The sequence below is a fragment of the Streptopelia decaocto genome (genome assembly GCF_964273445.1).
Source record: "Streptopelia decaocto genome assembly, chromosome: 1".
Classification (NCBI taxonomy): Eukaryota; Metazoa; Chordata; class Aves; order Columbiformes; family Columbidae; genus Streptopelia; species Streptopelia decaocto.
Window position 1 is genome coordinate 60,670,383 of NC_138663.1, and position 72,089 is coordinate 60,742,471.

Below are 72,089 nucleotides of genomic sequence, written 5' to 3' on the forward strand. Positions count from 1 at the left end.
TATAAATAGATCTGGCAGAGAACATAACAATAGCTCTGCTGCTGCTCTCTCAGAGCTGGGCTGATCCTAATAAAAACAACGGGCAATTGTTTCTTGCTGTCTTTCACTGTAGATGAGAGGGAATCATTGTAATGACACCGCCTATTAAAAAGGATGGAACTCACCAAGGTAAACAATAATTATATGACAAAAAGAACAGACTGAGTAGGTTTGAACGTGTTCACAAATAAGTTGGCTCTGTTGGAAAGCAGTGGTGAGTTCTGTGTCTGCCCCCCAAATACTTACAAGGAAGCACAGAGTGTGCTATTACTGCAAGTGGATGCTGCCCTGTGCTGTGCTGTTAATCCCAGAATTACCAGTTTCTGTGGAGAATGTCTGTAGGAACCATATCCTTGCTTGATACACCAATACTTGAATGTTTTGATGTTGAATTGTCTTGCAGCTGCCACCTAAAGTTTGCATGGGCTGTCTAGCAATGGTAAACTTTAATAAAAGGCAGCACACCTGCACTAGCAAGAGCGGGGAAAAAATACAGTTGTTAGCACTAGTAACGATTTACCTGTTGACCATGATCCCCAGAGCAAATGTGATTCCATGCTTTACTATTTTGCTTTGCTATTTTGAGAGGATGCGTGTCCTAAAATCTTAAAATAAGGAGCAAATATCACTTACCTGGTTTCTCTGCCCTGTACAGTAGAGATGCCAATATTAGCTGTAATTACTGAACTCTGGCAGAATAAATTAACTCCTATTACCACAATTCTTTGAAACCATGCTTGAAGCTGCTTACTCTTGAGCATCTTTATCTCAGAAGCAAAAGGACCCTGGTCCTTTGTAGATCCAGAGAGGCATGAGGACCTCTAGACTCTGATGGTGCTATCAGTGACTTCTCTCAGCTAACGCAGTTAATTGAAGATGACCTCGGATCATGGAAGATGGGTGCTCAAGTAAAGGATGAACAGGTAAAAATACTACTCATCAAAGAGGTCTTCCAAACTCACTGCATTGAGGGAAGAGGTAGGATAATTCTTGTAACAGACAAAAGGGAATAAGTGTTCAGGACACAAAAAATAGGTCAGGTAAGAAAAATTCCACATCTATGTTCATCACACAGTATAAGAGAAACTGAACCTGCTCTGAGACCTCAGAAACAAAGCAGTTCAAAAGACGTCAGTTAGCTGATCACTGTAAAAATAAAGAGGGCAAACACACTTCACATTTAGCTTAAGCTAATGGGTATTCTCTTTCTCCTGGAAATTAATTGTATCAAAATAGAAACTGTTCTTGAGCTCTTTTCCTTTTTTTTTTTCTTTCTTTCTTTCTTTCTTTCTTTCTTTCTTTCTTTCTTTCTTTCTTTCTTTCTTTCTTTCTTTCTTTCTTTCTTTCTTTCTTTCTTTCTTTCTTTCTTTCTTTCTTTCTTTCTTTCTTTCTTTCTTTCTTTCTTTCTTTCTTTCTTTCTTTCTTTCTTTCTTTCTTTCTTTCTTTCTTTCTTTCTTTCTTTCTTTCTTTCTTTCTTTCTTTCTTTCTTTCTTTCTTTCTTTCTTTCTTTCTTTCTTTCTTTCTTTCTTTCTTTCTTTCTTTCTTTCTTTCTTTGTTGGGTATTAACTACCTATATCCTAAGAGTCATGAACAAAGATAAAATATTTTCATTTTGTGGTAATGACTCTGATTACACCATGCAGGGGAACATGCAACAGGCAGTATTTGTAGGATTTAGTGAAGACAAATATTTATCTTCCATAAAGGTGCTTTGGCTAAGCAGATCATATGCTCATTACACAAATCACATCTGGGTTCTGCTTCTCCATCTATCATTTTTCCTGTTGCAGAATCAAGAGTGCCAGCTTTGAGCTGTACCTTCTTACCTGTCAAAGACTGGAGTGCTAACATATCTAACTTTTTCCTCTGTCTTCTTTCTGAAAGACTGATTTCTTAGTTTCACAAATTGGTGTTTTGTCACAACTCTCAGAATGTAACACTTTTTTTCAGTGTTCTCCTCTTTACAGTGCAAAACAAAAACAAATTTTGAAACACTGGTGGACATCACCAAATGAAATTGGCATTCCCCAGCCAGCTCTAATTTCCACAGACTGTTACTTAGTCCTTTGTGAATTCATCTAAATGTGACTCCTTATGCAGCCATTACTCCATGAGCTGCCACACACTGTTAGTGTGTCCTCAAATGGCTTCAGTTCTTTTTACTGGACAAACAACAGTCAAATAATAACTATATTTTTGCTAGGTATTAAAAATGAAGTTCTATTAAGAATAAACAGGAAATAGTGAATCCAGTCACTCTCCTGCTCATGGTTACCTCTCCTGAAAAAACTCAGGTGTCCTATCCAAAGTCTGGACAACCTAAGCCCAGGAGTCTAAAGTACATCAGCAGATATCTAGAGATCAGAAGTTGTTCATGACAGTATGGGCACTATGGTTGGCCTAGTGTTGTGATTTAACCCGGGTAAGCAGCTAAGGACCACACAGTCACTTGCTCGTTCCCCCCACCAGTGGAATCGGGGAGAGAATCAGAAGGATGAAAGTGAGAAAATTTGTAGGTTGAGATAAAGACAGTTTAATATGTTAAATAAATAAATAAATGAATAAAGCTATGCAAAAAAACTAGCTGCTCTTCACCGGTCAACTGATACCCAACCAGTCCCCAAGGAACTATAGCACTGACAAACTTTCCCTCCTCTGTCAGTTTGTATTGCTGGGCATGACATCACATGGTATGGGGTATCTCTTTGGTCAGTTGGGGTCAACTGTCCCAGCTGTGTCCTCTGCCTTTTTCTTGCCCACCCCCAGCCTGCTCTGGCAGGGCACTGTGAAAGTAGAAAAGGCCTTGAAACTGTGTAAAGCACTGCTTGACGATAACAAAAACATCAGTGTGTTATCAAGACTCTTGTCATCACAAATTCAAAACATAGCAGCATACGAGCTTCTATAAGAAAATTAACTCTATCCTAGCCAAAACCAGTACAGCTAGCTACCAACAATATGGGCAGAAACTGAAGTTATCAGCAAAAAGCCCCAAATCATCTTGTCCATAAATACACACATTGGCTGAAACTTAATCTAGTGGTGTATAAATAGCCAGCAAGACTGAGCACAAAGAGTCAGTCTTCTTCTGGATTCTTGCTAGTCAATTTACACAGTTGCCTACTGACTAAACTATCCTCTATGAATCTTAGGTCTTCAACCTCTGCAGGAAGATCTAAATAGATGGCTCAGGGCTGTGAAGTCTACAAGTTAATGTGGTAAGAATCAGTTCATGTTGCAGGGCTAGACCTAGCTGCTTAGCCTTCAAAGGCCCAGAGGGTGGCTTGGGATGATGAAAAGAGAGTTTCTGTTCTCTTTCTTCTGCGTGTGTTTCCCTGTTCATTGATATGGCTTGGAAGTGCAGTGATTTTCATCTTTGTTCTCCAGCATGTTCTGTTTAGGCTCAGTTCACATAACAACTTGTAGTAAAAAATGAGACTGATACAAGAAACACTGTTCTAGGCATTGTCCTTTCCATAAAATCATGTTCAGTGTAGACCAGAAGTGGAAATCTCTGTCAGAAAGGGCCATTAGAGAATAACATGAAATCTGTAAAATGTGCTGATGTTCACAAATACATTAATATAGGAAAGACCCTGGTGGGGGGAGCTGGGGAAAAACAAAGAAAACAAACAAACAAACAAACCAAAACAAACCACCATACATCACAAATAAAAAAGTATGGTAATTCTCTGATGCCTTTTTTCTTTTATGTTAAAGAACAAGCCAAACCACATTATTTGTTGAATCAGAGACATGAGTAGTAGGAATAATATATTCAATGAAATAGATACACAGCTGGTTGTTGCTCTCTTAATAATTTGCACTTAGCACCTTTTCCACATGTACCTTTCCATGTGTGACTTGAAAGACTTTAATTAGCAATATTTCATAACACTCCTTTGAGGAAGATAATCACTGTAGTGATTTTGCAGATCAGAAAAGGAAGCAGAGATAGATTGTAGTCTATATTGTTGTTAACTGCTTGAATTTTTTAAGAAATAACTTGAAATACCGAAGTCCTGGTTCTCAGTGATAGCTCCTCTGCACAGAAGCCACACATATTAAACATTCAGCTGTTCAGCCAGAGTGGCCTTGTGTTTGCAGAACAAGTGTTGTATACATATACTTGAAGGAACTGTTTTGAAAACTGGCATTTAAGTGATTCATTAAAGAAATAATCCTGACTCCTGAATTTGTTCTTTAGTCCTTGTGGTCCAGTTGAGAACATAGCATCCCTATTCAGGAAAGCAACCAAAGATCTGTTAACCTTTAAACCAACGCTTCAGCTGAGACAAAGTTAATTTTCTTCCTAGTAGCTGGTACAATGCTGTGTTTTGAATTTAGAATGAGAACTATGTCGATAACCCACTGATGTTTCGGTTGTTGCTAAGTAGTCAAGGACTTTTCAGTTTCTCACACCAAGCCAGGTGCATAAGAAGCTGGGAGGGGGCATGGCCAGGACAGCTGACTCAAACTGGCCAAAGGGATATTCCATACGATATGATGTCATGCTCAGTATATAAATCTGGGGGAAGAAGACAGAAGGAGGGGTTGTTCAGAGTGATGGCTTTTGTCTTCCAAAGTAACAATCACACATGATGGAGCCCTGCTTTCTTGGAGATGGCTGAACATCAGCCTGCTGACGGAAAGTGGTAAGTGAGTGCCCTCTTTTGCTTTACTTGTATGTGTAGCTTTTGCTTTACCTGTTAATCTGTCTTTATTTCAACGCATAAATTTCCTCATTTTTCCAATTCTCTCCCCCATTTCACCAGGGAAAAACAAGCGAGTGGCTGTGCGAGCTGACTTAGAAGCTGGGCTTAAACCAGTTAATGAGCTGATGTTCTGATCACAACTTTGGGAATCATCATAGAACATTCCCAGGTGTTATCAATAAACAAGTTATCAACAAACACAGACCGTAGGTTTGTCTTTCATACAGAAATACGAATGAATAAAACTTCTCCCTTATGATTTACAAAAGTAGTCTTTTTACTTGGGTCAGTTGCTGTGCACAAATTCAGCTTTAATGGTAGCTATAATATTTCAAAAGCAGTCATGCAAAATTAAATAGATACAATCAATTAGAATAACACACCAGGCTAGGCAGTTCAGGTAGTCAGGTATGATTGTTCCCTGAAGAGACAAATTAGGAGCAGAATATTAACAATCTCAATATTTTATTAAGTTTACACCAGGGAGTGACTTTTTCTAATGGTTCTAAAAAACTTTGATGTGAATATTCCAAGTGGTTCATAATGGAGTGCAACTAGATTTACTTCATTGTGTTCGTCATTAATGTCAATGAATCTATCTATCTATTCTAGATGAAAAAAAAAACAAACCATACTTTCTTCTTTCTAGAGGGCTTATACAAAGTCCCACTACATTGTCTGTTGGCTCTAAAAGTGGTGCAAGAAGGAATTACCCTTAGGAAAGGCTATTCAGTTGTTGAAATGTGCATAGTACAGTGAGAAAGAGTACAAATTAGAGTAATTTGGTTATTCATGGTAGAAAATATGATGTGATGAAAAGACACTGTTTTGACTTAGCAGAAGTTCATGCTGATAACTTGGAAGGTGAAAGAACAGATGGAAAGAAGTAGTTTTTAGCTATTTCTCATTCTAAACATTCATACAGGAATCAGACAACAATGGATACAGGTATCCATTTCTGTGTAAGACTACCACACGTTGTGAGATATAGTCTTGCTGGTTCACCAAACAATATTAAAAGTATGCCTGCAGGATACATTTCTACATTTCTCCAGAGCTCATTCAGTTTGCTGGCTGAGCTTGACTATGGATGATTCATTGCCCTCAATAATAATCGCAGCAACGTAGAACTTCATCTGATACCTTTCTCTTTCTAATTTTAAACTTATTACAAAGACTGCTTATACTTGATTTAATACCAGATTGAGCTACAAAAGTATTGTCATGTCTCCTCAAGAGTCTCTTCCTCTCCACGCAAAGCAATTCAGCCAATGAGCTACTCCACAGATTTGTAAAAACACATAACTTTAGAATGTACATACTGCCAGTGGGTACATACATTCTATATTCGCTGTGTCAAACTGCATCAGGTAGTTCTATTGTTGCTTTCATTAATATTAGAATTATTAAACATATTCTGTTGTCAAGAAATTACCTAAAATAATAGAAAGAAGCAAAGAATATCTTCTTATTGTCATGTTTCATGGCCATGTATCACCCTTTCTAGATGGGAATAATGTTCAGTTTTCAAAAAAAGACAGAAGTAAATTCTCCAGGGTCCTTAGGAATATATTTAGATTTTTTTTTTTCCTGTAATGATAAGGAAAATGTGGAAAGAAAAAAAAAAAAAATGACAGGACTTTTAACTTTCATGGAATGATATTATTGACTATGGTTCAAAACAGCTCAGGAAAAAAAAAAATTAAGAGTAAAGGAATGAGCTATGGAATATGTGACAGTAACTGTTAATAATCTTATCTTGATTCTCAAATTGAAGTTTGAAAAACTGCAGCTATATAGGTGGTATGTCAGTGCAACTTCACTGCAGCTACTAGAAATAAGGAGGGGAAGACTGAGCAACTCCATTTGATGGACTTCAATTTTTTCTTTCAAAGAACAAACAGATAATAGAGGTATAATATACTAAAGACAGTAAGAGTTAAAATTTAGCACTCAACTTTTAGTAATAAAAGTGTTCACAAATTAGTTCTGACAAATGGACTTCATCAGCAGTTCGGTGCAGTAAATTGAGAAGAGGTTTGGTACTGGACTGGAAATGATAGAAAATGTGCAGAAAGATTAATACATTAGCAAGTTTGGTGGCTGGACAACAACACAGTGAATGAAGATCAGTGTTGACAAAGTGGTAGATGCTGGACAAAGCAAAAAATAAACATGCTGATATAATTTGCTGAAGTCTTTCTTTTATGAGTGATGTGTGTATAATTCCAGACAGATTAGCAAAGATATGTTCAGTGTTCAGCTAAGTAAATAAGGCAGAATGATCTTAGGCAATGAGGTTTACACTGATTTATGAATTAATATTAGGTAATCATATTCCAACATTATCACAGGCCATCTATCTAAGCAGTGTTGTTTCATCTGGAATAGTATGTATTATAAAATGGCTTTGTTTCAATAAAGGTACTGTTGAGGAGGATCAGAAAGGCAAAAAATATTGCCATGAAGCATGAAAAAACAGACACCCTTGACTGAACAGAGGGTGAAGAAAAAAATATGGAATTCTTACCAGTAAAGAGTAGGAATATAGGAAAGAATATGGAAAAAGTAAAGATCCAGTGAATAATTCCAATATGTGAACTTGCTGTTCCAAGATGGGAAATCACTGTTCTTGCTACATCAGGCAAAAAAGGAAAAAAAGTGGTGGAGGCCATTAGTTGAGGTAAGAGGCATCAAATTCAAAACTCATAAGAGAGAAAATACATTTTTCACAAACTCAATTGAGCTGTAAAACACATAATTGCACTGTAGTTCTCCAAGTCAAGGATGATGCTGAGCCTGAAGACTTCACAAGGTTCAAAGAAAAACAGGGCATTTCTAGACATACCAGCAATATCCTAAGTTATAGTAGCAAATGCTAGGATTAACAGTAGAAGAGACAAAAAAAAAAAAAAATCAAAATATTCAGGAGAATTTCTGCAGCTGTAATTCTCTGTGATAAGAAGACTTCTTGGAGGAGGCAGATTATCTCATGTCTAGGGGAGAAACTGCTTTGCTCCTTCTGTAGAAATACCTGGTTCTGGCCACTGTTGCAGAAAGACTGCTAAATTTGCCAGTCTACAGGTTGAGAATTCTTTACTTTCCTCATGCTGTGAGTCTGAGATACACAAAAACCTTCAAAAGAAATTCCAGCTGTGAAGGAGAGGAAGTGAAAAATGGAGAGACAATGAACATGGAACTCAGTTTAAAGAGCAAGGAAATAAAATGAAAGACCTATTTCTAAGGCCCTGTCTACAGAGGACAGTGGAGTGTAATGCAGAAACAGTCAGTAAGCCCTGCTCCATCAAAGAGTTAATTAGAGAATATTGTGCCCAATTGCAGAAGCACCTCTGTCTCTATTATGCTCAGGACTCCTGGCACTGTGGAGTGCAAATCTTCGGTGAGTGTGTGACTTGTGTCACTACCAGAAGGTGAAAGGAAACAATAAAAGAATGTGACATTGTTCCTGACTATAACGAGTGATGTCTGTCCCAGCACATATGATGAATGGAACTACTTTCACCCTGATTCAAATCAGCATCTCATTCAGCATAGTTAATGGAACTTTACTGTTAATTTCTGTTTTAAAATGAGTTTGTTGTTGTTCTTGTGTTGCTACTATTATGGTTTGAATTCTCATCCAGCTGTATGTATGTCCACCATGAAGTTAAACCTTTAAACAGGCAATGGTCTTCTGCAAGCATCACTGTTCTAGTAAATGGCAACAGGCAAAAAATACAACACTTTCAGGAGGAGAAAGACAGAGAAAATAAGCATCCCATGGGAAAATCCTCACTGGGAACCTAAGAGGTGTGGGTTCCAATCCTCTCTCCCCCCAAAAAACCTGCATTTATTTTCCTGTTTGTATTTTCTATTAGGATGGATCTGAACTGACTGCAAAAGAAGCTTGTTAAAAATAGTGTTCAGGAACTCCTATTTTAACAATCCTGTCTCTGGATTTATGGTTTTTGGATGGATTTCAAAAAAACATTCACTCCATATGTGTGCTTGAGTGAGTAGTATCAGTACTAGAGAGACTTTGAACAAGCCCTGTGACAGAATCAGAAGTATGAAGGGGAAGTGCCTACAGAGTTATGCTGCAGGAGAGCTTGGTTCGTGGGCTTGAAGCACTTAAAGAGCAGTCAGAGTCCTTGACTTCATGCCCAGTGAAGCAGAATTCTTGAGTCTGTTTGTAAAGTAATGTTTTTGGAAAAATATTTCCCACAGAACTGTAACCTTCTTTAAAACTCTTCACCAAACCAACACTTCAGCACTCATCTGGAGTCACTGGAGCTTTCCAAATGAAACTGCCAAGGGTCTAGCCATCCCGAGAAAAAATTGCATTTGAAATACCTCTTGGTCTTTCCCCAGTTAATCAAAATAAAAAGAAGTGCATGGCCTGCCTGACACCCACCTTCCTACGTCCACACACCATCCCTGTGTATAATGTGAATGAAGTGGACAGGTTTCCAGTGGCTGAGGCTCTTTGCAGAAAAGTTCCACTGACATGTTGCAATAACAACTATTTACATAGAGCCTGTACTGGAAGGAACTACTTGTAGTCCTGAGCTTCAGGTTACTGTGTTCTTCAGTCTATGTCGGAGCTTCTCTGCTACTTTTAAAGGACATGAGGAAATCTTCCTCATTTCTAGCCACTGACTCCAGCTTATGGGCACATGCACTGCACAGAAGCAGCCCCCTCCAGGCTGGCTGCAGGGAGTCATCTTCCAAGGAGCAAAGCACTAAAAATCCAGACATGGTCTCAAAGAACATCACACTAGATGTGCAGCTGGTTATTCCTTTGAGTTTGCCTAAACAGCTGCAAACACACATGAGAACAACTCTCATATGCGCAAAGTTGTGAGTGTGCATATGTAGGCAGACGGACACACGGACACGCCCAGCGACAGGCCGGCCGCTCTCCAGGGTGCTGCAGAAGGTGGCTGCGAGCTTCTCCGGTGGCTTCCGTGGCTCTGCTCATTGAAGGATTTTCCTATTTTCTCTCGATCAGAGAGACTTCAGACTATAAACCCTTGAGTTTCAGGTCAAGAAGGGTCTGTGCTTCTATGGTCAACATCAGGTAAAACTTTTATGTGGTAAATAACCCACTTCAGACACATGCATACAATTTAGAGAGGATTTTATTTAACTCTCTGCCTTTTAATAGCCTTGTGCCACAGCTATAAAACATAACTGGCTACAAACACAATCATACTACTGCTTGCCTCCTTGCTAGTGACTTTTAACTCCCATATCATATAAATTGATGCCATACACTTCCTTCTTGTTTTCTTTCTCCTGAAAGTCACTTTTCTGTCTGTACTCTGAAGTATGTCTGACAGCCTTGAATACATACTATACTGTCATTTTCATTAGCTGTCTTTCCACACCTGGAGGAAGGTGACACCCATTCTCAGCAAAAATATATTGTGTGGATTCTTCTGAAACTGTTTTTAGATCTGCCCACCTATATGCTTACTCACTCACCTGGGATGCTGCAACACTGGCAAAGAACAATTTTCACTATACAAAAACAACAACAACCAAACAAACAAAAAATCAGATCTGCAATGTATAGGACTTTATTGATAGGCAAACTAGTTATATATTTACATTTAAAAAGTGCCCCCCCCAGCTTTGCTGTGCCTAGCAGGATGCTCTTCCAGATACTATGTTTATCCTTAATGAAACAGTAGATTTGATTTTCCAGTTCGCCACCTAGCTGCTCTGCACGGGAGGGGATCAGTTTGGCTTTGAAAATTAGACTCTGAGCCCTGTCTAAACCTGCTGGGAATTTCCATTTTATGAGTATAGTCTGTTTCGAATAATCCTGAGTATGTCAGACTTTGAGGTTCGAAGGGGTCACAAAAACACCTTTGTCATGCCGGGGGAAAGTGAGGGAAAAGCTCAGAGATCTTCTCTTAGTTGGACAGTGCTCTATGTTTCTGGTGGATGAAAAAAACCCACCTCCTTGCTAGCTGTGCTGGTGGGCTCAGAGGTTTCAACTGAAAAGGAGAAACTGAGGTGCTCTCAGCTCCCTAGAACTAGCAAGATCCAAGTTGTGATATGTCAATGTCTCAGTGCCTTCCCCTGGCAGATCTAACTGTGCATTATAACAGTCCTGTGGATGCACTGCACTGGACAAAGTTCAGTGATTACATGCCCTTTTCTGTTAAAGGTTTGACTATCAGTTTATTTAACTCATTTAATTTCCGCTGGTAAGTGCATATTAGCAATTTATTTGCATGGAGTCTGGCTCGCCATTGCCTAGGTTTGGATTTGTTCCTTTCTTGCTGTCTGTGATCCGCACCATCAGGGTGATTTGCTGTTCCGTTATCCCATTCTCGCCAGCATTTTCCTGTCATCTGTCAAATGCCTGCCTCCCCCGTGTGCAAAATCATTAAAATCAGCTGTCCATTGCAATGCTGGAGGTAAACGAGCATGGAACCCCCAGAGAAGGCTAAATAGCAGCAGAGAAGCATGACTGGTGGTGGCTGGCACAGCCTGCAGCTGAGATGTGACAGGCGGGGACCCGGAGCAGCAGTCCCAGGGGCCTGTGCTGGTCCCTGCAGGGAGGGATGTGTCCAGCTCGGCTGGGTGAGGGCAACTGCTTTCCCATCTTACTTTGCACCTTATTTAGCAGCCCTATGCTGAATAACGGTTCTGTTCCTGCTTGGCCCATTTGCAGGAGTCTCTGCTTCCAAGGAGAGATTAGGGCTTCTCTCTGCTCTTCCTAGTCCCCGTTAGCCTAAAACCAGTAGCAAATACTCCAAGCAAAGAGGTCCCCTGAGTAACCGTGGCTCTTGGAGCTACTTCTTTCCCTTGGGAGGTGACTTGTCAGCCCATGGTAGGGACTGAGGAGTGAACCAGACCTCCAAAGGGAAATCAAGCATTTCGATTTGCAGAGCTGGCTGTCTCCTGGGATTGCTCTCTGAGTCGCCTGGGACAATGATCTGCTGGCCGGGGAAGTCAGTCACCTAAGCCATGACAAATGGGTTGGGAGGGAGCTGAGCCATTGGCATCCCCTCCACCAGGAACCTGCACGTCTAAGCATGCTCCCTCTCTTCTTCCCTCCTCCTAGGAAACAAGGCAAGTCAGAAACAACAAGCGAAGGGAGTCAGGCTGCTTTCCTTGATCATCCTTTTCCATCTGGGGATAGAAAGGAGACAGCAGAAAAGAAGCTCTCTTCTACCCTTGCTCCGGGTGGATATGAGTGCCACTGGGAAAGGGAAACTGGCAGTTTTGCCTGCACTCTTGTCCCTTCTTTATACCCCTCTTAATCTCAACCCTGTGGCAAAGGGGTGAAGCAGGCATAGAAGGGCGCTGAGGAGGCGGAAGTAGGTGCAATGGGAGCACGGGAACGACCTACCCAGCGTATTTTGTCCCCGGCTACTCCGTAGCCTACCTCGCCCTTGAAGCGACCTTGAGTCTCTGTAGATACCTCTGTGTCCCCCGGGGACGGGTGAGGGCTGAATCAGAGAGGGACTGCACCCTCCTGGGTATAACAGAAAAAGTCACCTTGGAAGTGGTACCCAGGGACACCCTTTCCCCGTTTCCACCCTTCGCCCACCCAACCTATGAAACCCTCGGGACAGGGTGCTCGTCCTGCCGGAGCACACGCCGACGGGGGAAGCAGCTGTGTGAGAGACGTGTATTTCTAAAGACAGTAAGTCTCACTAGAGATCACTCGGCACCACTGGATACGCGATTTCTTTTGGACTTCTTCTCGCTAAAAGTTGCTGTCTTTGCCTCCTCTCCCCGGGACTGTCTCTCGGTCCCTCTGCGCCAGGGGAAGATCATCATTAGCAAACACTCGCTTCCTCATGCGTTTTTTTGTTTTGTTTTGTTTTGTTTTGTTTTTCTTTCTGCGAGCGCAGGGCTGAGTGCTTTGTTCTGCGGTTTTACGGTGGATTTATCTCTACAGCTGTTTAGCACACTGTACTCCCCCGCCCTCCCTCCTCTTGCATGGGCGAGGGGGGGCGGAGGGGGGAAGGAATGCATTTTAAATGCATTTTAAATGTTTTAAGCTCAGGAGCAGCATTTTTTTTTCCCCTCAGGAGGTGTGTCTAACACGTAGGGCTCTAAAGAGAGGACCCGGCAATAACAGATGCTCTGTCAAACTTAAAAGGCTCTGCTTACCACGGAATCACCGGTGCCATCAAGATGTATCTGCTGAGATTGAGCCGGCTACGCGGGCTCAGGAAGGCAGGGCTGCGCACACGCGTTTTGGTGGGGGGAATCTCCGCTCTGCCCGAGAGGGCTGCAGACAAAGCAAGGTGAAGGTGGGGGGATCACAAGGCAGGGTTTTAAGCACCGACCTTTTATTTCCATGGGAGATCACCGAGGGCGATACATACGAAAAGGGAGATGCTCCCTTGCTTGAGTGAGGTTTGCAGGGCGGAGGATGCATCTCCAGCCGTCCGAGCTCTGCAGCTGTGAGACCACAGGGCGCCGAGCAGCGCGGCATCGGGGAGCCCTCTGCAGCTGAGCAGAGCCGCTCCGAGCTACGGCCCCAGCCCGGAGGCACCACCTGCCTTCGCTCCAGCCGTGAGAAGCAGCGAGCGGCTAGAAGCGGGGCCTGCCCTGAGACCTGTCGCCCTCTTCTGCGACAGAGGGAGGGACAGTCCCGAAGACGGCCGTGTGCTGCCAGGGTCCCCCCGCCCCGCTCCTCCCGATCCTCGCTTTGGGAAGGGCTGATTTGTGCTCGCGGTTATTGAACTCTAATTAATAATCCCTGGAGATCAACCTGCACAATTAAACACTCGCGACGTCGCTGAGAGGAAAAAAAAAAAAAAAAAAGCAAACCACAACAATAATAATAATAAGGGGAAGAAGAGGCGGGCATTGTCCTTTTTGAGGTTGCTGATGATTTTGACTAATGAATGTTGAAATACCTTAAGCATCAAGGTCTCTGAGATGGCCCGTGGGAGGTGCAGGGGGTGACCGGGCTGTCTCGTAAAGCACGAGGTGGCCACACTAGGGTGGTGGTTGTCCCTGCACCGGTGTGGCTGTGCCTGTGGCAGAGCAGCCCCTCAGGGCCACAGCTTGCTGATGGTTTGCTTCAAACCTCCCGGTGGCAAATCTCATCTGAGCTGCCTGACAGCTGTCTCCTAACTCTGCTGTGAAGTCCAGGAAAAATATTCAGTGAGACCTAAGAAACCAAGGGGCAGACATCAGGTTCCAGCTGACTTGGTGCTCCCGAAGATCTACAAATGATCCAACCCTTAAACCCTGCGAAAGTTGTTTCAGGCAGAGAAACACAGACACTGAAGCATGAGTACCTCCGCGATTCAGATATCCCCATCCCCAAATTAGCCCTGCCACCCAAGGCAGGGGAAATACTCACTCCAGGGCCAAGTAGAGTATTTCCAGAGTCCTGCTACCCTGAAAGCACATCACCTTCTTGGAAATAAATCCACCCTTGAGATCCTTCCAGGAGCAATAGCCAAATGTGTGCAAGTAGCATAGGTAGCTCCACTGCCTGGGGCAAGACCAGGCCAAAAAATACTTCCTGCAAAGTAAAGGGGTTTCGGAAGTGGAGAGGAGGGGAGTGGTTGGGCTGTGGCTTCTTTGGCCTTTCAAGAAGAAAGATAGGGCAGATGATGCAGGGCAGGAAGCAGCCAAAAGCCGGGGTCACCTCCATAAGGTGCACCTCTCTCTCCTCTTTGCTTATCACTTCCCCCTATTATTCTTCAGACAATAGATGAGATGGGCTCCCCTGTCCTGCTTCCCACCTCAGCAGCCCTGACTCCAAGGGAATAAGCATCACTTCAGACCACAAATCAATTCTGGTACAGGAGAGATGCAAACAAAGACAAAGCAAACTGAAAGATGTTTATATCTAGATTATTTCCATTTAACTGGCAAGTTCCCTTAAGCAAAGTAAATATTTCTCAGCCTAGTGACTATCAATTAAAGGGGAATGCTTGACACCCAAGAAGAATTAACTCTTGTTTGCAAAATGTATCTGTTTCCCCTAATTAATTTGTTATTGTGCTGGGGAAGCAGCTCTCCATGAATATCTCAGCACAATAATCAGTTTAAAAAACTAAACTGGATTTAGTGTAAAAACATTTTTCCACAGTGCACAGGGATTCTGATGACTGCAATAATCTAAAAGCAAGATCTCTTTCTCTCTTTCTCTTCCCTTGTGTCACTTGAGACTTACAGCTAATATAGAACTGCGAAAAAAGTACCCAGAAATAAAGAGAAGAGCGTTGCGCCGAAAGATGAGGAAGAGGTAATTGAAAAAAAAAAAAAAAATCAGTTCTGGTGTGCAGATTGTAGATAAAGACTTCTGATGAGGAAGAGGGGAGTGTCTGATGAGGAAGAGGGGAAAGTATGTTGAGATAACAAGAACCAGTAATTTCTATTCAGCAAAGCCACCAAATCAGAGACCAGTGCTGATCTTATTGGAGGAGAGCCTTCAACAGCAACTAATCCTGTCATATTGAAAGAAAATTGTAAATGTTCTCTGCAGAAATTGCCTGCCCATTGCAGCTAATCGAGCCCACTTCGCGCTCACACACACCCACACACCCCCCACCCCCCACCCCCGCAGGCGAGCAGCGAGCGGACCTGCAGCCGCAGCATCCCAGCAAGGACATTCACCCGAGATGCTCCCCTAGGCGCCCCGTTTCCCTCCCTCACCACCACCCCCACGGAGGTGGCAGGAGAAGTATGAATTATTACCAGCTCACTTAGGAGACCCAGCTTCTGCTATTTTTAATTTTTCCAGTTTTCTAGACCGTTAAGCCAGGTTTGATAGCAGTATTGCTCTACATTACTTTTTTTTTCTTTTCTTTTTTTTTTTTTTTTTTAAGCTCAACTTGGCTGAACAGAAGCAGAGGCTCCCAAGGGCCAAACCCACTGAGGGTGTGCGTGTGTATGTGTGAGCCTGTGCGTGTGGGAGGGAGAGTGTGAGCGAGGGAGAGACAAAAACTCCGTCAGCCCGGACGATGCCACCTCTTGTTTAAAGCTTCCAAACTGTTATTCTTTCCCCCCATTATCACGGTACCAAGTAATCTGTCTTTCCTCCACTCCACCCCCCCTCCCTCCTCTTGGAAGATATGGAAGAGAAAGATAAAGCGGCTGCCTCCGGGCTCTGACTGCGCGCAGCCCGCATGCTGCTGCCGCCAGAGCCGGAGCGACTCCACAGCTGCCGCTCGCCAACCAGCCGCTTGCAGCGGGATGAGATGCAACTTCTGGTGACTGGATCACAGGTAGGAAAGCCTGCGTTTTAACTGACGTTTCTTCTGTGATTTTTTTTTCCTTTCTTTTTTTTTTTTTTCTCCATTTTCTTTCTTGTCCTCCACCTACCTCTTCGCAGCACCTAGGATTTCATCCACTGCTGTCATAGGAAAGCTCCCGCCAAGAAAATAACGTCCAAGAAACGAGCTTACGTTTTACTTCCTGGCAGAAGGAGCAGAACAAAAACAGATAAACTTTTGCTGAAAGGGTTCATAGCAGTGCGGGTCACTGGGGAAAGGTAGGGAGAGGAGAGGAGGTAAAGCTATTGCCCCCAGCACAGAGCTTTCCTCTGTTGAGTTGCAGTTGTGTTATTAATCCCAGAATCGAGTATAGGATGGTATAGCGGTGAAGGAGAAACGCAGTAGACAGATTTAGAGAAATTGTCACATTTTCCAAGCGCTGTCCATGCGTTTTTTATGTAAACGCTGCATTCCGACACAGGGACATTTCCCGGACTACCCTTCCCAAATACCGCTGTGACACGTTTGTTGACAACTCCTGCAAAATGTCACCGGGACCCAGGAGCGGAGCCGTCCCCGGGGAGAGGAGCCTGCCCGCGGAGCTCTCTGGCTGGCGTGCGGGAGGGCAGACAGTGCGGGGGATATCCCTGCCTTGCCGAGGACCATGCAGAGACGCAGGGTACAAGAGGAGCAGGCTTCCGCTGTGTCAGTGCGGTCCCTTGCCCTTCAGCATCTCTCCTGAGTAGCCCGCGCTTACCCGGAGTCAGTGCCCGTCTCCGCTGCCTCAGGTCGTGCCTCGGGAAGGGGGAGAGTGGGCACGGGGCGCCGCCGGAGGCGGGGAAGGTGTGGGGTTTGCCCGGTTCATTTCCAACCCCACTTCCCTGGCTCCATGCCCCGGGGTCCCGTCCCCGGTGCGGTCAGGGAGCTGGGTGCGACGGGGGAGGATGCTCCAGGGCTGGGTCTGGCCGGCTCCGCTCCCCGGCAGGGTTGAGCCCGTCGCGGCCGTTTTAGCAGGTTCCTTTTCTTTCCTCCCGTGCCGCCGCCACGGGGTGCTTGTGGCCAGCAGGAGCCTTGAGAGGCAGTCCCGATCAGGCTGTGGGAGAAAAACTGCCTCCCAGAACAGCTCCGGAGCGCTGAGGTCCAGATGCCCCCGCCGACTCCAGCCATTTCGGAGGCTGTGGAGGGTTAAAGTGCTTATCCTCAGGCAAAAGCCGAGACCCCCATCTCTCCTGCAAGGGCCACTGTTCACTTCGCTCATTCCTACTGCTCTGGTCCCTCTCCGTGCTTGCGGCTTCCCCGCAGCTGCCCAAGTGCCCGGGTGATGCCCCGCTGGGGCTGGAACCGGCAACACCGGCCTCTCGACTCTACTCGTCTCCTCACAAGGCAGCCAGGCCGGAGGGCCTTGCCCTAGCCGGTGAGGAGCTCCCGGAGGGCGGCTTTGCCTGCCACAGCACGGCCCGCTTCCAGCTCCGAGGGGAGGCTGCCAGGGCTTCTAACTCATTTTCACGGGCCTAGGGTTGAGTCCTTACCCCTTCACTGTGGAAGGGACAAAGGACTCCTCCCTCCTCACCTGTAAGATTGTTTTTTCCTACTATTTTCACACACTAAAGTTTCTTTAGGGAAAGGAGAGGTACTTTTTTTTCAGCTGGAAGAGGACACTGAGAAGGGGGCTAATTCTTGTTGCAAATCTGGCCAGAATAACACCTCTCCCCATTTTTATGTTTCGATCAGAATGTTTGCATATATTGGCTTGTCTTTGTCCCTTAAGGAAAATCTTCCCTTTGTAGAAGGGAAAAAGGCAAGGGGAAAAAAAAAAAAAGGCCAACCTCTGGTTCTCAGTCTGCTCTTGAAGTTTTTGGGAAAAAAAAACGAAACAAAACAAAACGACTGACAATGAACAAGGTTAATATGGGAGATCAGAAGTACGTGCACTATCTGCTTTTATGGTATTGCATTGCCTACAATTGCAGCCCCTGTCTAAATACACACCAGCCTTGATCGTGTGGTTTATGACACCAGCCACTCTTGGTGACTTGCCTATAAACTGCATAAAGCAACACAAAATACGTTTCCTCTCTCCTTTAGACTCTTTTCAATTATAACTTGGGTCTAACTTCCCGTTTGCAGGACCCCTGGACTGCAAAAGCAGCTGTTCTGCTTTTGCTTCAGGAGAGCAAGAAGTGCAGTGGACTTGCTGAGTTGGCAAGCATGTGCCCCACTGAGTTGCCCTCTCTGCTCCTACCCACAGCCCCCAGTGATTTTTACACTGCAGTCTGATCAGGAAAAGGACTTGTTATATGGGGAGGGGACTCTAGGATGTCTCCCAGTTGCTTTGGAGGGAGACCAAAATAGTAAAATGAGAAGTCATGCTCTTCTCGTATCTAAAATCAAGATTTTAAGTAATATTCTGTACCCAAAAGGTTGCAACTCTGTATCTGTGCAGACGCCTGCATCACATATGGTCAGGAGTGTCCTCAGGAGGTGGAAGGGGCAGCAATGTGCTGTGCCATTGCCTGGGAGGGAGACCAAAACACAGAAAGGGGGAAACCAAGGCCACTAGTGAAAAACAGCATCTGTGAATAAAAGCATATTTTTTTTACCTGCATGTTGAGGCCAGTGCTCCACTGTCATTTTGTTATTCACCTCTGGGATGACTCCCTGTGTGTGTTCTGGGGCTCTCAGTTTCTCTAAGTTCTAGTACCTTTCAGCCCATTGCATGTCTAACTTGATAGTCTTTTGAGGACATCTGTTATGAAATCCCACATTGTTGTTGATATAGTCACAGGCTGTTACTCTGCCCCATTCCTATAACCCAGTCACCCGCTCACCCAGACTTTATCTTCTCCACTACTATCATGACCTACATGCAAACGACTTATTTTCTGGTCCCGTTTCCATAGCAATGCAGCCTGGGGAACTCAGACAAACCGGTAATAATGAGGCGGATTCCCTTTCAGTGAAATCAAGACCTCTTTGAAAGTTGAGTTCAATTCGAGGGAAAGTGGGGATCCGCGGAGAGTTTTATCTCCAGCCCGAAGCCCAGATCTCCACGCCCTCTAGTGCCAGAGGCAGGTAAGGGAGCGCGTCCCCAGGCACAAGGGATGCGAGACTTGATATCAAATTACAGGAGAGAGAGAAACAAACGATATGAGATAAGGGCATTTCTCCCAGTGTCTGTTTGCAACCAGCTCTTACCTCTTCTGAATCCCAAGGTTCAAAAAAATCCAAGACAACTGAGGTTCAGCTGATCCTGGTTCAGTCACCGAAATGCTAAATCTGCAGGTCCTATGGGGTGGGTTTAACTACTAAGGAATAGGTAGGAAGAAATTGAAGCTGACAAGCCCAGTCGGTATCTAGACATCTATTCACAGTTTTTGGATTTCTATGGCTTTGAGCTTCTCAGCTTGCAGCAACTTACAGAGATATGAAGCAACTTCTCAGAGATATGAAGGCACGGAAGAGGATTACTCACTTGTGAAAATGCTGCCTTGACCTTCTATGGGCTCTTTGGGTGGACAACAGTAATCAGGCTAAGAAAAGCTGAAGGGGCTTAGATCCAGCTCATAAGAATGACAGGGATAACTTTTTCACAAATGCTTGTAGCCTTAAATCTTCAAAAGCTTAAATTGCATGGTAGCATTTCAAGTCTTGTTAAATCTGAGCCTGGATTCCCATCTCTAAGAACTGGGCTTCACAAAGGATTGAGCACTGAGAACTACTGTAACTAAATGAGACAGTTAGCACACTCCCCAGACACTACCCTACCCTTATTTTCCAGTTCTGATATTTTGGCAAAGACAGGTCTCCATTTTGCCAGGGTCTCCATGGTATGCCCTGGGTTGGAACTGCCCAAAAGATGTAGAGTTATCTACTTGCTTGTCCTCGTCTCACCAGCTGAACACCAACCATCTCTGTGCCTAGCAGATTGCATTCCCTAGACCTCTGTACCAAGATGAGTGGGGATTACTTAGTGACTTATCTCACTGCTTTACTACATCTCCCTGATACAAGTGGGCAGAATTAAAAGATAAGACCACCTCTGAAGTTGTATTAAGAGGCTGCATCCCTTTTCTAGGGGCCCTGAACTTGTTTCTATGTAAAAATGCTTTAGGCTGTGGAGCTGACTGTCATTTTGGACCATCTGTCCTGCTTTTAAAGCTGTGTCATTACCTACATCTATCACTGTCTTTTCCCTGTGGAGAGAGATACCTATCAGCAGGTATTCCAAAGAGACATCTCTCGTATAACATGATTTTAATTCCCAAGAGGATGGGACAGCGTGAAGTGAGTTTCATCTCATTTCCATCAAGCATTTCCTAAAGAATGCTTGCCAGTGAGACTAAGATATACAATCAGATTTCAGCAGTCCACATGCTTCATGTGTTCATTTTTAAGAATATGATAAGGATAAAATGAAACAGACCATCATTTTAGGGCCAGCTGTTTTGCTGAGAGCCTTCTGCATGTTTATTTTTTTGGACAGGATGATCCTCTGATCCCTGTCTTTCCAGTATCTCTTTTGACTCCATAGGCTAGATTCTGATCTTAATTACATTCTTTCAAATCAAGGGTGACTCCACCAACCTTAATTACTTCTGGTTTATTCTAGTGCAATTGAGCTCAGAATTTGACTTTCATAGAAACATAGTAAGTGTTGTAATTAGAATATGCCAGGGTTTTGACAACTGTTCATGGAACAGCTCTGTTTCATCAGTCTCTGCTGAAAGGGATATACAATGTGATAATGGGCATTGGGAATAGCATGGGGCACCTCTGGCTGTGATGACAATAAAGATCTCTATGAGACACCACAACACAAATAGGTGAGAAATTCTGTAAACCAACATTTCCCAGGGTTTTCCTCAAGCACTTAGATAAGCTCTGAGTAAACTGTAGGCAGGTGTGGGGTTTTTTAGGCTTTTTTTTTTTTTTTGAGAAAGAAGTAGAACAGACAAAAATATCTTCATAGATCCTTCTTCTGAATCACTGGGAAAATTAGCATTGGAAATCAAGGAGACAAAATAAACCTCATCATTTAAAATAATTCTCTGCTTAGTAATTTCTCTGGGTCAGGATTTTCAGGTAGTCTGTATATGTAAAGCTGTCTTGATTTTGGTGGAGATAGGATGACCTGCAGATTCTGGGTATCAGACCTTTCATTTTTATAATCCATTCCAGCATGTGAGAAATAAAAATTAGCAAAATCTGTCCATGGGAAACAATAAATTTCTGGTACAACCTGTAACATTTTCATAGATTCGTGTGAAATATTCTCTTGGCTTTGCAATGAATTACTGATGTCTATTTTATAGTCATTTATCTCATATTTAGTCAATTGGAAAGCAGAATGGTCATATATTGAAAATGATTCACAAATTTGTTCATGAGTAATGGCAACAAGCTCATTCCACTATGATTTCTGAGGTTGTTTAGTGCAAGCTGGTGACCAATGATTTATTCATGAAAATATTCATACATCTCAAAAGTTTCATGAACATTAGCATGAATAATTAACGGAAATTGTGTTATTTGTTATCATTACTCATTATTTTCCTATTCAAAAAGGCATCAGTCATCCAGTTAAAGAACATTAGAACATAATGTTTGCAACATTGGATCAGGCAGGTCTTTTATCTTGTCCAGTATTGTGTCTCTATCACTGTCCCTTGCCACAGGCTTCAGAGGCAGGTGCAGGGAATGCTTCCCTAGAAAAAGACACTGCCATCAAGTAAAATGTTTTAATACCCACCAACTTGTGTTTGCTCACTTCCCAGAGACCATTTCCAAATGAAAACACATACCTGCCTTACTCACCAGATGGAAACCTCTAGCAATTCTAGACAAACTGCAGATATATTTACTCACTGGCCAGATAAACAGCTAGTCTGGTTTTGCCTCCCAGTAAGTTCACTACCTTAGCAGTAGCACGTAGCAGTGAGTTTAGTAGGTTAATTACATATTTTCTTGGGAAAACCACACTCCAGGCAACCTTTGATCTATTTAAATTAGTTGTCTTTTAATGTTATTGCTACCTCTATGTTATATGACGAGAAAAGCCCAACAGGAGCACCCAGTTCATTGTATAGGTCCCATTCATTTACTCAACCATGAACCCTCTCGTTCTTTTCTTCTCTCAGACAGTGCCAGGGTTCCCAGTTGCTTTGCGTGTCTTAAAAGCTACTAATTATTCTATCTCCTTTTTTTTTTGTGATGGATTGACCAATGTGGACACTGTTTTCCAGGCGAGGACTACTGGATTATACAATAAAACTGTTTTTATTTTAACACCTTTTACTCCTTCTGTGCACTAATTCAAATTTTGTTTTGTTTGTTGGGTTTGAGGTTTTTTCTGACCACTGCTGTAATTGAGCAGAATTTGCAACTGGTTTGTCCACAGTGATGCCAATAACCTTCTTGAGTAGTCACAGCATCCAGGAAGGTTTCTAAATATTTCACTCCACCTGTGATTCGTCTGCATCAGCCAACACTTATTTCTATTTATGATCCAAATTCTGGGTTCACCCAACTTAATTAGCATACTCGGAAATATTTCAATCCTAATTCACTTTTTCCAACAGTAATAATTTTGGTTAAGAAATTATACATGGTATATAATCTTGGATAACCCAACTGTTAGTCTTTTACAGTGAAAAATGATAATCTACCTGTAGTTCTCACTTTCTTTCTCTTAAACAGTTTTCAGCTTGTAATAATAAGCTAGTTATTCTATGATGACTTCAATTCTTCAGAAAAAAAAAAGTTTAAGAACTTAACGATCTATACAAATATCCCTATATAAACATAGGCGTATCATGTTATTTTTCTTGGTCTGTTAGTTTGATGCTTCAAAGAATATATAGAAGAGACAACATTTCTTTGAAAGAACCTATGATTCTTTTTTTCTCTCCTGTATGTGATGCTTGTTTTTGTTAGTTTCAATCAATTTACTTGGATGTGAAATAAGACTTCTCATTACGTAGTACCTAAGATCAATCCAGTGCCTGTCCTATAGATAGGAATGCTAGCTGCTACCCTCCAGTCCTGTAACGTATCTGACTTCAGTGATGACATACATATTTTTTTCTATTAGCACAGTCACTTCATTTTCAAATGCTTTCCAAACCCTTGCATGTATAACGAGAAGGTTCTTCTGACATGCTGCTGTTTAGTTTATCAGTTCGTTCCAGTGTTTCCTCTTTCAATGTTTCACATTCTGACAGCTCATGTCCTTTGTTATCTTGAAAAAAAAAATAGGTCTAATGTGGACATTGGCACAGCATCATTTGTGGGCAAGATTTACCCAAATGACTCATTCAGAAACCAAATTAATCATTCAGAACCTTTGCAAAGACCTTGTGCTCATTAACTATGCCCATTTTCCCCTGGATGTGCAGCAAATTCCACTGGTTGCCTCCTAAACTGGGTGAATTTAAGACCTCTCAGAAATGTCCCCCCTCTGCCCTCCCCACCAAGCTCTTGTCATTTAACGCATCCTTGGCCCTTTTCATTTACAGCTGACATTTTGTTTGTGTTTTATTGTAATTTCCCTCCCTCAGCCATGGACTTCACCAGAACTAGTGTCATTTCCTGAAAGCTGGTTGCTTGGCTCAAACAACCTCTTGGACCTTAACATTTCATGATACCTTTTTTTTTTTTCCCTATCTTGCCTTTCATTTTGCTTTCTGCATGACTTCACTGGATCAGAAACTGTCTGTTAATGTACCAGTTGTTTTGATTCTATGGATTTTACTTTCTCTTTCAGTCTTCGCTTTTGTTTTTTCCCGTTTTCTTTCTTCCTCCAGTACTTTTTAAGCTGTTCACTTATTATTACCATTTTTAACCTCACTGTCTTAATGTAATAATAAGAGTCCATTACTATTCAGTGGCCTGACTGTATCCTTTCTTTAGCTACTTAAGACTAAGTTAAGAACACATACTGTTATGTTCCCGTTATTCTAGAAATCATTTTCATACTTAAACCCTAGATGGCAACAAGGACCACACAGCTGCTCAATCAGTCCCCTGAAGTGGGATGGAGGAGAGACTTGGAAAGGGTGAAAAACCTCATGGGTTGAGATAAGAACAGCAAAGGAAGATATAATAATAATAATAACAACAACAACAATTATAGTAAGAATAGACTATACAAAACAAGTGATGCACAATCTAATTGCTCAACACCTGCAACACCAAGAGCCCACATGTTCCTGAGCAGAGGTATTTGAACCCCCATCAAATGTCAGGCATGATGTCATATGGTAAGGGATACTTATTTGGTCAGCTCAGATCAGCTGTCCTGGCTTTGCTCCCTCCCAGCTTCTTGTGCACCTGGCAGAGCATGGGAAGCTGAAAAGTCCTTGACTACCCTGCAACAGCCAAAACACTGATGTATTATCAACATTCTTCTAATACTAAATCTAAAACACAACATCATATAAGCTCTTAGAAAATGAACTTTACCGCAGACAAAACCAGGATAATCACCTAGAAATTGGGATTTTTTTGTCCATTTGTACCAGTTGGCCTACCAATGTGCAGGTAATCATCACCCATGATTACTGTTTTATTAGATTTAGATACCTCTTTGATCTTTCTCCATATAATCCATTGACTATCCCAGACATTTCCTGGACTAAGTGAGCTAATGCTTTGTGCAGGCATCAGGATTTAATTAAAGAAGGATATTTTTATGCTTAGCACACTGGACTGAGACCAAGGAGATCATGGGTAAGCTCCTGACCATGCCACCAAACTCCTGCTTGATCTTTGACTCATACCTATGGCCTGACACATAACCTCCTGAGGTCAGTGACAAACTTGTTACCTTTGGGTAGGCTTTGGCTCAGCATCCTGAGGTGGGGAGGGTAAGTCTTTGTTTTATGACAGTGTTGTGAGGATTCACTTGCTGCATTTGTCAGGTCTTGAGGTTCAGTTGTGGTGCTGTTACATTGAAATGGGAGCCGATAGACTTCATCCACAGTGGTTTTCTTTGCACTGGGGTGCTGAAAATCGAACCTTTAGGAGCTGACTATCAGGAAGAACAGATGCTAAGAGAAAATGTTCAGCATCCCTCCAAAAAAAGGTACTGAAGCTCCTAACTGCTCCAGATCTTGAAAAAACAGAAAAAAATAGCTAACGAAGTCAGTTTTATAAAGAAGAGAGTATATCTCATAATCTGGTTTTATTTGAAAAAATGAAAGAAGAGAGAAATAAACTGAAGGTAATGTTTAATGACTGGATTTAGGTCTGGGGCTTTACTCAGTTCTGTGTGTTTTCAGCTTAACCAATGTTAAGTAGGGGTAAAATTGCCAAAGTAAGATTTACAATACCGTGACCTTGCTCGGATCATGCACTATATCAGAATTTTTCACAAAAAATGATAAGGATCTACTGATCCTCCTGCTCCCCCCTACCCCAACACAGATTTCTCATGTAAAGCAGAATTAGTGAACTTTAAGAGCAGGATGCATGGATGGAACAATGTCCATATGTGGACAGAGAAGGTCCTCCATCATCACCTAGGGTCCTCATGTTATAGTTACTGTGGTAGATTAAGTGTATTGCTTCACACTTCAATTGATATCAAGGCCCTATGATATATTAAAAATGTTTGCTTCTGAGACCCACTTTCCTATGTGCCAACAGCATTCTACCATGGTGGGAAATTCAGTTTACTCCATTTTAAACACAACATTGCGTGACGATAAATTAATGTATGTCTGAAAAATGAAGGCAGATGAGGACCGGTGGTGGAAACCTTGAAGAGGGTCCTAGTATGGACCAAACATACAGACAATTTGCTCCTTACTGGACTTCAGAACTGTTGCTCAATACGTATGTTGAGAGAAGACTGGCTTTTAGGGGAAGGGGACTACCTAGGGAGATGTCCTCTCTGCTGTTGCTTTCTGTCCTTAGGCTAAGCTGCAAACTTATCCCCTGATCTGTTACTGGCATCTTTCACCCACACTAATTTGACGTTTCTAGCAGTGTATTCTCTGCTGATGAAAGCTGTCAGAACATGAGTGACAAGAAAGGAGAGGCCATCACCAAAGTGCTATATTTAACCTGGCAATGTCATGGCTTCTCTGGTTTGACCTTGAGCCCTAGCAGTGAGGATATAAATGGGGCATCTTAGTGGTGAAGTTTCTTCCTTTAGCCAAACACAGAAGGATCTTAAAGATAAGGAAAAGCAGGGAATAATAAAAGTAATACCAGTTACTCTTCTGCTTTTGACATGTGTGATAGCCAGCACACTCATCTGTCACTAGAAGGAAAGAATACATGAAGGGCTCACTGTTAAATGCTCATTAAAAATGTCCGTTTGATTTCTGCAAGTCATTTTCACAATCTTATCCACTGGGAATAAATGCAGAGATCTTTATTGAGAGGTTATGACATCAGAAGTAGTTCTCTACGAGGAATATCCTACTGTTATTAATCATTTTGCAATGTGATTCAGTAAAGGAAAAATACCCCAAAGTGTACAATTGGGAAGGAGCAAGGAAGGAAAAGGAAAGATGAAGAAAACATCTGGTCTATTTCATCTGAAGAAAGCTTGTGACTCTCTCTCTTCATTTCTTCAGCAAAGATTGAGACTGTATACCTCCTCCTTGGAAGCACAGGGGAATGCAAAATATCTGGTTTCAAAAAACCCAGATAACTCAAGTATTGTCATTCTTTCAAATGACAAATTTGACAATTAATATTCCACATTATTGCTTTTAATGCCTCTTAAAAATCAAAATGGGGTGTGGAAGTGACACATTGAAAAGATAAGGTGCAATTTTCTTGTGATTTCTTTCAGAATATAGTGACCAGGGCTGAATTCCTAGTTTCACCACAGATTGCTGAGGTGGTCTTGGACAAACTCAGTAACCTCCTGTACCTCAGCTTCTAACATGGAAATTGTATAAAACAGTATTTGCATTCTCACGTGCTTTGTCTGCCCTTCTGCTTTAGATTTTCAAATGTTTGGCAGCACTCCTGTTATAGCTACACAGAAGAAACTTACCTAAATGTGGGCATCCATAGAAAGAAATGGATGATACAGTATCTTTCAAATATTCACTTGCTTTTTATTCCATCTGAAAATTAGCTTATAGCATGGACCTGGCATTTCTCTACTTTAGAAAGTAATAGCCTTTCCATTCACCCCTGGATGTTGCTGGTACAGACAGCTATACATGAGATTACTCTCAGCAGTGTCTATTTGGAGCAGGTCTGTGATAGATCTCCGTAAGCCCTGAGAGTGGTTCTGCCCATGCTAGTGCTGCAAGGGTACAGAGGAACTGGTAAATGTACACAGGAAGGTGACAAAGGTGGTGAGAATTACCTGCCTTCCAGAAAGGATATGTTCAATAGATAAGGGTTCATCATCCTGGAAGTGATATGATTTATGAGGAACCTTGAAGAGAAGGGAAAGGTGACAGGGGGCTATTACATCGTTTTCACAACATCTGACTCAGAGGTCTCAGGTGGATATTAACAGGCATAAATTTAAAAAGTCACTGAGTGGTTGAGATGTGACACTTAGTACCCTACAATGTTTTGCTGATTCCAAAGATATAAATGATTAAAAAAATGACCAAATTAGACAGAATATTGCAAGAATAACACTACCAAAAGCTTTGTGGTGCAAATAAAGCCACATGGAAATCCCCACATCACCAACCTAAGAAATGTATGCTGGTATGGTATCACCATGTGCCCATTACCTCTGCTGCTATTTGAGGGAGGTCAATGGGCAAACTGGCTTTAGGGAGAGTTGTGCTTGCACTCAGAGCCTCATTTGGAGTCACCAGGGTAGCTGTCGTCTTTCAAGAATGCTCAAGCTGTATTACTTTTGCTGCTCACCAGAAATTTGTTGTCCTTCATGGCTAGGTGCTTATCAAAGCACAAGACACCTTGGAAAGCTATTTAATTAACTCCTGACTCTCCAGAAAGACTTCCTATAATTATATTCAAAGATTCTTTGTTTTATTTGTTCAATGTAACAATCAGAGAATTTTAATGCACATGTGATTTCCAGGCAGATCTCCATGCCAGCCACAGCGTGTGCTTTCCTGCCCCACTGCCTGTAACTCTCATATAACAGCCTGAGATAAGCTCCTTGCAGACACACTTATTTTTCAGCTTAATGCTTTTGTGTTCCCTTTATAGGTGTTCCCTTTATAAGGGAACAGTGAGTTGAAAAAAGGAAAATGTGATCACAGCTCTGCCATTAGTATCTCTTCTAATTCTGTCTTCTGCTTTCAACAAGTTAACTGGAACAAGCAGCCTATACATGCAAAAAATGAGGAAGGATGTGACAGACATTGAGAGATCTTTACATGCCTGTAAACCTGACAGGAGGAAGCCTCCCTTGGCACTTGCATGTATACAATTCTTAGCTCATTAGGGCAGACCTACCCCTCTTAAATGACAAAAGACAGATGATTCCATCTTCTTGTTTTTCACTTGAAAGCTCCAAAATCACAACCTTCTCAAAGCTCTGTATCATTTCATGTGCTGGGTCAGGATTTGGACAATAGTGTTTTAACTAGTGAGTCCTAGAAAAAAGAAATGAACTTTTACAGAATAGAAAACTAAAGCTGAACTTGTGATGAAGGAGATACTTCTTGAAGATGATCTCTGCTTTTCTGATGTCTTTTATGTCTGTAAACGGTGGTACATGTGTTGTTGGAAAGCTCTCTAGGTCAGATTTTCCTGTTATGACCATGGTCTCATGAGAAGCACATCATCATTCTTTCATCTATGCAAGGTTGCTCTGTTCTGCAGCTACACACCATTTTAAAGGCAAGAACTTAAAGCTGAGTTGAAAAGCTTTGAAATGAGCAGAAGTCAAGCTTTCTGTTTATTAAGAAACCCACACAAAAGCAGTGTTGAAATTACATTTCCAAGCTCATAATAGCTGAGGCCCCCACATTTTCTACTGAGCAACTGTGAAAATGATTTCTGGGTGCTTTGCTTGCTTAAAAATCGAGATATTAGTGTGTGTTCTTGACAACGGCTTTGGAAATCCAAGTAGGTACAATATTTTTACCTCTAAGCCAAAATCTTTAATAAGCAAAGCCAAATAAATCTTGAGGAAAATGTGGGCTTAGTTCAATTCAATCTGGAACCTAATTTCCCTGCTACCCACAAGGCTCTAAAGATCTGCAGCTCTTCTTGCACTACAATTCAAAGCTATTTTATATACATACAGATGACTGCAAAATACTGAAGGAGAACCAAGGCCATAGAAGACAAATTAGCAATGCATTTTTTTTTTTTTTTTCTGGAGACAGTGTTTGTGGGTTTCAGAAACCAGTGGTCACCTTTGCAGGTAGGTGATATAACATTATGGCAGGTCCTTTGTTTGACTTTTTCTTTTGACAAATATTTCAGTGGAATTCTGAAAAAAGGATGACGAAAAAAAGCTAAGTCTGGAGACATACATCCTTGCTTTGCCAGAGCTGACTAGAGAAGACACTGTTCCCAGCTGTTTAGCAGTTTAGCACTGCCTTTTACCTATAAGTTATCAGTTCCCATTTTCTATCATGAGATCTGATTTTTTTTACTTTTTCCAATCCGTTTCAGTCATTTGGTGATTTTCTCAACGTATTTGGTGATGCGAACGTAAGCTAAAGAATCTAAACCATTACATGTTACTCTAATAGAAATTCCCTCCCACTATGGCTTCTTTGCACAAGACAGTCTCACTTGCGTGAAGATTTATTAGTGGACTCCGTAGATGATGGCCTACATTGTCCCTAACTGTCAAAACCTGGGGAAAAAATAAACCAGGGAAAAATAAAGCAAAGAGGAGATACTGAAGGGAAAGGGAAAGCTTTCCTTTCTGCACTCAGCTGGAAAGAGAAGCAACCAGGGTCTCCAGACCTCTCCTGGACATCCCCTGCTGTGAATCAGCTGGTTCTGCCCATAATACTCTTCCCACAGTAGCTATATAGTTTCCACCAGGACATGCTCAAACCCTTAGCTGGTTGTCACTGCTTATCATTACAGCTGATTGGAGCATGCATTGATTAGGGCAAGTGGCTGCATGGCCAGTTGCTTGTGTGCACATGAACTTTATTCTGTTCCTTGCATGAATCCAAAGATATAACCAAAAGATGATGGAAGTAAAAGGCTGGTTCTCTTGCTGGTGGCAATCACTGCCCATGAGAACCCACCACATGTGCAAGGCTGTAAGAACAAGAGCATAAGAACAAAAACACAGGAGCAGTGAGGGTAAAACACTGCCCCAGGAGCTCTGAAAATATAACCCCAGCAGCCTGGATGGGAGGGTACAGACCTGTGATGGAAAGACAGGCTGCGAAGTTGCAGAGAGAAGGTCCTTAGCCACACAAACCAGTAACAGCAGTATTTTTGTGGTATGGAAGACGAAACAAGGTGATATAGTGGCACACACATAGTTGCACTGACAAGCATCCCATCTCTTCAGCCTACTGTGCTCTGCCATGAAGCCAGTTCCTGCACGGCAGCATTAAGAAGTAATTATTACCCTTTACTGTGTAATGATTAGTTATTGCACAGGCCACGTAGAAGACTTCTTCAGTCGTCATGCCAACTCTCTCCTCTATCCTGGTTTAACCCACTCTACTCTGCTGCAACAATCAGCCATGGGATGTATGTGGGGGCATTCAGGATGCATGCATCCCATTCTGATTTCACTGCATCCCAGACACTAAAAGAGTAAACAGTCTCACGTAGTGTGTACAGGCACAGGGATTTTTAAAGACTATTATTTCTTGGTCAGCCTGAGCCTCTCTGTCGTGATCTGAGGGGATTAATATGTACCCCAAGTGCCAGACCTCATGGTGCTCTATGGTGAACCCCACTGAGTGCATAAAGTGCAGCCTCAGAAGGAGCCTAATCCAGACCTTGTCAGCTGGCAGCACATCTCCTCTGATACCAGGGCTTGGCAAGCTGGGGCTTCACGGATGTTTAGGAGATATGCATGAAAGGAGGGGGAGAGGTGCTAATACAAGGCAGCATCTCACAGAGAACCCAGATCCACTTATTTGCTCCAGTAGTAGCCAAGTTGTCTTTCTAGTTGCTCTGAGTTCTGCTGCTGCTAGGATCTTACCCTGGCTGCTGGTCTTTTTGGTGAGGAGAATTGTTTAGCTAGAAAGTGAGAACATCACTGCTTTTGCTTTCAAGTGATGGGTACATCCCAGTGGGGAGAAGTGAGGAGGGCTGCCTGTTGTTTGCTCTCCCACTGTTCCTTGAATTCTGATGTGAATTGCACAGCAGGAAAAATGAGAGCTGGTCTTTGCTTAGATAAGCATTCTCCAAGCAGATTTAAAAAATAATGACATAACTTTTGTGTTCCTATAAAAAATGATGTACATGCCATCCCAGCTCTAGGTTCAGTCCTGCATGCTGAAGGGTACAGGACCAGACCCTTTGTAGCTATCTCAACTCATGAATAGCTGGGATTTGCTAAAATACACATATTTAATAGATTTTTTTTTTTGCTTCTCTTTGCAATTAGTACCTACAGCCCCCCAAGTGGAAAAGAAAAATATATATGCAAAAAACGTCCATATTCTCCACAGCAGAGCTGAACATGTCATGCAATTGCTCTTACTGTTATTTATACATAGATGATTATGCTATCTGCCACACAGTGAGGAATTAAGAGCTTAATTGGAGAAGGAACCTGAGAATCAAATAATTAGTTTCTTGGTGTTTCTGTAAAAAATAGCTTTTGCCAATGTTGTTCCACTTTTTTTTTTTTTTTTTAATAATCTGTCAGTTCTGTAATTAAACACATAACCAAAGGGAGCAATATTTCTCTGCAAACAAATAGAAGTTTATTATTTTATGGAAAGCAGCACTCTGGTAACCAGAGCTGATGTGAGACAGTGAGCAAAGGACAGGGAGAGGAGATGTGAGGAGAGAGGAAAGTTTATGGTTTTGGTCTGTATCTAGTGCATGGAAAACAGAGCAGTCTTCCATTCAGTTTCTTTCTTGCTTGTTACTCTCTCTTCCATACATCTCTCCCTTCCACCATGCACTTCTTATCATTCTTCCAAAAGAGACAGTCCTCACAGTCATCAAATGACATCATCTGCTGTTTAAGTCTTTGAGTCAATGGGTTACATGATCACCCCAAAAGCCCCAGTCACACACAGTGGTACTGATTTTCTCAATTTAGCACATCCATTGTAGGAGAACATTGCTGTTCTGGACAGTTTGCAATCTGTCTTTTCTGTGGGGTTGTCTGTTTTTTATCTCTGACCTCTCCGTCTAAGGAGGAGAAGGCAGGACACAAAAAATTGTCCAGCTATAGGTAGAGAATAGATGTGGGACAAAACCACATAATTATCTTCTATTCCAGCCAGCTGCCCTTCCCACTCAGATTTGCTCATGTGGTTGTTACAAGCTTGTACCATTCTCCAGGGTAATGGTGAAGACATTTGTTTGCAAGCAAGTCATCTGATCAGGCTGACGTGCTGCAGAACAATGCCAATACAAATGGTTATTATGGGGACATAATTAATAGGTTTCTATAAAGGAAAATGGCTGTAAATGGTTGATTGCCATGGACCTGAAAGATGTGAGAAAGTTTTTTAGCTTTCCAATAGCCTGAAAGACAGTTGTGTGAAGATGGACTTTTCTGAGAACAGACATTCCCTCAGTCCCAAGTGACTGGACACTGGTCTCATCAAACAGCTGATGCTCTCTTTTGCTTTCAAATCACTGAAAATACAATGACCTATGCTTAACAATCTGCTAATTGGCATTAATTTGTCCATTGGATATTTCCCCCCTATATTTTGAATTGTCCATCTGCAAGTGTGCTGGCTAAGCTTAGCAGTCTGATTAATAGTTCCAATAATTATGTCAAGGCCAAGAGATTCTTCTAAGTTTTTCATGTTCAGCACTGAGAATTCGGTATTTTTTTCCTTGTGATTGTTTGCTTAATTCATGTGACATTGCTTCATACCTCTGATTTAATGACCTGATATTTATAAGCAGAAGCTGAAGGTGCTCCAGATAGTGGGACTGACAAATAAAGTGGCCAACAGCCGTTCCTTTTTGCTCTAAGGAGGGCTCAAGAGCAGCATAGCTGAGGGAACAGATACAAAACTTGAAACATCTTGGAGAAAAGACAAAACCAGATAGGCGGGCTGTTCAGCACACTGTATTTATCATTCCTCTTCCCACATTGGACAATTATTGTGAATCTCTGGTGGCTGACTCCATACCTCAGCTTCTTCTCAATGGTGGATCTTTTGGTTCAATATCTCTGAACATAATGCTGATATGTTACAGTTTAAGGCTAGTGGAGGCATTATTTTGCATCATTCACTTGCCTTTTTGAAGGGAAAGGTGTCTTTAAAGGGGCAATACTAGAAACTACCTTAGGGGACATTTTCATTTCATTTCACTAGGACTGCTCTCACACAGGATAGAAACTGTGCTGCATCTCCTCCACCCTGCCAGTAGCACAAGGTTCAGGCCACTCCAAAAGTAAAAATGTGGCTGTCTGTGTGCATCCCAAGGGAAAGTGTGTGATCCCAAGACAGCTCTGGCTTCCCTGGGAAGTTAATTTGTGTATTGTAGTTTCCTTCACTTCAGCATCTGGTTGCTCTATCACCTCATTTTTTGACTGCCTTGGACCTGCAAAGCAAGCAAAGGGACTCCAGTCTTATGACATTTCTGCTGCTTTAGCACTGCCTTTTTTGTATACCACCTGCTGACTCTTCTGCTCACTCTAGGACAGATGCTACTGCTCTTTTATTCACTTTGAGTAGTACGTACGTACGCTACGTACTGTGAGTGATGATCCTCAGGTCTGGCACAAAATACCAAGAGAGTGAAATGGTATCCAGTCTGAGCAAAGACTGCAAAATCTTTCATAATCTTTCTCACCCACATTTTTTAGCATCTCTTCTCCCACACATACAAACTGTTCATAGATGCTGAAAATACAGGGCAGTACATTTGAAAATGTTTGCAAGGGATATTTTGTTACGTGATTTTCACACTGCTAGGTGGCAGACTATGGGCAATTACTGAAATAAGCAATGTAATATTTTTTAAGAAGCATTGGTCAGTCACATGGCAATAAACATCAGGTCCGGGTTTAGTGGTTGTTATGCCTTCTACGATTAAAATTATTGGTGGTATCAGTTCTTATGTGTCTGGTTTTACATTGATTACCAAGTCAATGTTCAAAGAGGTATCCTTCCACTTTAGAAAATATGGCTGATTGATGAGCAAAGTGTGAGATTTTCTCTTGAAGCATGAAAAATAAATAATTATAATAATAATAATAATTATTATATGTCAGCATGTATAATTACTCTACACTTGGGCAGGGACATCAGTGATGTCTGCCTACATGGAGAATCTTATGCTTCAAAAATGTCTCAGATTGATCAAAAAGAGCATGGGATATGCACAGGGCATCAGGGACCTGTAAACAGTTAGAGAAGTGTCTCAGCATGGTTAGAGAAAATCTATCTGAGATGTTACTTCTAAAAAGTCTGTTCCTCATTTAGTGCTCTTTGTTAGAGAAGCAGAGCTTATAAAAATCCATTTCTCTACATCAGAGTAAATGAAGGCAAAGTGAAGAATGTATGGCATCTGTCTAGTCTCATGTTGATGCCAAGGAGACCTGAACCCTCGTTCCCTGACTCTGAATTCAGCACCGTGCTCTTATTATTGGATCATCATTTCACATGGAGCTTTATTTTCCTTTTCCTTTTCCTTTTCCTTTTCCTTTTCCTTTTCCTTTTCCTTTTCCTTTTCCTTTTCCTTTTCCTTTTCCTTTTCCTTTTCCTTTTCCTTTTCCTTTTCCTTTTCCTTTTCCTTTTCCTTTTCCTTTTCCTTTTCCTTTTCCTTTTCCTTTTCCTTTTCCTTTTCCTTTTCCTTTTCCTTTTCTTTTTCTCCCTTTTCCTTCTTCCTTTTTCCTTTTTTCTTTTTTCTTTTTCCTTTTTTCTTTTTCCTTTTTCTTTTCTTTTTTAATTTTTTTTTTTAGGGGGGTGGGAGGTGGGGATGGGCTAGGTGGTGTTTGTTCACATCAGACAAGACTGAAGGAAAAATATTATGTATAACTACGGGGTGACACAGGCTAAAACAGCACCCATCAGCATTGTTTAATCTCTGATATTACTCTCACTCACCCTCGTGTCAATGCTACCTCTCCCTCCACCTTGAATACTGAACTCCTTCCTCTGGCAGGATGTACCATAGACAGAGCAATATAAATCAAAGCCTAGAATCAGGAAAATTGGAATAGATTGGAAATGTCAGTTTCTCAAGTAGGAAAAGAGAGAAACAAGACCACAAGAGATCAGAAGAGTGATTGCAGCTTCATTATGAGGGCCGTCGTACCATCAAAACAGGTTATTGCTTGTCACAAGTTGTTTTTATTTTCCAGCTCCTGACTGATGCAGAGCTTGATCTGAAATAAGTGCCATCTATCCACTTACTTTATAAATCTCTTTGCTGTACTCACATTTAATGTTTACGAGTCTCAACATTTTCAAGTAAAATACAATTTTATGCTTGTGGTGCCTTTATTGTAAAGCAGCAGAAGAGAGGTTGAGGGCTGCATAAGTGTTCTTACTGGTTCATGTTGAGGTGAAACTGTGAGGGAACGAACTCAGACATGTCAAAATGCAAGATAAACTGTGGTGGGACTTCCATGCAGTGCACTCTCAATGTAAACCTCTTCCTTAATCTGTGTCAGGTTCAGACATTAGCAAAAAGTCCTATGAGAGGTCAAAATACCCCTGTACTCCTCAATTTTTAAAGATGTTTTTCATGAATTCACTTAGCAATTAAAAAAAACGCCAAACTTCTTCCTAGCAATTCTGTAATATCAAGTTTTTGATAACAAAAGGGTTTAAACAACATGTCTGGAGATTTTGGGAACAACATTAAAAAATATGTAGAACAAAAAGTGGTAAAAATGGTTGCTGCCTGAATACCAGCCCTTTCTCTGTTAAGAACTTTAATCGAGAGCAGATCTTGATATTGACTTTTGCTCTGAGGAAAAAAACAGAAACAGAAACAAAAACAAAAATTCTTTAGGATAAAGTTTTTTGTTTTTTTTTCTTTTTAAATTTAAAACAAATGTGTAAACCAATAGCTGAGCTTTATATTAGCAATGGCTATAATTGTTAGCTCTGCTACTTACATAGCCAGCACAGTATACCTGGGCATGTTATTTAGAAGTCAGTGGTAACTGTAGCAACATTTGCAACATAGCTCATGAATCGGTGGGAAGGCTTGTTCCCCTTATGCTCTGTAGATAGCAAAGTGCTTCAGGTTATGCTTTTGAGTAGTTGCAGTCTTTAAAGCAGCCTCAGTGTCCTTAGCCTGAGGTAGAGTGGGTGTTTTTCTCCCGTTGACAGAGTGTTGAAAGTGTCACTCTCACAAGTGGTCCCTTGGATGTGGGTAGGAGATTAGTATGAGTAATGGTGGGTTGTTTAAGAGAGGACTGCAGAATAGTATTCCTCAACCAGGAACGAGGAGCTCTCTTTGCATGAACAGCCACTGTCTCCAAACAGTGAGGGAGCAATCCAGCTCTGATTTCCCTCCTGTGTGTTGTAACTCTGCGGAGGAAGGCTGCTAATGACACGGCACAGGAATTATTATTTTTAGAAAACACAGAATATAAATGTACATGTACAAGCATGAGAAAATCTGCTAATATTCAGTATCAGCTCACAGTAAATCTGGTAATGAACAAACTGGATAGGAGAGTTATGCATCGATGTTACCGCACTTTGCCATTGCTGAAGTTTTGTCCTCTGGTCCCTTTAATCATAAAGTTTTTAGTACATAGCTAGTTTTGGAGGACAAAATGTTCAGTCTGTGTTTTACAATAAGTTGTTTGAGACCAAAATTATCTTATTTTAATACATTAAGGAAGTGTCACAGTGTTGCTTTAGGCTAACATGTCTTTGACTGGGTAATTGTCCTGAATGGACAGGTCTGAGTTGAAAGCTCATGGCGACAGCGGGAGTCAAAAAGAATCATCAGGTTTGTTTCGTGTACCTGTTTCTCTCTTGAGATGTGTTTTCACTCTCCACATGAAATTGAAGAGTAAGCTTTCAGCTATTCTTACCTCTATTGAATGTCCAAATCTAGAACCAAGAATTACCTTTTCAGTTAATTTTTTGTCCCTTTCTCTTTATAATCCTTAATTAATTTTTAAGACTCTGAGCTAACACCGCAGTTGCAAGGAGCTTCCCATTTAAGACTCAGTCTTTTTTGAAGGTCTGCCTCTTTCATTTTCCATCATTATAAGGTGCCTTTTTGCATTAAAATTCCTTATTATATATGTATTATAGAATTACTGCTCCCTCTAATGAAAGAAGGTATATTAGAGCAGAGGGGCTTTATTTCTTTTTAGATACAGTAATTTCTTATGTATAAGCACTAGAAGACACCTAACAGGAGAGGAAGATAAAAAACGTATAGTTCAAACTGCCAATAACCGTCCTGTATTTGTATTAAAAACAATTAATGAAAAAATACAGAAAATCAAGGAAGTTATTATTTTAATACATTTATTAAAAAATTCTCCTTAGTAAAATATTTGATTATCTATTAGCTAAAAATTCTAGTAGAAAATATCTGCCCGGATTAAAAAAAAAAAAAAGAAAAAAAAAACAACAACAAAAAAAGGAGACTAATTTCTTTGCTAGAAATTCGAAACAGTACATTTTCTCAGTTTTTGGCCAGCTCATTGAACTCACTGCTATTAATTCCTTTAATTTTTAAACAAAATTTTAAAAACCCTTCTGAACTTTTTTGCTTAACATTGTTTTGAGATGACAGTGTCAGCTCAGCAGTGTGAAAGGTATATGTGGAAAAAAAACAAATTAAATGCCAGATCAAATTACTGGAGGCAAAGAAGAAGAGAATAAGGACATCTATGACATAAGAGACAATGGTAATTTTATAAAAATATGTTTGTTACTACTGTGATAAAGCCCATTAAATTACAAGGTTGTGACCCAAAATCTTGGTATTTTTCTTGAGTAAAATAGAGTACATATTTTATTTGACTGAGTCCATTTATATTTGGAATGCCTTGCAATTTCATATATAGTAGGTAATTTTATCTATTTTTCTCATGAATAGGCTACTATGAGAATTTCTTATAACAAACTGCATCAATTTGCTACAAATACACTTTCTGAACCTGAGAACACTTTTGTATGTCTAACTTTGAACAGAAATACTTCTTTTGTGCATTCTATGGGACAGTCCACATGTTTGGGCAAAGTGGGTATGTATGAGTTTGTAAGTAACCCTTCTTCCATCTTTTCCTGCTGAAAGTCCTGCAAGGTAACCACCTTTCTATCAATATCCCTATAAAACATAAGTAGGATGAGGTCTTGTCAGAGTTGTTTGTGATTACCTAACTGTGTCAGGGCTTTGATTACCAGGCAATTGGATTGTAGGTTCATTTTCTTCAAATTTTTATCTGGTTCAGTTTCTTTCACCAGATGGAAACTTGGAGGAGGGAGCAGTGTTTTGGCACTGTTATTTTCTTCTAATATATTTTCCCTTGCCACACAAGCACTACCTGTTTGTATCCTACTGAATTTAAACAGCATGCCCAACCGACATTCTGCAATGAGGTTTTCGTGAGTGATGCATTTTGGACAGAGGGATTAGTGAATACAGAAGAAAGCAGAGCAGTCTGATAACCCATCATCTGCACCAAATCTGGTAGAAGCACATGAGTGGGCAAGCATTTGGCATACTGTAGGACCTGCCTGCCTTGGTGTAGGCAGGAAGGTACAAGGTGCACTCAAGGTGTGGTCTGACAGTGCTGGAAGGTGGGATTTTGACCAATAGTCAGGGAGAAAAGGGACAAAGTAGAAGGAATAGCAGGCTTACACCGATACCAGCAGAATCACATGCCGTTGCAAAAGACAGAGAGGACAGAACATAGAGCTAGTAAGAATGATGCTAAGACAACATTTTTTTGACTAAACAAAAGCCAAAGCCATTCCCATGGCGTTTGGAGGATGAAATTCTATTAATGACATTGCCATTTTACAGTTTTTACTGTTGCATTGGCTCTGGAATAGCAGGTGGGAGCAAGGTGGAAGGAAGATGGCCTGAAACAATTGGCTCTGTTTCTTCAGGAAATAACTCAGTCTCAAAATACATTTTCTGTTTGCTGTGAAAGAAAATTACTGAAAGATGAGGATGAGATCACCCATACACATAGATAAAAAATCATACCTCTGCAAAAGTTATCTAGCTTACATTATTTTTAAACATTACTCCAAATCAATTAATTATGCTTCTCCATTCTTAGATAAAATGAGTAACTGACACCTTTCTTATTTTTTTTTGTACGCAAAATTGTATGAGAAAATAAGTGAAAACATCTAAACGTTTCCTGATATCTGGCCATAGAAACAGTAATTTAAAAACAAAGGAAGGAGTTAAGAAGACACAGTTTGAGATAACCACTTTATTCCTTCAATATAGCACAGGTGAACCAGTTGAGTGGGAATTGAATGATGTTAGCATTTTTCAGGAACTTTTTTTTTTCACTCACACGCAGAGTATTTTCCACCTTTTCTCTTCTCTTCTCTCTGCTTTCTCTTCTCCACTTTCCTACCTTGTATCTTATTCCCTATAGATGTACATTCATCTGCAGTGATTTTGCAGAGTGAATGAGATGGCACAAGTCTGTATTCTGATCATTTGCAAGATGTGAGTGTCACAGAGGGAATACTAAAACCAAGTGAAGTAGCTAGGACTTGGTTCATAAATCTGGGAGTTGGTTTTTATTTTACTTTCAATATATATTCTTGAAAGTACAATATGAACTTCATCTTAATTTTCTGGCTCTCCTTTTTTCTATCAGCATCGAAGGTTTCAGTATTCCAGCTCCTGTCACACAGTGTGATTGAAACAGATCTGTCTCAGGATTATTTATATCTTAGTTTCCAGCAAAGCTGCACCAGCTTTGTATGTTGTACCATACCCTTCCATCATAATCACAGGTAGATACTGGCAAAGAGAGTCCAGCCTTAAAGTCATTGACCTTCTTGACCTCCGCAGTGCTTGGAGCAGGCTCACCCTGCCATTTGTACAGCAGAAGTCGTGCTGCTGTGGCAGTTGCTATCAGAGCACTTCCGTTTGTATTTCTTTTAGAAATATCTGGACAGAAGAAGAGGGTAAAAGCAATCTGTGTTCATCACACTGTCATCTACCAGTAACAGCAATTGTTTCTGGGCCATCAGGTGCCAGATGAACAACCTTTTCCTGCCCGCTCACACCACCCTTACACGTACACCTACCAGCAGTGGCCACAATTGCAATAATACAATAAACACTACATTAGACAGATTGGTAATTACAGGTCAGAGGGAGTTCAAGGTTTTCTATATTAAGCATTTGATAATGAGCACTGAAGAGCACCAGTGCCTGGAACAGGAGTGTGAGCACACGTGTGTCTGCTGCATGCACGCCATATCACCTGAGCAGAACTTTTGAGCCCAGGATGTTTCCAGGTTTACTGGGCTGCCTGTGTGTACCATACCCACCTGACGCTGCCTCTGTGAGGGTCTCTGTGTTAGCCTGCTTAGATCAATAACCTGACTGCTCTGAATGTGCCACAGCAGAGCTGGCAGAGGGTGATTTCTCCCTGGTCACGGTCCCCTGGAGTGAACAGAAGCACCTTTCAGCTGTAGAGATGGGAGAGAAATTCTTCACAAAGATTATGCTGCTCTGGAAATAAAAGAGAACACAGATCTATTTTTTATGCTTTTATCTATGGTAATCTTTGTGTTCTCTACAGCAAAAGATTTTTTTTTTTCTGTGTATTTATAAGCAAATTTAAAAACAAAACACAAAAAGAAACCCTAGTTCCTTATAATTTCTTTCTACTTTTCTCATTTTTATTCTGCACATGTGTATGGATTTTCTTCAAGCTTTACTGAAGAAACTCCTGGAAGGCTTAGGATAAGTAAAAAGATTAATCTTAAAGCCCTGCTCACTGTTCACTTAGTAGTGTTCTTCAGAAGGAGAATTTTCCTTGTTAATGTTTAAGTAAAAGTATTTTTGTCATCCATGCCTGCTTGCAGTTAGCATCCTTATATCTAAGAAGAGTGGGAACAAGCCTTCCAATTTACCCTGAAACCATTTAGGAAGTAGTTTGGTCTTTTGATTGGAGGTGGAAAACAGTTTACAAGACAACTGGAGTCTGTGGGTGATATAAACACCTACATGGATTTACAGACTCGTGCACTGAGGAGAATAGCTTTGTGGCGTGTTGGGAAATTACCTGACAGCTGGTATATGGTCCTTCTGTGTGACATGTTATCCTGCTGTTTATTAAAGCAAAAAATCCAGAAAATAATTTAAACCTTGGGATAGCAAAAAGCACCACAAGAGCAAGGGTAATCAAAATATCTTTAAAGAGTCTGTTGTTTCAGGATATTACCATGATGTTGCTCGCTGTCCATTATCTGTTTTCTGACAAGATGCAAAATATTTCATGGTACTGATTAACTATCCCTGTGCAATGCAATTCTTTTAGGAATTAACATGACAGTGGCAGAAGCAATGAACATCTGCTCTGGTTTTTATGTTGGTGAACACTGAGCTGAGTTGTATTCTGAATTTCTCATTGATATCTTGCACTCTACCAAGCTGTTCTACCCAGTTATCTCTGATATGCACAGCAGCCTGTTCCAAAAATACCATGTTTCTTGGGAGCTTCAGCTGTCAGAAAGGAAATCAGTTTTCCATCCATCTAACTGAGAAAAATCAGTTCTTCTAAAACAATGTTTCAAGCCATAGAAAGAAAATCATCATTTTCTGAAAGCAAAAAGTAACAAACAGCTCATCTTCCAGGGTTTTGTTCTGTTGTTGTTTTTTTTTCTCTTTTTGTCCTGCAACACATCACGGCCCTTTAATGTAATTCTGTTTTCTCCGTTTTAATCTGTTTATCCTCTAACTATGAGATTTCTCTGCCTGCCTGTCTTTTCCTTTTAGCTTTTAGACAAAATTATAAACAAGGAAAACCAAAAGAAAAACATGTCAAACCCAAGCTGGATTTCCAGTTGTGTCTTCAAAAAAGACCATGTTTAAAAGAGAACATCCTGCTGGAGATATTTCTGTTTTGAAAGAACAACTTTCCGTTTAGATAAATGTCTAATTCTCTGTTTAGTTTGGTCAGTATCACTAATCAGAAAAAAAGATCATTGTACTCTACATATCCATTTTTAATTAAATGTACAAAGATAGTGATCTGCATATGATTTTTACTGGGTAGGACTGCTGCCCCTTGGATTGTTCTTTCTGCTTTAGTAAGTGTTCTTCCTCTGTCACCTATCATGACTGATGTGTAGCAGACTTACAGAAATCAGGATCTTTCAGACACTGGCAAAGCAGCACGCCTCCCTGAAAATTAACCTAATTTCCTGAGCTTGGCATTACAGCAGAATGACAAGGCTGTGACACAATAGAGTGAGATGTGCTCTCTTAACTTTCTCTCATTCTCACCAGTTTTTTTCAGGAATTATGACTGTTTGCCCAGTTCAACAAAATGAACAAAGAAAAAAACCAACCTCAAAAGTAGCATAAGAAACAAAACTCCAAAGATGTTAATCAAAATCCACCTGCTTTTCAGGCAAGATCGTGTCTTTCCATAAAAGGTAGTGTTGAATTCTTAACAGATAAGGACCATGATGAAAGCCTTGGTTGTTTTGGGACCACTGTTATGTTCCTGTGAAAAATTATCTTCTACATATGAGGACAGATGTCCTACCTAAAACACAGTTATGAAACACAATATTTGTATAACAGCATTATGAAAAAGGCCTGCTTCATACAGGCAAAAGTCTTTGATAGTGTAATGGAAAGAGACAGAGTGCAGCTTGTTAAAATACCATGTGGCTATCTCAAATCTGAAGTTCAGACTTTCAATGCCCAAGATGGCTTGTGCTGTGCTTGAGATATTTCTTTACATAGATGGCTCATTCTCTGGCACTAAGCAAATGACTAGCACATTGAGGAGTGAGTTGGCAAGGAGTTAAAAATTTTAATGTGAAAGATAATCTCTCTTGAAAATGCCAGGGACACTAGGGTGTTCCTTGTTCCACTTGATCAAGATTAAACATCCCATGTTTCTCACAGCAGAAGCTAAACTCATCAAAAAAAGCAAGTTTCTACAGCCGACCCCCAGCAGGCTATTGGTTTTTAATATACAATGACACAGCTGGTAGGAGCTTTTTTCAAAGAGTTGGCTGATTTAAGTCCCTAAAGGAAATGACCACCCATGGGCTGGGATAGGACTGTCTCTTGGGTGCAAATGATTCGTCTCTTATTTTGCAAACAAATTCCTCTAGAGACTGAAGCCTTTGATTTTCCTGTGGGTAACTATCAGACCAATAATATTTCAGAATACTGCCCTATGTAAAACTCCTGAGGACCCAAATTATCTTCTCTTATTTTATGGATACCTCTGAGGAGCAATTGTGTCACAACTATGATGTCTTTAATTACACATCCCAGTGTGGGTGAAATTGTTTCAGACCTCTCTTTTCTCTTCATTTCTGCCATAATGTTGTCAGATAGCTGCTTGGTTTTATAAGACAATTAAAGCAATTATAGTAAACCATTCATAATTTCAGAATTGGTTACGACTGTTTGATGGAAGAGGGCATGTGGCAGTATTTGGGGCCAGGCAGTTTGCATGGTCAGTTGCTAAGATATTGGATAATATCAAAATCAAATCTGCAATGATGGATTGTGCTGTCCCTTAAGAAGATTTTAGCTACATGTTGGTCTTTATTTGTCTTCAGAAAAATGCTGGCCCTTAGAAGAATCATTTCATTTTTGACATACTGCAAAAACTATATGACTCAGCAGAGTGAAATGGCCTCTAGATACAATATCCATCAGCAACTGTTCATTATTTCAATAGTACACAGTATAGAGTTCACATAAAATAAATTCTGCCTGTTTTGCCCATTAGGTAGAAATCTCAGGACACAAGCAGCTGTCATGGGTGAAATTTCATTTCCATAGAGGTCAAAGTAGATCTGTGTTTGCTTCTGGTCATCACAAAGTTTCATCTTATGCCTCTGTGGACAGGTAGTATTACACAACATCTTACTCCAAGTCAAAATGAACCAGCAGAGACACACCCACAGAGCTCCTAAGAGGTAAGGGATTTTTTTTTTTAATCTTGTGAGAGGGCTGTCTCTTTATAAAAGTCTTGATTGAGTTCTCCACAGAAATCAGTAGATTTTTTTTACTTGAGTTCACTCAGCCGAGATTCCACCCCAGTAAAAATTTTAAACAAATACTAATCAATTTATCTGACATGTCCCTTTGACTAGTAACTTCACATAGACAGGAAAAGCCTTAACTTGACAGGACTTTCATCTTATATGCATAACTTCCACCCACTGACTTTCACTTCTGCGATGATTATAAAAATTACTATCTAACTGGACCTTTCATCTTTTCTGTGCTACATTCCCTCATGTTACTGGCAATAATTACAGGAAAGTATTCAGCAGTATATTAGGGAAGACTATGAGGCTGATTTTCTGAGATTTTGGGAGTCTCTTGCTTTCATAACCTTCAGCTGGAGCTGTTAATGCTCAGCACTTCGAAAAATCATGCTAGATTCTCCACGATGTTTAGTTGGATGCTACTGCAAATAGTTTACATTTTCAAGTTATCTATCACCTTAAGGGACTAACAAAATATATTACAAATTGATTGGAATTCAGCACACTGAAAACCCCCTACTGCATTTTATTCAGTACACTTCTGGGCTGAAACATGCTAGCTGGTTCAGAGTATTTAGTAGAATTACATGTTATCAAAGGACAGGAAATAGACTATGGTATCCCATTGCAGTGCCATGTAAAATTTTAAATATTGGAATTTAATTACCTAAGTGTTGCAGTTCTCTATCTCCTTTAATCCAGCTCATTATCATTTGAGAGAAGAGACTTTGGAGTCAAGCACAATTGCTGGTAATTAACTGCTGGTGATACCAGTGGTCTCTAGAGGCAGTTTTATCCAGGCCTTGTAATGTTAAAAGAGAAAGACCCAAAACCAGAACTGTTTAAAGGTACAAGTGAGGAATAAAAGAAAATCTACTTTGAGGAAAGTCTTTCACATACCTTCAGATCAATCACTGAAAGACTTTGCAATAACATACAGCTGAGGCCTTGTATTTTGCAGACAATAATATTTTGCAGTATTATAACAGTAAATCTGAACTCTATGCCAAACTAAAAAGCACTAACAGAATTCATGGGTTTGGGAAGGAATAGATTATCTTAAAACTCCTCTTTGCCTTCTCAGGAGAGAGAAAATCACAGAGACTGTGTTATCTTTTGAGATCTGCAAAAAGCTTTGTCCCCTTCTCCATAGCGGCAAATTCTGCTTAATATTGGAAATGGACAGTGATCAGTCAGCCAGTAGTTACTATATATAATTAGTCATGTTAATGGAACAGGTCCTCAGCTAGGATGTTTGACACAAGCAGAAACAAAATCTAAATATTTTCTGGATCCCATTCCCAAGAAAGAATATTTCAAGCATTTTATTGGCACATTCATCAACCTGCTCTGTTGTTGACAGTCAGGAAGTTCTTAAAAAACTTTCTCTGGTGGTACATTGGAATTTACTGTTATAGTGATAATATCATAAGGGAGACTAGCTGAATGCAACGTCAATTACCTTTCCACAGTACTATGGTATCTTGCTGTCAGTCATCACTGCATATTTGAAATATAGGTTTACAGTCCTACAAGAACAGCAAAGGAGGCAGGAGAGGTAAGTGAAATGAAACAAGCATTGGAAGGTGGTCTACAAATTTAACCTTAATATGTCTTTCACCTTCCCTAGTACCTTATGGCAGCTCCCTATCCCTGTTCTTTAAAGATTTTCTCATGCCAATTTTTTTAGTAAAACTTCGTTCAGATTCATGCTTGTTGAAAATGAAACAGAACAATAAATCTACAGTGCCATTGCACAGTAAAGTGATCAAAGGGCTGCTGATGCCTTTTAGGAAACTTTCAGAAACATAGTCTTGTACTTTAATTGGTCTATCTGATATAATGTATTTTGTTATTTTTTCCTTGCCAGTAGATTCTGCCATATCTTTTCATCCTGAGGAGAGCTATTCTTCTCATTAGACTCACATTTTTTTGTGGGTTTACTCAGCAGCAGTCCATATATTCCAGTTGGGTTACTTGAAGAATAAAGTCTTAGTAAGCAGGAATCCAATACATTTCCATACAGGAACTCAGGATGTAATGTACTATTCACTGAGTATATGTCATCAACATAATTTGAATCACTGTGCATATGTTTGCTTGAAATTACTGTTGGCAAGTGTATGAAAGCAAGGACTAAGAGTTCATTTGTTCTTTCTGCTTATATTCATTATTTGCCCCTGCTGTGACATCATATGCATCTCTGCTGCAACTAAAGTTAATGGCACAAACAGCCTTGGAATTTCAAGTGAAAAGTAAGCAGCAAGAACAGATACATATCCCTAAAACCTCTCAGCTTTAGCTCATGTGTTTTGTCTCTGGGCAAATATTCATTGCAATACATTGCAGAAGAAAATATACACCAAACACATCCGTTGTAGAAACCAGAGATTTCTTCAAATTGAATACATTAAAGGCATCCATGTAAGGTATCTTTCTATGGATGTACTGCAAGATGCAGCAAGAATTTATTTGCCATAAATAGTACTTTATTGATACAGTGTAGCTTTCAAAACTGAATTGTCACTGGAATCTCTTTAGATATTTTTAGAAATATGCATCACATATATCAATATATATGTCAATACTAAATGTTTGATCCTTCTTGTAATGATAACGTAACATCCTTTTCTACAGTTCTAGAAAAAGAGAGGATTGGAGATTAACTTCTACTATACTGTTGAACAGGAGCCTAAGTGGGTGCAAGGTTTCCTCTTAAACTTTTCCTGCGTTATCCAGGCTTTTATAGAGTGAACTGGCTGGATGTGCTTCTTCCCTGTGACAGGCTGATGGGACATGCATGAGGAGTCTTATCTCTACATCTTCTCTACCTGCCAGGAAATGTTGTCATGTGTTGTTACTATTAGTGTATATCAGTAGTGAACAATTACTGCCTCCTCCCCACCCTCCATCTCACTCCCTCCTTGCCCCTTCTCAAAAAAAGAGATTATTTGGGTTACATGAAAATGAATGGCCAACCTACCTGCTAACTTACAGGCATCAGGGTGTTCTAGTGTCGTCTTTTCTAGGTGTAGTTGCCTTGTTTGTGTACAGCTGCACAATTTATCCTAAGTCTACCTTTCAAGGTTTGCCTCTTCACTCCTGTGTCCATAATCTCAGAAGATATCAGTGAACCATGATGTTTCCAGCAATTATCCCTTGGGGTTATTTTTTTTCCTTTTCTTTTGCATTATCTTTCACAAAACAAAGCGCAACACACACACACAAAAAACACACAAAAACAAACAAACAAAAGACAAGCACAGCTTAAACATATTGCCTTTGCACAAGCACTGAAAAATTAAGAAACTCAGGCTGCTAATCAGTAGGGGTCATGAGTTCCAAAATAGATGCCTATTTGTGCAAAACAGCCTGCTATCACTCCCCAGTGGAGCAAGCTAAAGACTCTTGCCAAGAGTGTATCACCAGACAATTTAATCAACACATTGGTCAGCTGTTTGCATAAAATAGTAATGTAGCATTTAGTCTTTCTGTGGACCTCAGCATATGTATCTGCAAAATGCATAACTTGTTCTAAAATTGAAACTTTGCAGGGGTTTTGTAAAGCTAAGCTAATTAATGTCAAGCAGTCAGCTGAAATTTGCTCTTTAAGGGAAATTAATTTATCTAAACCTTCACAGGAAGATTTCTTAATACTTTTTCATAAAACTCCTATAGCCATCATGCTGGCCATTTATTACTTATACATCAAAACAAAACTGTAGGAGAGAAACGGGCAAACCAGAAAGCTTGAAAATAATAGCCATAGGTTGTAAGAGAGGCCTCGTTAGGGACACAAAACTGAAGTACAGAGTCAGTGGAACCAAAGAACAGTTTATGATATTGTACTTGCATATTGTCAATGGGAGAAAATTATATTAGAAGATCATCATCACTCTGCCATAGTGTCTAACCTTCCTTGGATACAAGCATGTGATTTGGGTTTGGAAATATTCTTGTTTAGCGTGTAGAAAGACAATCCAGAACATGACCATCTTTGAAACACACTGAAAACCTCACTCTTTTATAAAATTTTCTTGACCAACCAAGAATACCTTGCATAACCATTTCTCAATTGCTTCACCATCCCTGCAAAACAGAGAAATCATACAACAAACTTATTCAGAGACAGTCAGATGTGAAAGGAATCTGAGATTTTGTAATTGTTGCTGGGGGTCTCTACTTTGATACAGAAGCTACTGAGTATGGAAGGTGCAGAGTGACTGCCACTTATCAAATACTGAAATGAAAAGTGTGCATGACCTCTTGTCCATGTGTATTAAACTGTACAAAGGTGGAAATGTGGTAGTAAAAGAGACAGAGACTTTGTCACTGAAGAAATGGTAAAGTATTCAGAAATTCCAGGACTATTCAATGCACTGAAGAGGAAGAGGAACTCCCTCACCCACTGGAGGCAATGCTGTCTTCATAAGTTCATGGTTCGACACCATGGATCTCCAGGTGGGTCAAGATTATAGAGATACACCAACCTGGAGGACTCCATGCTGTTGAGCTGTTCACAAGCAGCGGAAGCCAGTGAGCTCTTCTCAGCTACCAGGTTATTTTCACTGTCTGCCTCTGGAGCTCTCCTGACTGCATTTCTTGTGCTCACTCCACAACTAAGGAGAAGGAGTAAACCACCTCTCTGCTGAAGACTAAAGCACAATCAATGCTGATACACAACTAAGGAGATTTCCAGGTTGTTACCAAGTATGTGCATGCATGTGTGTGTACTTGCTTCTGCAGTGGATTTTCTTATACTTTTCTGTGAATGTTTCAAATTTCCCTTCACTGTCAAAGGGAGAGGCTCCATGAAAAAATGATGTTCTTTCTGAACCAGCTAAAATACTAAGTGGATAGTTACCTAAAGCAAAGAAATCAGGCATGTTCTGAAAGGGTATGACTACACTATCGAAAATTTATGGCTCATTCTCAAACCCATACCTGCCTTCCATCCACAGTGATTACCTGTAGGAGTGTTAGCAGCTCTAGATTTATGTTAATCTATGATTTTTCTGTGAGAGATCTATGATTTTTCACTAAGAGGAGAGCCTGAGCCCATTCCCAGCCGGTGCATGAAGCCAAATTCTTGTTTAAATGATATAAATGGATCAGGCTGTGGTGAGGCAGAGCATGTTACGCTCCGACAGCATCAGCACATGTGTGGAATACAGCTTTTTCCATGTGTATTGCGGTCATTTGAGGTATAAATACCAGTGTGGATGGCAAGGTCTGAGGCCGTGGGGAATGGCATCCTTACATCCACTTTTGAGCTCTTTTCAGCCCTCTTGTCTGGAAGTGTAGACATACCTATAGAGAATCATGTCTTGTGCATGATAGTAAGTATTTATATGCATTGGTATGCATCAGTACTTATTTGTCTGTTGTTCACTTGGGCAAAGTCAAGTCTTGTCATACTGGAAGCAGGGAATTAGAGCAGAAGGTGCTCAGGTTAAAAATCTTGGTGCTGCTGGGTCACTCGTGATGTCTGAGAGCAGTAAGGCACTTCAAGGAGGCTGACAATGAACCATTGCAAATCAGTCTTGCTCTCAGGAATTGTCAGTGGTAAAGCCTAAGCCACTGTTTACTGGACTTATTTATATTTTGTATTAACTACACAGGATTTCTATTCGAGGGTTGAGTAAGAGGTTGGAAGAGAATAAACCTGAGCAAGACCTCTATAAAAGCAGGATGCATCTTTATGCATGTTGCACTGAACTGTAATTTAAATGTATCTGGGCTGCCACTGATGAGCAATTTAAAAGTGATAGAATTTTCACAGAGCTCTTTTGCTTTCTAAAAAGGCTTTTCTCTTTTCTTTAAGAAAAAAAAAAAAGTAAAAAGAGAGAAAGAATTCTTTGGGGGATAAAATTACTTTAGAGACAAACAATGCACCTGTATTATACAGTATTGATTGTGATGTGGCTGTGAGTTACATAGAATTACAAGCTCCCTTGCTCTCTATTTCACTAGGGCTGTTCCATGTGTTACGAATTGATATGGGACCCACAACTGAGTGGCCATTTGTTTTATTCTTTATGCAGGGTCTTAAAGCTGTTGCTAACGATTGCGAAAAGGGTGGATCTGATAACCAGGGAGGGTGGAGGCAGTGTATTACTCACTTTCAAGTGCCCTATCAGCATACAGCTGAGTTGACACCGGGGTAATAGCCCTCTCCAAAGCAATATGCAGTAGTGCCACTTGCCAGCGGCAGACGGAGAGCAAGGAAGCACACAGGGTATCATTTTTTTTACCTGCAACGTAATGTCATAGAAGAAACTTTTTGGATTCCAAAGTGGCTGGGAGTCACCAGATCATTGTTATCAAGCAAAACCTTTTTAATTGGGAAGATAAGACTGCTCATCCTTATTCAAAAGGGCTTTGTGGTGTAATGTGTTAAGTTCTGACTGTGTGAATGGATTGTGCTCAAGCAGATCGCTGATGGTTTTGAAAACAATGTTCTCCCAATAATGTATCTTTAATTGTCCTCATCTCCCGGAGCAGAGCAGGACCTTGCTGAGGCAGAGGGGCTCAGATCTGTCTGCATCCATCTGTCTAGACACGCCCAGAGAGAGTAGGGTGTAATCATCGTTCCTGTTTTCCCCTTGCCTTCAAAAGAAGGAAATATATTCTTACGCCCTCAGGTTCCTTTAAGAAACTCTGCACTAACTTCTATGGATTTAGGCATTTTTTCCCCCCTTATTTATGTTTCTTATTTTTAGACTATGATTGGTGCTGAATTACAATACACCATGGCAGCTGCTTATTCATGTGTTATAGCTGTATCTTTAACTCCAGTTGCTGTTTCATTGCAACAGTCTCTTAAAAATACAAACATACTTAAAAAGTAGATTACATTTTGAACCAAAGGGAAAAAATTGGCCATTTTCATTGTTTATAAAATTTCATGGCATATGGATATTTGTTAGTAGGCTAAGTAGTTCCAACTGGTGTGTTTAGTTTGTGAAGCGTAAGGCTTACTGCAAACTGGCTAATCAAGTTGCCCTTTTCAACCTGCTGATTTTATAAAGTTTATAAATCTGTACTTTACATTCTGGTATGGTTGGATAAACAATGTAGCAACTGTTTGATGCATATAAAACTGGGTAGAACAAACTGCAAAACTGATCCAACAGACTAATCCAGTTTAATATGGCAAGGGAGATGCTTCTAAATCTATTCAGCATAGTGCACCTTAATATGGGTTAGAATTAGCTTTTTCCCTTTCCTTCTTTTGTCATACACACATTAAAAGAAAAATAAGTAGAAAAAAGTGAAGAAAATCGCATCTTCTAGCACATAAGCTGACAGAGTATAGGTTTTAAAGTTATGCCACCATCACCACAGTGAGGGTTGTTGTCTTTCCTCACCAGGAGCACAAGCTACTTCATATATAGGACACTAAACAACAACACAGAAACCTTCACACAGAGTTAAGGTTTCAACTAGCATTAGATGGCTCCTTTGTGATTCCTTTCTACGAATAGCAGATATGGACTCAGCTTCACCCCAGCCCCGAGAATTGCCACAGATCAGTCTTGCTGAAGATAGTAGTTCACCAAGTATCTTTTAAAATAAAAGATTTTGGTTGTTCTCAGTCCACTACAGATGTTGGAATGTTTTGATAGAGCACAATGAGGACTGAAAACTTACTTTCTTTCAAAATATTAGGTGCTATCATTACCTGACTCACAGAACTGGGATTTTAAGGGAGAAAAAAACCAAACCAAACCAAAAACCAAAAAGTACAAACATATGACTCATGTCAAAATTACAGGATCTGGCAGTACTAGATTTTGCATCTGATTTATAGATTTTTTTTTTCCCCCCTACTGGATTATTATTCTGATTTTCAGGGGAAAAAAAAAAAAAAAAAGAAAAAAAGCAACCATGAATAAAGATGAGTTCTCAGTAATGGCTTCTTCCTCCAGCTGTAGCTTCCAAGAAGATTAAAATTCTGTTTGTTGTTCAGTATTACTTTATTGGATAAGAAAACTAACCCTCTTTTGAAGCACCTCAGTAAGATGAATGCCAGTTTTAAACAGGAACAGAACCTATTCACAAGTTGGATTATTGCTCTCCCTTTCTTTCTACAGTTGCATGAAGGATGTAGCCATCTCATTGCTGTGTTTTCTACTCAGAGAGTAGATACTGTGACCATCATGCATGTTCCTTCCTGCTCTTTATTACAGCATCTATGATGCAGATTACTTCTTTGAGGGCTAGGTGACAGGAGAGATCCTGCACTAAATTCCCAGCCTGAGCTAATATCAGGCCATTCATGCTTATACTGCTTGCTGCCTTCTTGAAGATGTACAGGAGGAGCTTTCTTGCTCCTCTGCATCAAAGATCTCTATGATAGGCACTCCTCAGCAGGTGCTTTTTATGGGCTGTGGTGGAGAATTACCATTATCAATGTCATGAAGGAATAGCAGAACACAAGTCTACACAGATAATGTAGTGTCAGTCTAAAGGGTGAAGAAGGGACTTCTTGATCCACATTATGTATGTGTCCTTGAAGTTTTCTGCTTCATTTACTGACCAAACCAAGATTTTCTATTGTTAGCACTACAGAGCTATTACAATCTGAAAGAATGAGCTGTGTTCTGTTCTGATGTATGCGCCATCAGCAGAATTGTCAGCTATGTCTTAGTCACTGCATTTTTATTATAGGAGATTTTAGACATGCGGCTGAGTTTGCAGAGTTTGTAGACACTCAGATTCTTTTTACTTGTGCACTGAGCAAATCTGGCATAGAAATCTACATTAGCCAGCAAACATTGACTAGAACCCTACTTGATACTTTTACAGTGTGGCTTTTGTGGTTATGACTGATCTTTAGACTGAGGGTAAGAAAATCCCATTATTACTCTGTATTGTTTCCAGACTCTCTTCCATCTTATTTCCGCCACCAGCTGTGAGTTCTGTCTCACACGCATAATGGAGAGAAGAAAATAACACCTTTAGCTTGAAAGCTTTCTAATCAAAGGCGAGAGGATTGACATTTTACCTAACAATAGCCCAAGAAATCTATGTGCCTTAAGAGCCCTTGCTAATGTCAAAGAAAATTAATAACAGCTTTACTATTTACTAAGCACCAAAACTTTTCTTAACACAGTTGTGATGGTGTCTCCAGTTTCTAGTGGGACACTCCACAAGGGGAATCTCAGTCCAATGAGGTACTCCAGTTTAGTACTAGAAGCGGGATTTTTTCAATGTCTACTTACAAGTTGGACTTATAGTCTACAAGGTCTGGCTAGGGTTTCTCTGTAGTAAAGAAATATTTCCTAGAGGCAATTAGTTCCATCCTGTGGTGGGACTAAGGAAGAGGGAACGAATTCCCATCTAGAGGCATCTCTTTATTATCCTTTACTGTACCCTAGATAAGTAGCTTTGATAAGGCATATAACTTTCAGAATACTAAAATCAGGCAAACAGAATCCCACTGAAGGAGAAGGAAAATAACTTCTGAAGTCTGCTTTGCATATTGCCTTCTCTTTCCTGACCCAAACCTCAATGAATATTTGTTTCAACTGGAAAGAGGTACCTTCCCACAGCCCTTGATGTAAGGCTTATGATGAAGTATGAAGAGCAAGGAATGATGGGCAGAACATCCTGGTGACAGAGACCTACTGGTTGTTGTAGCCCAACAGACAATGGGTAATAATGGTGGATCAGCTGCCAACAGACCAGAATGTCCATCATGGTATTTTGCACAGCAGTTTGTAAGGTGAGACAAGAGACTGGAGCTCTGAACTGTAATCCGTGTGCTCCCATTTGTCCTGTACAAACTCAAAATGCCTTGAATTGGGTCAGGGTGCCAATGATAGCACGACTGACTGGAGCTACCTAGACTGAGAACAGGGTTATGCTTCCCTGCAACTTGATTAGGCTGTTGTTTCTAATAGACTCTCTCTGTTGGCGTCTGAAGGTCTCCCTGCTTCAGAAAGTACTGGATTTTGATAGGAGTGGAGAAGATAACTAGGCTACCTCCATCAAATTGTCTTAAATTCTCTGTGCTTGCCTACTCAAGGGACATGCAAACTGTTTTGTTAGGACTGAAATATGGATTATAAGGATGCTCTTCCCAAGCAGCTGTGAAGAGTTTTATCTGGATATTAACAAGAAGGGGTATCCTTGGTGAGTATGGTGCCTAAGGAAGACTTGTCCTGCCTAATTGCTGAGATGCTGAGCAGGAACTGGCTTCTAGGCAGAGAAGGAGGATGGTCAGATGAAGCTACTTTATCTTCAGGTAGGTTTGAGTGCTCCCATAGAATATGGTCAAGGAGACAGAGATGTTCTGGTGGTGTGCAGGATGTGCATCTTTCTCTTGATACCTGAAAGAAGAGATTGTTCTTCTCCCTCGCTGCCTTGTTTATTAAGACTTTAGATTGTTCTGTGGAAGTTTTTGGGAGCTTATTCATTGACTCCAGCAGGAGTTTTATCAACAGGGCAAGTTGCGTTTGTGAAGAATTTGTTATGCATTTGCACTGTGGCAAGCATTTTAATAGCCTCTGCATTTGCAAAAAAAAAAAAAAAAAGTCTCTGATCTAGGACTCTGTGTCTGGAACATATCCTAACTGCAAGCACAATATTTGCTAATATACTGTCTTAGTTGAAAGATACAGAGCAAGCCACTTCTGTGTATTATTTTTTTATGCCCAAAATGGTTCCTAATTCCTAATTGTTCCTAATTCCTATTTAATTAACGGTGCAACTAGAGGAAGATTCAAAGTTTCCAAGCAAATTTCCCTTGTACTAGAGGCTGAACCAGGAGTCAGTTCCAGCTCAGCTCCAAACAGCTTAATTCCCTGGTCATTAAAGCTCCACAAATAAATTATTTTCAGAAATAATCAATGTCCCACTGAGATACTGCTGTCAATGAATTGGACCAGTAGTTTGTGTAGTTCCATTTTTATCTGTCCCTTTTCTTGAGCTACTTAAATCTTGCCTCAGTGTAAGATTTCAGACTGCCTACTCTCCTTGTCATTTTAGGCTATAGTAAAATGAAATAACTGTAATATAAAATATTGAAGAATTATTAAAGCCTACAAAATGTCTTCCATATTACAAAGCCACACAATTTTAAATTTATAATATGCCTAAGTTCTGTTCACTACCGTAATGTTTGTATACTGATAATTTCTGTAGCTTATGGTTTTTCTCCTGCTGTGAAGGATTGTTTTGAACTCCTAAATCTCCTGATAGCCTTTCCAAAATGGACATACATTTGAATGTAATGCTCAGCTGAATATGTTTTTTGATATACAGTCCGCAAATAACCAAATATTAAAAAAAAGTAAAAGTACTAGGTGGTTTTGCTTTACTCTGAGGTCACTCATTTTTGTTGCCATGTGGCATTTTAGCAGTATTGGAATTGGCGTTTAGTTTCAGATTCCAAATATTTATGCAGGAAGTTTTACATTATTTCCTTTTATTCTTTGTCCCATTTCATTCTTTATTTGATCTTGGCAAAAGTATTAAGGGAACCCAGTAAAAGTACAAAATTACTTGATTTAGAAAACATAAATAGATAGATGTTTGTATTTTTATATTATATGTAAAGATAAATGACTGTAAGTAGAAATCACATTAAGTCAAAAGACATTATATCTTTAGCCTGTCCTAATGGCAGAGTCTTGGCAACTGCTACGTGACATAGCTCCATTACAGTCAATAAAAGACAATTTGCTGTAGCCAAGAAACTGTCTCATCATATTTCTAGCAGCTCAGAAACTACAGGGAGCCCTGTGCAGAAAATTCCTCTTCCAATGACTGCAAGTCCTTTAAGTTATGTTTCAGAAGACCAAAATGATGTAACAAGTAACTTCCTCACACTCTGTCAATATGAATAACAAACTCAGTCATACTAGAAATATTATTTTGTTCTGTTCTCACTTTTACAACCACCACAACCACCATATATCTGTAGGTCTTCTACCAGTGATTGCTCCAATTTATCCTTCCTAAGCCTACTCCAGGAATTTCTAGGAAGAGAGGTGCATGCAGGGGGTGTTACATAGCTACTTTGAAATTGTGAACAAGAACTCTTTGTTTTTTCCTGTATGTTCACCTGGTGTATGAGAGACATTCCTTCTTCTTATGCAAGAATTACTATTTTTTATATAATTTAGCCCACTCTGGTATAGAATAGTATTGTTGTTCTGAGTACTAATAGACATTCACTGTATGAAAATTGTGTGTGGATTTGCTAGTTACCCTTAAGAATGCCAAACAAGCTCAAAAAACTAGTTTTGAAAATGACAATGAAGAAAAATGTAAAAGAGCTATTAAACCACGCATAGAGGTATGCCTTTTCTAGTTCAGGGTTTTCCTGCAAGCATTTTAATGGTGTCATGATCAGACCTGGAAGAAATTGTACCAGTAGAGGCTAGAAGAGGACTCGTTATGTTTTTACTCATCCCTGAATGGAGTATCAAGGATATCTTGATTATCCTTGATAGATGTTCGTATAACATGATCTTAAAGACCTCCGTGGACAAAAATGCTACAAAACTCTTTTGGTACACTGATGGTGTTTAACTCTCCTTTTAGTTAGAAACTTTTCCTAATTAGGAACCCAAATCTCTTTTGCTGCAGGTCAAAGTAATTATTCCTTGTGTTATTACTTATAAGTATAGGGAACAGTTTCTCACCCTTTGAAACAGCCTTCTGAAATTCAAGCTTTTCTGGAATAAAAAAACCCCAGTTTTACCAACTTTCCACCTGTTTCATGGTTTCTCTACTTCTGATCAGTTTAATTCTACTGTCCTGGACCCCTGATAATACATTTTGCATTTCTGAAAGGGATATCATAAATAAGATGTAGTATTTCAGATGAATACTCATTATTGGAAGGTACTGGAATAATTATTTTCCTCAATTTTTAGATTTACACATGCCAAAATTAAATTTATCTTTTCATAGCAACATTGTATATTGGCTTTTACTAAACCCAGATCTTCTCTTCCACAAGCGCTTTTTTCTCCATTCTGTGTTTGTCCATCCAATTTTCACTTCCCTTAGGTATCACTTCATTCTTGTCTTCATTAAATTTTATTTTATTGATTAAATATTATTTTTTTCCAGTGTAGTGGATCATTCTAAATTCTGATATTTATGCTAGATGCTTATTGGCTAACATTGGTCAAGTTTGTGAGTGTTCAGGGTTTTTGGGGGGAGAGAAGGTTATTTTTGGGGAGCCCTCTGCAGTTTGTCTCCACCTTGCCCACTAAAAGAAATATACTAGTTCATGTTGTGGTTTCATCACAGTGGTGTGGGAGAGGTACTGCTGCTTTCTGTTTAATAAGTGACCTTTCTAAGGGAAGTGCTAAATCACACTGTTCCTTGGTATGTATATTGCAGTGCGATATACTGTCTCATTAATGTTCCCTATTGCTCAGGCCTCTCAATATATTATTTTTCTAATTTTCATTGCATATTTGTATTCTGACTTTTTTTTTCTTCAAACTTGACAATTGATATAGCTTTTCTCCTGCTCTGGTTCCAGATCTCCTGAGAACCCAACTCACTAAAAAAACCCCTTGAAGAAAGTATTTAAAAATATGTTCAATGGTAATCCAGAGATTTAAGTCAAAATTATGACATCAGATTCACAGTTGAGGGGAAAATGCCTCCTTCTCTCCCCACATCTCTGTGTTAAAGCGCAGTCACGAGGACATATGACAAAAAGGGTTGTCATCGTGCAATGTCTTCCATCAACATCTTGGCCACCACCAGCTCTAGAGATAGATTCCTAAAATTTGACATGTAATTTTAAGCATTTTCCTGAATAAATGACTGCTTAAGTGTTTTTCCAAATCAGAGCTCAAGCCAATTAGTATTATTTCCCCATCTGCTCTATTATTTCCTAAAATATATTCACATTGTTTCATTTCTAAGCTGTTTATATTGTTGTATTAATGAATATGTTAAATAAAATTAAATCAAACAGCTCTCCCAGTAGCCGCATTAGAGAATATCTCTTCCCAGATCAGACATATCAGAGAGCTGTTATCTTTATTTGCAGTCTTTTGTTTTTACTTAGTTCATGGACAGTAGTGTTTCTATTTAAGTCAGATGGGGTTTCTGGGGAGAGCAACATTTCATGGAAATCTACAGTAGATATTTTAATATGCCTTCACTTTGGAAAATGATTTGATATTCTGTCTCCTAGAGCGTTATGTGAAAAATTAATATGCAGAAAGGGCATATGATATGAATGCAAATTCAAAATCTATCCATTACTCTTTTATGTTTTAGTATCTATAGATAGTGAACTGGGGGTTCACAGTATCACAGTATCACAGTATCACAGTATGTTTGGGATTGGAAGGGACCTCAAAAGATCATCTAGTCCAATCCCCCTGCTGGAGCAGGAACACCTAGGTGAGGTCGCACAGGAACATGTCCAGGTGGGTTTTGAATGTCTCCAGAGAAGGAGACTCCACAGCTTCCCTGGGCAGCCTGTTCCAGTGCTCTGTCACCCTTACTGAGAAGAAGTTTCTTCTCAAATTTAAGTGGAACCTCTTGTGTTCCAGCTTGATCCCATTACCCCTTGTCCTATCATTGTTTGCCACTGAGAAGAGCCTGGCTCCATCCTCATGGCACTCACCCTTTATATATTTATAAACATTAATAAGGTCCCCCCTTGGTCTCCTCTTCTCCAAACTAAAGAGACCCAGCTCCCTCAGCCTTTCTTCATAAGGGAGATGCTCCACTCCCTTAATCATCTTCGTTGCCCTACGCTGGACTCTCTCCAGCAGTTCCCTGTCCTTCTTGAACTGAGGGGCCCAGAACTGGACACAATATTCCAGGTGTGGTCTCACCAGGGCGGAGTAGAGGGGAAGGAGGACCACTCTCAATCTACTAACCACCCCTCTTCTAATACACCCCAGGATGCCATTGGCCTTCCTGGCCACAAGGGCACAGTGCTGGCTCATGGTCATCCTGTTGTCCACCAGGACCCCCAGGTCCCTTTCCCCTACACTGCTCTCTAATATGTAATCTCCCAACCTATACTGGAACCTGGGGTTGTTCCTGCCCAGGTGCAGGACTCTACACTTGCCCTTGTTAAATTTCATCAGGTTATTCCCCGCCCAACTCTCCAGCCTGTCCAGGTCCCGCTGGGTTCTGGTACTCTGTTAAACACCCTGTGATCTTTCAGTGAAACTATGTGATGCCGATTAATGTAATTCAGAGCTGGGTAATAGCTTCTCAATTAAGACCAAAACTTGCTATTTCTAGTATAGGGGCCAGAACCAGGTAGAGAAAAAAAGACATAACTAGCAGAGGGAGCCAGAGGGTGAGAACCCTGGGGAAGTGGGCAGAAGCTATTTCTTCCGTCAGGCACTGTCACTGTAGCAGTACCTGCTTTTAGGTTCCTTCTGTTCCCTCCCATGGCAGCAGCAATCTAGGATTTCCAGAGCTGAGGCACTGGCAATGCAGGCAGCAGGACTTCAATCTGTGTTACTGCTCTGGTTACCACACACTGCATGCAGCTGGCAGTTCTGCCCATCACAAGACCTGTTCCTAAGAGTACTGTGACAAAACACTTGTTAGATCCTTACTGAGCTGTTTAAAACAATACAACTCTCTAGCATAGACAGGATCCAGCCCAGATTTCAGGCCATGAAACATCCAACTTCTCATAGTGCTGGCAGAACACAAGGCCCTGGTGGCACTGATTTGATGTGCTCTAACATGTTGGGAATACGTAGTTAATCTCATCTCATTGCAAACACCAGATGCTACCCCTCAGCTCAGGCCATGGAGGTGATAAGGCAGCATACCAGGTCTATTTATAATTGTAACCTTTAGAGAGTTTATTTTCAGGACTAAACGCAATAACACGATAATATTATGGGGCTGCATCTCAGTGTGGTGGTAGTATAAGTGTCACAGTGGTACGGTATAATGCAGTGTTCTCATGTCATATATTGGCTCCTATCACTTACAAATAGAAAGCACAATACCTCTAAGTGCTCTGGGGGCAGGATGCTGTCTCCTCTTAGAACTACTGCCTGATATGAAAATGGTATGACACTCATTTGTACTTAAAAGCATTAGGATGAGCAGGAGTGTCCTGAAGCACAGTGAGAAAGCAAGTTTTTGATGGTATTTCCTTCTTTTATCAGTATTGTCTACTAAAGTCTACGGTATACCTTTCCTAAGGTAGAATTTATGATCTGATGAAAGTAGAGATAGGTGACAGAGCTCTGTTATTTAATGATGTGTCTGCAACAGCAATTTTTGTCTTTAATTTTTGTTAGCTTGTAAAAAAGGCAAAGGAAAAAAAAATTATTAGTCTACCTCTATCAACAGGCTCAAGCCTTTTTTCCTATACATGAAAAGAACAAGGATATTCACTAATCTTAGTCTGCTTCCAGCTATTTTATGGTCACAAACCAAGCTTTAAACACAGGGTAATTCATCAACTACAACCACTGGAAAAACCCTCCAGGGAAAACCTGTGCTGTGTCTGTAAAAGCTTCAGAACCTCTAGTTTTCTTTTCTTTTTTTTTCCCCTGATTTTCATTTTTTTCTCATCCTATTTTTATGCCCTTCATGTTCCCCTTTTTCCCTCCCTTTTCCCTTGGTCTTCCTTCCTCTCTTCCTCTTTTCAGTCCTCTGTTGTCATACATCTTCCATTGCCTTCACTTTGATGTGAAGGTTTCAGTCCTGTGGTAGGAATAGTGCAAAGGCTCTCACAGAAGGTACTCCAAACAGCTTAAAGACATCCAGCATGCTGTAAGGGAAAATCTCTCAGATGTCAGTATTCAGCCAGGACTGGGGAGCTACTCAATGCAATTCAGTTCCTGAGACCCCAGAGACATCAATGACTTCAGTGTCTGTTTCCCTGTTGGGGACCCAACAAGGTACAACCAGTGACTTCAGGAGATTGCTGTGAGGTTTTGTTAGTCAATACACACAGAAATTTCCAGAGACATAGTTGCAGAATAATGTTCCATTTATTGCAGGAAAATTTGTGTTCAAACCTGCCAGTGGCTGCAGAAGGCTTTGAACAGGGATGTTTTTACATTGCAAGCAGATTTGTATTCATCAGGTAGCCTCTATGACCACTGGTCCACTCTAATAAGTGTTTTGATAAAAGAGGTCATGTCCCCAAAGGATGTCTGATTGGGACATGTCATTTCTCCTGTAAAAGATGATTACAATAGGCAGACACTGATTGTCTTCTAACACTCCTAAGGTGACCATTGTTAAAAAAAAAAAAAAAAAAAAAAAGAAGAAGAAGAAGACAACACTTCTCTTTCAAAGTTGTTCAGTGCTGATGAAAGTTATTAGGCTGATGACTCTGAGAAACAAAGTTCTTCTCCTCATAGCATAGGTACTGTCAGTGGAACAAGATTTTGCATCTTTTGCATCACTGCATCACCAGCAGCAAGCGTTCAAACCCTCATCCATGGACAATCCTCAAAGTCAAGGATTTTCTTCAAAGGAACTTCAGTTCTTCCATTCCAGCTAATGCAAGGAAACAGTACCATGGTGCTGCATATACTTTCAGTTCGTGATCTCCATATAGCCTTTCAGCTGATCATCACATTGTCCCTTTTTCTGTCTTTCTCTTTTGAATCTCTTTGCTGGAAAGGATACAAATGTGTTCATTAGGTATGCTGAATGTACCCATCAATAACCAGACAACCTGTCTTTGAGCACAGCCTGAAGGGTGGCCTTTCTTAGGAGTTTTAATCACAGAAACATTTTTGAACAAAAAATAATTTTAATTGACTTGCCTATCTCGATGAGAAACATCAATTTTGAGAGAGTAACACTGATAAGTTGGTGCAAGAGTCGCACAGCTAATTCAGAGTCATACACTTGATATGCTCACTGGGTCTCAGGTTAGACAAATGAAAAGAGAGTCCCTTTAAAGACATCATCCTGATGCTGTCAATGGGAAAGGAGAGGTGAAGATGGAAGAGAACACTGTATGCAGGAGATAGGTAGTAAATAGTTTTGGAGGTTTTTTAGACAAAAACATAATAGCAATTTTTTGTAAGATGCTAAAACAAAATAATTTGGGGGAAATTGGTTCAGAAACTGTTTCTCAGTAGTTCAAACACTGCACAAAGGAAACCTCACCTTAGGCAGGACATGACAACTACAGTAAATAACCCAGCCTGTAATTTAGTTATAAGAGATTTCAGAGTTGCGTGTGCAGTGAGGTGTGAGATAGCTAAAATATTTTTGGAAGCCTCCTCTTTGCTACACTCTCTCCCCATATCAACTAGCTATAAGTGGACTCTCTTGCCTTCTGCCTGGACGTTGTTTGTGTCATGCAACCAAGATATCATGGGATCAAGCATCAGCCTCGCACATGAGGAGACTCCCAGTCCTGTAGGTCTGAGAAGGAAAGGCCACAGCATCCAGTCTTTGCATGATTTTGTTAGAGGCAGTGACACATCTGGATTGCCTTCAGAAGATGAAAGGTTTTTCAGCCATGCCCTCAGAAATGATGAGATCAAATGTGGAACCTGAGATTTATGAGGTGGCAGAGAGTTGGGAAAAAAAAATCTACAAAGCAAAGGAGAAAATTTCTTCATTAATTCTTCCATGGAAGACCAAAATCAGCAGAACACAGCACAATAGAAAATGTCAAGTGTAAATAAATGGAAATTTGCCCCAAATAGTTCCTCCTTATCCAACTGTTTATTCGGGACATACACTATAATTCAACACTTAACTATATAAAGCCAAAACAGACAGTGAATAGTTCACTGTGGTCTCTTTTCTAGCTTTTTCGTTTCCACCATCCAGTTAAGTTTTCATCATTCAATTTTCAGGAGTGTGGTAGGATGAACTAACATCTTACGGTGAGGTTGTGAAGTGTTCAGATAACAGTGACACACAGAGTGCCAGAATCCTAAATTCTCATTTACCCTTACTGGTCAGTCTCTGGATTTTAGTATCTCAGTACTCCTTTCCAAATCTACATGGTTTTTGCTACACTATACTACTACTGAAACAACAACAATAACAACAGATGATAAATTAGAGTCTGATAGCCTAGAGAATCCTTTTGTTTTCATTCTTCTCCTGTGTTGCTTTCATTTCTTTCCTAATAGTGTATAATTTTGAAACTTGCATCTGGACACTACCGTGTAAGATGAATGGTGACAAAGCTGTTTAAACAATCAAACCTTTAAACTAAATGACAAGGAAAAAAAGAAAAAAGGAGAAAAGTCACCTTTTTAGACCAACAAAATTGTTTAAATAAAATAGCTGGAGGAAAATAGCTATACTCTAGCATGAGTAACATTTCCAAATGAGCCCTATTCCATATATGTTGGAGAAATGTAAGAACTCAAGTGTCTTTTAGAACTAAATGAGAATTGCAGATACCCTGCTGCTCTTTTAAACTTGCAGCCTCCTGAAACAGCTGGGCATGCTTCAGATTTTTCTCTTTTCCTGTTGATAATATGATTTAGCTACATGTCAACTGGAGGTGAATAGATTATCGCCACTCCAGGTACTCTATTACTGGGAATCACCAGACTGGCGCGAGATGCCGTGACATTTAGTGAAACTAGGAGTCCTGCTGCCAGAGCTTTTAAAGTACATTTGCACAGAACAAGTCCAAATTTCCCTACAACAAAACTTGGTTCCACATTTGCGAACACAGCTAAAATACAATGTTTATTCCCATCCATCTCCTCTCAGACAACTTTATGGAAAAAAAGGATAGGAGAAGGAGAACCTGGAACATATTTTGCTCCTCAGACATACAGTTCCACAACATATTCTTAATTGTATTTTAATATTGAAAAAATTCATGCAGCTAAATGAGACCTTTGCTTGGTGGTGGAGCAGAAACAATTACTGGCATTTCATCTTAAATTAACCCTGAATTTTTTAATTTGAGATGTGTGGAACTTCTGGAAGGACTTCTTTCTCAGACATGCCACATTTCTGTTCTTAAAAGTAATTCCTAGTACTATGAACAATAGTTAACATTTCTCTCTCGTTTCCTTCAGATAAGTTTTTTTGTCCTGTGCAATTTCATTAAATTAAAAGGACTAACCCTTTTTTCTCCTGACTTTCAAATACTCATTTATCCATTCCTAGGTTTAAATAGACAAAAGATATTAAAAATCCCATCTAAGGTAGCTGCATTACTTCTATACTGCAGTTTGATAACTCCCCTCATCTTGGGCACACCTCAGAAGTTGCAATTACATCTGTTTATGATTGTGGATTATGAGCCAAGCTTCTGCTCATATAACCAATGGATTTCTCCAGTTGCATAGTGAAGTTTTGCCAACAGGAGATTTGGCAGAGAGTCAGGTGGAGAAATCATAATGGAATTTAACAGATTTTTCTTGTATTTTTTGTTAGAGAAAAGGGGAGGCGAAAAAAATCCAACTACAAGATCTGATTTTATTTCGCTCACAATCCCTCAGATAGAAACTTTTCCTTTTCCTTTTCCTTTTCCTTTTCCTTTTCCTTTTCCTTTTCCTTTTCCTTTTCCTTTTCCTTTTCCTTTTTTTGTTGTCATTTTGTTTTGTTTTGTTTTGTTTTGTTTAAGAGATTCAGTTTACCAGAAAAGGTCCATGCAAACTTCACAATTTACTCTTCCTAGTGACCTTTTCCCTTGAATTTCGTGTAGCCTTGACATATTGGTATTGGTGGTGTAGAGTTTGCAACCTGCTCTTTATTGCTAAGACATTTTGTCCTCTCTGCTTCCATAGTAGGACCTTAGCCTCACCTGCCTCCTTCTTAACCCAGAGCCAGCAATCAGGTTGTCAATCACATCGCATTCACCTGCCTCCGGCAAGAAGAGAGAAGCTCTGACTTAGAAAAAATTCTGCAGCAGTGTTGCAACATATAAACTAGCCAGGACAGGCATCTTTCATTTGCTTAAACAAATTAGACTTCTAATGTCAGGTCAGGGCATATAGACTAAGTATAGGGAAAAACCATGTAATTAGATCTTTAATCACACAGCTTTCCTGAGAAAAGGTTGTGTGACCAGAAACACTAAGCTCAGTGATGATGCAGTACCACACAGTCTCTTAGGTCACAGTTAAGAGCTACCACTTCCAGGCATCTCTGCCCATTGAAAAGAAAATTCTTCTCTCTCCTTAGAGCTGGTATCGGTTACACTCGTTTTCTTTCTGGGGACACATAAAAAGACAAAGGAATCAACCATTTGCTTATAACAAAGCCTTATCTTTATAAAGCCATTTCCTTAACTTGATATAAAGTATGATTCCTGTTGTACAAATAATGTTGTCTTATCTGAGACCTAGAGTTCAGGGCTTTGCACAGAGATGGCCTTCAGCCTCATGTATGCAGGTGGGAAGGTTTCCAGCTCTGGCTGTAGCCCCTCTGCATGATTCAGCTGGAATGAAAAAGCCAAAATTATGCTAGAAATTGCAAGCAGAAACCTACTTTGAAGTATGCCAACCCTGTCACCCACCGTGACTTTAGGGACAAACTGGTAACCGAGGGGATTGCACAGAAGTGAAGTATGTGGGACCAACCCTCCGTGACTAGAAGTATATTAAATGGGATTCAGATGTGTCTCAATCTGTATATTGTATAGGCAAGGGATCCTTGACTGTTAAACTTCCCCACATTCATTCATCCTTTATCACCCTCTATAGCAAAAGACAGAAAGAACAAATCATTCCCAAGTGCTCCCTTGCTTTCAAGTATGTAGCTTCTCCATGATCAACTACCACATATGTATTTAAGACATGATAGTTGAAAATTATTTCTATTGGAAAAACAGCCTCCACAGGGAAGATTGTTTTCCAAAGAGAACATGACATTTTCTCACAGTGCTCTGTCACTCTGTCAGGGTATTTCAAATACTCAGGTCTAACATGATAAACAAACACCATAATTTACATTATCAAAATCTTATATTCTGAACATTGGTTAAGACTTTTGAAGTAACAGAAACAAAGGGGTTTTCAATGTATGTCAAATTTGGGGGAAGGGATTTTCCTTCAAAGTTTTGCTTTTTTTTTTTTTCAAATATCTGTCAAAACAAAAATGCATTTTTTCCTTTTTTAAATTAACACTTTATTTACACTATAAACCTGTAAGATGTTATATATACCTAAATCACTAAAATAAACCCTTCAATAATTCCTAACTGAAAATTACTTCAAAATACTTTCTGAATTTTTAAGATAATTCTGTCATAGCAATAACCAAGGTCTTTGTCTCTTCCTACATTATTGTGTTCCTTGGTTCCTCATGTCCAATTAATATCTTGAAGGCAGCTATTTACGGCAAGATCACAGTTCTTCTAATATAAAGATCATTTATACAGAAATGTGAATAATATTTTTTTTTTTGTAAGAGAAGGTAACCCTTAAAATACATCTTAACTAGTTACAGACAATTAATTCCAAATGCTCAAACCTTTGTGAAGCAGAACTGAATTTGACAATTGCTGCAAACAGTGGAATTAACAAGGATGCCTCTGTGAAATGGGCTGCGTGAAACGTCTCTTGCTCTAATACTGTCAAAAATCCACATAATATATTTGCCCTTTTTGACCAGATGCAGTGTCTGGCATTGTACTGATTTTTATACCTCAAGGAACTTTTGCCAGTACTGATCATATTTTCTCTGACAAATATGAAACCAACTATAAATAGTGACGTCAAATTGACTTCAAGAAATCAAATAGTCTGGAAGAGTAGCTCAGTCTTTTGCATCTTTAATGATCAGTGTAATAGTATAGAGACACTTTTGACTTACTAAACATTTTTTAGTTAGGTTACACAGGATCTCTTACATGTAAAGATATGCCTTAGGGTTCTTTAAAATGCAAACTTCAGGTAGAAGATGATGTTTTGTTTTTCTTAAACTCTATTAGCTTCATAGTTTCATTAATACTATGTGGCAATTTAAAATAATATTTTAGTATGGCATATATGATGCAGAGAGTCTGATCTTCCATTCTTTCTCCCTGATTATGCTATAGTTTCTCTATTTTTAAAGAGTAGATAGATGTTTATGCAGGGAGAGTTTGCTATCGACAATCCACACAGATGATTAACCTTGGCATTGTCCTATGTCTCTCAGTGTAAAATTTTCACCGAGTCAATTTCAGGTAAATCATCCAGGCCACTTCACTTAATAACACCTCTTTAACAAGCCTTGCAATTATATCACTTGTGCTGTTTAGTTTGGCCATTTTTCTTCTTCGTTATTCATTTCTCCCCAAGGAATGGCAGTTTAACAGATATTTCCAGTCATGGGAGTATTTAAAGGAGGCCATGAGTTATCTCCTTGACCACAGCATTTCTTTCTCATGACAACTACTTCAGTCTGGTGTGGTGGTTTCTTCAGGAAAAATTCATCTTCCAGACTAGGCCATCTGGGAAGACTGGTGGAGCTGATCCCTTACCTGCAAATATGAAGCAGAATGTTGGACAGAGAGGCTCATGGTTTGTGCCCCACTCTGTGATTCCCCTCCTGTTCCCATCCATCCTCCAGAAAGACGAGCAGCAGCCCAGCAGCTGAATAGAAGGCACCAGGGGGGTGTTCTGGCTTACACAGACCATCAGTCATCCACAGTTGCCCCACTGGGCTCTGGTTTTGCAGTTTCCAAATCCCTAACAACAGGTTGCAGAAAATGCCACGATTCCAAACCTCAATTTTTATATAAGGTACCTGCACATATTGATGAATGTACTCTTTCCCTTTCCTGTAATGGGAACTGTCACCATGAGGTAGAACACAAAACTATACTTACTTACCCCACCCCATTTAAGCCAGATCCAGTTCCTGGCAACTGTGGATCACTGATAGAGCCATTGTTACTTTTACCCTTGTGCTCAGCTGGTCTCACTTTTTCTGTAGGGAAGACGCTTTCCTTCCCATTCTCCTCTTCTCCTCCTCCTTTTCCTTTGCTGTTTTAAATGGTGTGGTCATTTTAAAAGTAGGTTTCTTATTACACCATGAGTATTCATGCAGCTGCGACACTCTCAAACCACTGCAATAAGCAGGTAAAAAATCTTTTGAAATCTGCTGATACACAAGATGACCTACTGTTTATAGGAAGAAGAGAAACTATCTTCTTGGACAAAAAGGAGTGCTGACAGGGTGTTGTTACCATCATTTCCTATGCAAACTGTGGTGATGGGTTCTGGTAGGATGGTGAAATAAGGTTCTTATACTTGTCCACTTTCAAAAAGGAGTAGTATCTTGTGGTTCACTATGCGTTTTATCTATGAATCCATACAGTCACATAGTAGCCCCATAATGTCAGCAGCTAGGAGGATAAAGGGAAAATAGTTAATATACTTAGCAGGATTCCTGAATCAAAAGCATCCTGGGCTGATAATAACTATTTTTGCACAGTTTCACTTCTGTAGGAAGGTTTGAAGAGTCCTACTTCTGTTTCAATGCAGAATAAAAACCAGTATTAAGACCATAAAAACTGCACCCAAACAGAATGGTTTCCTTCTGACAAGTGGGAAATAACATGCCAGACGCAGACCCTGTGTACCACAAATGGATATAAGTGAACTGGAATTCAGTAAGTGTCATTTCCTTCAGTGTGGCTTTCTATATATTTAAGCACATGATGCAATGGCAGAATACAGTACATATGGAAATGGAATAGTCAAAATGTAACTTGGTTTTAGTGAGGTATTTCAGAGACCTATAAAGAATGCATTTATCAGTGCATAAATTGACCCTGGATAACAGGGTCAATGACTGGAAGTAGAGGGGAAAAGAAGTCAAGAGGAAATTTAAAAGAGATTACATAGAGAAGAGACAAAGTCTTTTAAACAGAAGACATACAAAAACTCTAAAAGATTAATAGGAAGTGTACATAGTGGAGATTAAAATCTATGCCCCTGCTATCTAAACAGAAGGGAAATTGCATTGGAGAATATCAGGACACAAATACAGTAGAAGCTAAGAAATCTTTAAATATGTCATAGAATTATTCTTGTAACATCTGTTTTCTGTACTTGATTGACAAAATGTCATCATGCACTTTTTAAATTTTGTACAAAAATATTTTGGAGAATGACAAGGTACTCCCATAACTGGGAATAAAGATATAAAAAAATAAAATTAGCAAGAAGGGCAATTTCATTAACAGGAGAGTTAGAAACATCCCCCAAAATGTGTTCCAAACCATACTCTGTCATTGGCTTCCTATGTTTTTCTTTGGAAAAAAAAAAGGTACAGAGCAAAGTTTTCTTATTTTTATTTTAATTCACACTACCTTTGAAAAAGATTGGTGTCCTTGCTGCTTATACCCAAAGGGAAATTCCTCAGTGCAAATTAACTGCAACAAGAGTTTGCACCTGTCACCTTCCTTCTCAGCTTCAAGGAGGAAGCACAGGCAATGACTCTCTTTTATATCAGCCTTCCAGCCAAAGAGAGTCCTTTTAGGGGACAGTAAGTGTAAGAGCTATTCTAAGATACTACTTGTCTGTGACTGACCATGTAAATTAGTGTGTTGCAACCCTGTCACTGATGTCTTCCCCAATTTTGTTGCAGAGATTTCTTGGTGAGAGGAAAATGTTGCTCTCTCTGAATTTATCCCTTTGCTACTTGCCTATAACAAGTAAGTTTTATTACAGAAAGTAATATTTCCTTTGTTCCATCCTATCATTCCAGTTGATAAACTCATTGAGAGGGAAGAGTTTCTTTCTTCAAATATTCAAGAACAAGATGCTCAGGTACTGGTAAAACTGAATTAAAGCCACAAAGGAGTTATACCGATTTACCTGAGCTGGTGATTTTGCCTTGAAAATTTTAAAGGAACACATAGATATAAGAAGTACTGCTATAAGTGCAGACAAGCAGCCTGTTGAAAACTCCACACTCTTCAGGCCTTTGATGTGTTTAATATTGTCTTCTGCAGTCACCCTGCACCTTCTCACCTTGTTGCTTTCCATTATATTCTGAAAAGTTAATAACAGTGTCAAGACAATCATGCAGTTACTAGACAGTGTCAGTTCCTATGCCTTTCCCCTACCCTGTTTTACTTTCAGAGCAAGTGCACTGTCTTTATACATTGGAGACTCAGATTAATCTATTAGAGTCATTGTTTGGCCATGAACTGTGTTACCTGAGAGTAATTGAAACTTGGAGAAAGTTGTGGTTGTGAATACAGGAGAACATTAATGAACTGCAGCTCCTTCTCAATGCTGAAGGTCCCAGAAAAGATATTCTCATTGAGGGAAAAGCTCACACTCAGAGTAGGTTTTGGTTGCAGCTAAGATTGGTGTTTGATTAGTGTAAACAAATGGTTTCGTTAAAATGAGAAATAATTCTAATATTAACCTAAAGCTCAAACTACATCAATTTTCAATTACAAAAATATTTAGTTCATGTGTGCATTTATCCTTTTTTTTTTTTTATTTATACATATATGAAAATACCAACAGAGCAAAAGAGAGACAGTTCTTACCAATTTAATTCAAAGAAGAAGAAATAAGAACTCTCATAAATATCAAGGAAAGAAGTGATCTAAATTTCAAGTAATGAGGCCACTAACATTTCAAGTTCTGGTAAACAAACAGAGAGCTATTCAGTAAATGAATTTCTATTGTATTTTAATTTACTGTGACAAAATAAGTGATCTTCATGAGATTTTCAGTGAAATTTTTTTACCAAGGTTCAAAGAAAGTCAATTTGTCTTGAGACAGAATTCTGAACTCTTGGATGCTTATCTAAATTCAGTTAAGCACTCAGAGGGTCACCTACCACAAGTTCAACCCAAAAACTTAAAAAAAAAAAAAAAAGTTGATTAAATATTCGAACAGGTACAGGTCACCTGCTCTACGTGACCCTACTTATCCTACTTGAGTGGGAAGGTAGACAAGATGACTTCTAACCTCAACCATTCTGTGATTCTATGAGAATTTTTTTGATGTTAGTACCTTAAGCTCACCCTGGTCTTTTAAAAAAGTACAATACTTTATCTTTTTTATTCAGATACCAGTATCAGAAATGAAAAATACTGCAATCCAGCTACCTGGCACCTTCACTGATGCATTAATGTGTCTCATGATTTTGGAGGTTAAGCTGGTATGTGCTTTTGTGTGTTTCTCATTTCATGTGAAAAACCTGAAATTTTCATTGTCAAAACATTTATGGAGCATCAAGGTACCTACTCAACGTTGAGGGTGCAGAACTGCAAGACTGTAGAACAGCCTCAGAGTTACTGAAGGTGCTTGTTGCATCTCTTCTTTAAATGAAACTCCTTGAAGGACAGTAGCAGCTCTAGTGCCATCCTTCTCCCAACAGCCTTTCCAGATGGTGTAGCTATGCATGGAGTGTGTGGGCTTGCACCCTGGCCTCTGGTAGTGTTTGGCACTCATTGGTAAAAACCCACCTGGATGCATTTCTGTGTGATCTTCTGTAGGTGAACCTGCTTTAGCAGGTATGTTGGATTAGACCATCTCCAGAGATCCCTTTGAACTCCAATCATTCCGTGATTCTGTGATTCAGAAGGACTTCAGATACCAAAGCTTCAGTGACAGGGGAATATGGGTCTAAACAAATAGCAAACCAAACTTCTATCTCCATTTTTTTTAGCATGTTTCAATCATTTCAGGCTGCAGCCCTTCGTTTTCTATGTCCAGAAGTCTCTCATCCTGACTACACATCAAAATTGTCTTTCAAGCATGGGCAAAACCCAATTACTCATTTAGGCTCCCTGTGCATTCACAGAGTTTGAGTCCAGCTGTATTTACCAGTAGAACTGAGGAAATGTCCAAGGCACAGCAATGATGAATGCCTGAAGACTTGAACTCATATTATTCTTCATTGTAGGCCTAAATACGCCCTACCTGCATAATGAGTGGGGAGATACAGCCACAGATTAATCTCTTCAACTGATTCTTAACATATCTTAGAGGGGC